The 72,089-nt window shown below is 37.9% G+C and overlaps 2 protein-coding genes across 2 annotated transcripts; one reads left to right on the top strand and one right to left on the bottom strand.

The window, feature by feature from the left end:
- Positions 1-14,924: 14,924 nt before the first annotated feature.
- Positions 14,925-42,970, top strand: ABCD3 (ATP binding cassette subfamily D member 3). Its single transcript, XM_057373569.1, has 23 exons — positions 14,925-15,111; positions 24,944-24,980; positions 26,581-26,682; positions 28,168-28,256; positions 29,117-29,186; positions 29,941-30,038; positions 30,656-30,779; positions 31,733-31,789; positions 32,923-33,065; positions 33,424-33,493; positions 33,868-33,937; positions 34,056-34,153; positions 34,232-34,323; positions 34,785-34,873; positions 34,950-35,022; positions 36,048-36,111; positions 36,473-36,550; positions 36,641-36,706; positions 36,809-36,898; positions 37,116-37,235; positions 37,697-37,801; positions 39,118-39,174; positions 39,923-42,970. Exons 1-23 carry the CDS (start codon positions 14,999-15,001, stop codon positions 39,998-40,000), a joined length of 1,983 nt encoding a protein of 660 aa, XP_057229552.1. The 5' UTR covers positions 14,925-14,998; the 3' UTR covers positions 40,001-42,970.
- Positions 42,971-51,890: 8,920 nt separating this feature from the next.
- F3 (coagulation factor III, tissue factor) lies at positions 51,891-58,548 on the bottom strand. Its single transcript, XM_057373556.1, is given in 7 exon segments — positions 51,891-52,825; positions 53,933-54,092; positions 54,204-54,385; positions 54,772-54,956; positions 56,988-57,102; positions 58,076-58,251; positions 58,253-58,548. Coding segments are annotated over 7 exon segments (1,248 nt in total). The 5' UTR covers positions 58,534-58,548; the 3' UTR covers positions 51,891-52,676.
- Between the last annotated feature and the right edge of the window lie 13,541 nt (positions 58,549-72,089).

Here is a 72,089-nt window from a genome sequence, read left to right as displayed (position 1 = left end):
TAAAATAGTCYAACCTGATACAGAGATAGGTTAACCAAATGTATAAAGCTCCATTACTTGTGATGATGTGTATGGCATAAAAATATAGAATACAATTTACTACATTGAAAATCACAGTATTTTAACATTTTATTCTGAGAAAAGCCATAAATGGCTTGCACCTACTGATAGTTGTTCAAAAGGAGGTTATTTTTAGCAAATATTGTTTACAAATGTGTAGTTGTAATGAGAAATCCAAATTAGACATAAATAGAAGACTGCAGTATGAGATACAGACAAATGACCCAAGCCCTACACGTTCATGTCCAAATTATGACTGTTTCATTGGCATGTTAGCAGTATGGTAGTGTTTGATAACAGCATGAATGAGAAATCAAAGTTGATAAGTTTGCAAATCTAGTGAACGGAAAGGCTGCTGATACTGCCCAAGCTAGGATGCACTCTGACTGGAGACCTTCCTTAGCCTTCTCCTGAATAAATTTTCCTGGTAGGAACACATGGGGATGCCCTGTGAGTACCCCAGCTTGCCCCATGAATCACAAAGATGGGAGTCCTCACTTAAAATGGGATGCCTTTGTGARGAGACAGCCTCATGTCAGGTCAGGATGGCTGCAGATGGAGCCCTTTGGCTTTGGCAGAGACTCTGGGAGCTGCTCTGGGAAGAGCAGCTCCAGGCCTACAAAGATGAAAATTCTGTTCTTCTGGAACCTGAGCTCTTTACCGAGGGCAGGCCGCAAACCTGGGCTGGTTCCATCCTTGTCACCCTGACCCTGCTCTGTGGAGCAACTTTGGAGAACATCTGCTTCAGACAGAGAGCCTCCAATGCCAGATGCAGCCATGAAGCAGCATATAATCAACAAAGCCACACTGGCAATCTTTAGTAGCATAGGAATGTGACTCCAGTGGTGCTGGAGCATTTGCCATCTAATTTCAGTAATTTCTCCCAACCAATAGAAAAACCCCTGAGACGAGCTTGGCTGCCAAACATTACAGGCTTTGAAGTCTGTTGGCAGGTAAAAGCTGTATGTCAGTGACCTACTAAAACATCAAAAGGTATGTCAGCAAATGGTCTTGCAGGACTGGAAACTGGGAATCTAAAAGAAAATCCTCAGAGATAATATTAAGGGACTTCAAAGGTAGGAGATATGCAGAAAGTCAACAACACTKGTCAAAATCAGATGGAGAAACAAAAATTTTCTCTGATGAGTAGAAGTTGGAAAGGAAATAAAAGGGAGAAATATGTACTTCTTTTTATGGCCACATAGTGCATGTACTGTACAAGCAACTGCTATCTTGTCTTCAAAGTGCGTGTMTCGCTATGCTCTGAATATAGACATAAACAGTTAATGCCTCAAAAGGAGACTAATAAGTATCCATATCTTTCTTTTTACTTACATATCTAAAGATACAGTATGATTTTATTATTTTTTATAACATAGTTTATCACAGCATAGCAAGTATGTAACAGTGAAAAATACCAACATTAAAGGTCACRTCCTTCACATAACCTGACAGAGTCCACGTACGGGATCAAACATACTCAAAAGAAAAGACACGTAATTAATTAATAAATATATTAAGATATGGATTAATCTCAATACTGTAAGGGATTTTTTATAATCTCTGGTACTTCATCTCTCAAGCTATGATTTTTCAGCAATAAAAACCTGAGAGCATAGAAATTATGTAGAAGGAACTCTGGAACAGAAATAACTAAGGCTTCAAAATAAGAATGACCAGGCTGGGTAGGACTAAGAGTCCAGTAGAACCAGTATCTTGCTTCTCATAATAGCCATGAATGGATGCTTTAGAAGATATGAAACACTGGACAGGAATATTTTCCTGAGCTTCCAGCCATTTGTAGCTGAGAAACTTCCTGAAGCAAGCACGACTTCTGCCTATCTAGTAATTCTCARAGAATTCCTCTCCCATTAATGTCTGTAATCCTCTCCTGAAACTGAATTTTTAGCAAACACATTCTGTAGCAGGGTGGGTCCTCAGCTCTACAGACAGACGCTGCAAAGAATTACTCCTTTTTTTTCCTTTGTTAGTTGAGAGTCAAATCTACTGTACTGAGATTCAGTCTGGGTTTCTGAATCTGGTTCCCACCACAAAACCTGTTCTGTGAAGACAGGCTCCATCAGAACAAGCTGCAGGAATGGATCTTCCATCAATGCCACTGTGTAACAACTGAAATGAATTGGAAAAGAGAAGGAAATAGCACCATATGATCTTGAACATCAAAATGACCACAGAAGGATGTGTTCAAAATGCATTAGAGCCCACTTGTGTGTGCTTTTTGTGGTTTACCATGGTGCCAGAGTGCGCAGGGCTGTAGTTAAAATTCCATTGATTTTTTTCCCCCATTCTTTGTGAAGTTCTGTTTTCAATTTTCAGTGTGCAGCAGCAGTGTTACCAAATATGGGAGAATCTCTGACTACTCTGGACCTATATCTCTGCTCTGGGAATGCATAATATAAATGCATTTCTTTTTAAATTACTTTTTCTTTGTTATTCCAATGTAAGGTACTGATTTTCTGTTGCCTCCAATATGGACAGAGAAGCTTATAGGCAAATGAAAAGTAGATCAGATTGTACCTGCTTTGCATCCATACAATTAAAACAGAGAAAGAAGCCATGAAAAGGAATCTTGTTGAGTATATAAGATACACTAAGTGGGTTAAGCTGTTCAGATCACCTGCTTCACATACAACATAAAACTTTTTTTTTTTTTTTGTCCCTTCAGGATGAAAATAAACAGTTCCCTTATCCCTRGGGTGGTAGCAAGCCCTAACAAGGAAAAGCAGGACACATTCCTTTCTTCCTTCCTTTCTAACCAATCACTGAATTGCTCCCAACACATTCCAGATCTGGTAGGATAGCTTAATTGTCTTTACCTGCAGGCCACTGCCTGAATTCCTGTCAGTTAATGCAGCACCTATGGAGTGAGGCACTGTGATTTCTTGCTGATGAAAGTGGGTTAAGCACCCAGCCCCATGGTCATGAGCAGTTTCATAGGTTCATTTGCATATGAAGATTTATGAGTTTCTTGGGTGTAACTGTGCCTATAAAAGTCTGTAAGTGTCATCAAACATAATTCCTCCCTAAAGACTTAGAACAGATATGAGAAAGATGAGGAACTGTTTATTGTAATAAGTTGTGGTTATGAGTGAAATATTTAATTGCTTCCTTACAATGAAAGGTCTGCATGGAGAACGGAATGTTGCTGGTTTGCTTTCACTGCTGGTGAAATAGGGAAATTTCCATAACCATTCATGATCAGGTGTACAGTGTTATCCCACAAGGCAGCTGAAATTTTGAAAAGCTACTCAGACAATAATTCTTGTCATGAARTGTTGTCAACCAGCACTCTTGGTTGTAATTTCTCATTTCTAACACAGAATGTCAAGAGGAGTCTCAAGATGCAAATCCTAAATCAGTACAAAAACAACAAGGTTATACCTTTTTCTAAATAAGTAGCTAAATAATTAGACCAGAACAATAAAAATACTTAAATGTATGGACCACAGTTTGCCATTGTTATGCACTTGTTCTAYTTCTACCACATTTTATGGAGTAGTTTGTAATAAGCTTTAAAGTCTCACTTGCGTTGCCTGATTCTGTTCCAAGTGAAGTGAATCATTGACAATAATTCYGGAATAGAACTGAAAACAAGAAAGTTGTTTCACTGAAAAAAATTTGACAGTTTGAAACTGTCAAAACTTTGAAACATCAGGGAGTTTGACTAGACAGCRTTTTATCACAATATTGCCTAGATAGTCAGAATAAATGTCTACAGATTATAATAAAAGAATAAACCATTGATAGCTCATTATTCATATGTCTACCACAGAAATGAAAAAGTGTGAGCACGACTAGAAGGCCTCTATGTCTTGAAAATCATGATATGATACAAACAAAATCAGTAAAAATGTGCAATACTGCAACCAGGATGATAAACAACAGTTATTAACAATATTATTTCACYTGAGAGACAGAGGGGTACTTATCATATACAGGGCTCCTACTAGAGTGAAGTTAATGATATAATTTTATTCTTAAGCTCAAAAGATAAAGTTCTGTGGTAAACAACAAAAAGCATCTGACAATGTTAACTCACTTTGATTTTATTTTACAGATCACTCTCAGATACTCACATCAACTACTTAGTTACATAGGCATTCTTGGGAACTTCTTTCTTTTGCGTGTAAAGAACCTTGTCCACAGGAAAGGAATGGAATATCTGTTTCTCAGGTGTCTTGTACAAATATGCTTTTCCATTGCTCCCATAACTACTGAAACATTACCCAAAGTAGACCAACAGTGACTTAGTCTGATTTAACTACTATGACAGCAGAAGGAATATGCTTGTTTAATACACCGTTGGTAAATTAAATGAAAGGAGATCTGTAAATTATTAGGTCAACAGTTGGGCTACTAAAATTATTTCTGCATGATRTGTTTTACAGATATTCCATGAAACTGAAGTTAGGAAGGCAAAGAGAGCTCTGCTGTTTCTCTGATGTTCATTTTGTGCTTAGTGCACAGTCTCCCCTAACACATCCATGAGATTTAGGAATGACGATCAGAAATATACAGATAAAGGAAATACTCCATTAGTAGAATTTAAATTATCTGTCCGGAGCACAACAAATGCAGRCACTGCTGTCTATTAAGTTCTATCACAATTTCCTTTAGCATYTGGTTTTTTGTAACACCGAAAGAAGCAGCTGAGTCGTGGACAAASCTAACCCTGTGGCACCATCCTGTGGCACACCTGGCACTTGCACGACTCCCGACTGCTCTTCAGCGGCTGTCACCTGCCTGCGACTGTTCCACCAATAATGCTGGAGCACAGCACGCTTTGGAGATTTAGTTTCATGTTGCTTTCTGTGGCTTTCTGGGCACATTGGCTACWGCAGAAAAGTTTCACCTTGTTCTTGGGAAAATGGTTTGAACGGAAGGGAATTTTCCCTACTATTCTAAAGTTGATCCAAATATACTCTTCAACATATAGCTAGTATGATACAGACAAGTAAAATATAGAATTGGGAGACAAGTATTTGAAGAAGAAATACTGAAATACGCTGAAAATATTAATTCCAAAATTCTGAAACAAACTAGAATAAAACTGTGGGATCAATTCTGTGGGAAATATTTCCAACAAAGTCAGGGTGGTATATAACTTGMGAACAGTAAGTGCAGTATCTCACTGTAAAAAGGAAGGAAAGGACAGAAATTATTCATGCTAAAAAGTCTCTGAATTTGACTTGAATTTTCTGCAATAATTTCAAACAATAATGAAATGGTGAATAATCAGAGTAGGTAAGATTATATTTGACTTATCTGGGCTTTCCTCAAAAATAACTTGACTTTCTAGGCAAACACAATGTGTCACACAATGTGACTGAAGTGAACATTAATAAAGCACATAATATGGTGCTACTCAGAAATTTTTTAATTAAGTTGTGAAAGTTGGTATTTTTATAAGGATTATAGTACAGGCAAAGAACTAGGTAAAAGCATAAGGTACGGAAAGATTTTAATGATGAATCCAATATAGTCATTAGTGACCTGGTACAAATGTTACTGGTGTTCCATTGACAAAAAAAAATTAGAAGATACCATTAATACAATGCAGAAAAAAAATGCTTGATTCCAAGAAATTGAGACATGAAATGGACTGAAATTCTACAAGACAAATATATCATCATGTTTCTGAAGAATCAAAACTACGTAGCTTTAAAGCAAATCTTAGAGCACTTTAATACTTATTCTCAAATCTGCTCCACTTTTCTAAAAGCTCACTTGCAACWTGCTATTTGACTGAAACACAGCAAATTCCATGAGCACAAGTTAAAATATCCTCAAAGTATTAGCACTATGTTCACTGTGGAATTGCATTTCGTGTTCRAAAGGCAGATGATGAATCTAGAACTGCTGGGGAAGAATCTTAAGATTCATTTAGATCATTATGCTGAAGTTTGGAAGATGAGTTAAATTTTATTGAAACGGTGAGGTACTGGTTATGTGACCACAACTGAATTGAATAAACTTGGAGTCTAAGACTAGCTACAGTGAATAGAAACTTCTACTGTTCACTTCTAGAACTTCCAAGGAGCAACCATTATGACATTAAAATAAAATTGTAGAAACCGCTCCCCTTTTCTCTTTTCTTCTTCCCTAGACTTTTGTTGTTCATTTTAACCTTCTCTTCTGAGATTTCAATTACTACTTCGTTTCCCTCCTTCACCCAGGGCAGGAGCCAGTGCTTTGCTTTCTCTAAGGTCCTACATAATTCAGACACATTATCTTTTCCTCACAGATGATCTCTTCCCAGAGCAGAGAAAGCRCAGGCTATGGCTGTCCTACATTGCTACACAAGTTTTATTTCCATTATGAACAAAAGCTTCAGKTTTTCCTTACTGAGAAGATCTTGGAAAAGGTAGATATATATTTCTCTAAAATATGAAGGTCTGTCTGTAATTGGAACAATTGCTTTAAGCCGTGAGGTGGCACAGAAGATGAGCCTTGTTGAGCATCCGTCTGAGAAACAGCAATTTTAGTGGTGCCTGAAGTAAACTTTGCAAAATGTGCCTCAGTACTTGCATGTCTTGATCTCTTGCCTACTTTTAGCAATTTTATTCATCCTCTTATGCTGCTAGACTACAGGGCTTCTTGGGCTGGAAGCTATTTCAACAATACAGTCCAGAAATACAACTGCTCTACTTCTCATTTACCCTGGTAGTCATGTGAGTCAAGCCCTATGATTTACAATTTCAGATTACAAAAGGAAATATGTGACAAGCTTAAAAATTAGGGCACAGGTTTTTCTGAAGGTCAAATATTTGGCACAACTAAGTTTAGGAAAATAATTAGGAGGATTAAGTTTATATTTCTTTTTGCTTAATTATATGCAACTGTTAGAGATTTGGTCCATACTGAGTATTTGGTGCTTCTGCTGCTTGTTTATKCTATTCCCATCAAGTCAGTGTGAAATAAACTAGCGTGTGAACATTCAGTACCTTAACTAGGCTGTGATAATAACATGGAAACATGTCTTTACTTGTGGTAAAAACTCACTCTCATTGCAGATAACAGGGCAATTGGCAGCTGAGTTTTGATTTGGAATGATGTAATTTGGATGATTATTTACTTAATATTTAAACTGTGTATTTTCTATTTATATGTTCTGCATTAAGATGGACTGTGTGGGTTCAGTCCTGCTGAGCTGGAGCAAAGAATCCTGCTCTACCTTATAAACTGTGCCTTAGTTGGCAAACAGAGAGGATGAGCTTTCAGCTGTGGCTTAGGGTGTAGCCATATGTAGGAAGGAACAGAGAATTTTCTCACGTTGGTTAGAGACATGCAACTTTATCCCTTAAGGCTGAAGAGCAATATTTTTCTTCCTTCTGCCAGAATGAGTTAAAACTTCACTATTAATTTTTTTCTATGGAAGTAAAGAAGATTTTTTTTTTACCAAAAAAACAAAAAGTGTGACAGTGAATCTGTGTATTTACATATAAATATACATATATATATACACACACATACATATGTGTATTTATGCACCTATAGAAACTTCCACCAATTTTTTCCAAAACATGTAAAACTCTGACTCAAGCAACTATCCTAGTGGGTATCACATTTGTACAGTTATATCCATCAGATCCCCCAATAAATTCACAGGCTTCTGTCCAGCCCACTCCATCTCACCCCTCATTAGATTTAAGTTGCCTTCTTTCAAACTTTTTCTTCTCCAGTCAATTAGCTCTAAATCCCTCCTTTCTATTTTGCTCAGTAGCTCTAAATGTCACCCTCCTGTTTTGCAACACATACTCACTCTGCTTTTCTTGTCTAATCATTGCATTCTCTCCCAATGCCAGAATCATTGTCCAACCCATATAATCTCCATGTTCAACTGGTCTCTAGGTTCTCCTTCCACTGCCTTCCTAACCCAACATGGCTCAGGTTCCTTTCCTCAAAATCATCTTGCCAAGCCACTCCAGTTTCTGTACCCCTTCTTCACTGATTTCTGGGCAAGCCATTTCTTCCTCTTCCACTCTCAGTCTTGTCTCATCCTAACATATTCCTTTCATTCCTAATGTGGTTTTATCTGCTTGCATTCAGATAAGTGGGATAACTCAAAAACTGTTGAGTGGTGACTATGCTCAGTCACTCACTATACTGTTGAGTGAATGGTGACTATGCTCAGTCACCATTTCAAGCTGCATTTTGGCATAAAACATCCATTGCAGGAAAAGCCTTGGAGCCTGCACCATTGCTTGATCAACTACTGGCTGCTCAGTCTCTATGGAGAAAGGTTGCAGAGGCTTGGATTACATGACCTGTAAGGTTGGACAATATGATCTGGGAGGTTACAGATGCTGGAGGGTTGCCTTTAGAATGTGGTGGTTTGCTTAGCTACAGGAATTGTGAGGGACAGAAACGGAACGAATGATGGAACCTCCAGCCCTGTTGGTGGCCTAAAGGCAAGAACTGTTACAGAAGACATACAAATCTGTTTCTAAAACGTCAGTAACTTGTCAGTGTGAAGGAACAAATGAAAAACTTACTAGAAAATGCTACGAGTACCACATGGCGCCTGTTACTAGTGTAAGAGTAGACCATTAAGCTCCTAGAATGTTCAATGCCTCTGACATGGTTAATCAGAAAGGCTGCTATAACAATCATCAACTTATGAAATAAAGGGTGGAGACAAGACTTCAGTTTTTGAAATCTGTTTCAAGTCATTACATTGCTCCTTCATCATCTACCTTTCTTCAGCTGTGAGTGTGTAGTAAAAGGTAATTGAGTCTGAGTGTTACTAAATGCAAAATATTGCATAGAGAAATTCTAATTCTACTTTTATTCTCAGATTAAATAGAATTAAACAGAGATTAAGAGAATTAAAGAGAATTAAAGAGAAGAAGTCTGAACTATATTGACACAAAACAATTATTAAGAAATACTATGTTTGCCCAGGACAGGACTTTAATGTGTAACATGCACGTAATACTAAATAGTTTGAAAGTTCCTGTAATGAGAGGAAGTAGGAGATAAGTTTCCAGGAATATGCCAACAGGGAGAAGAGTTCTGTGGAGTAAAATTGGAGCCTCACTACTGATACTAAGCAAATAGATCTGCACATAGAGTATATCCAAATCCTTGTTCTGTTATATTAGCATCCTTTCTACATTACCAATGTTAAAAAAAAAAAAAAAATGAACACATAATCATGACATGTATTTGTGGTCACAGCACCTGGAAAATAGAAAGATGGATCTGATGAAGTTATTTTCCCATTGGTTCCTTCTGGGAAATAATTGGATACTGGCATGACATCTTTTAATATATGAATAAGATACCTAAGCTGAGACAGAAAATTTATGCATAATTATGAATCAGCAAATACATTAATCAACAAAGATGTAACCAGTTGAGAAGCACTAATTATAAGGGAACGATGAAGCAATCTCAATAAAAGATTAGAGCTCTACCTAGGAAACAGATATTAGTTGTAAACATCTTTTAAAGCCTTTCTTTAAATTACTGAATTCAGATATCAAACTTGACAGCTTGACTTTGCAAAGATCCATAATACTGTTCATGAATGCTTTTTCCATAAAATGCTCCTTAAAAATTTCTTTCAGTGTTCTCACTTTTGGATGAAAAACTGAACATTATTTTAACCAAGCATTATTCTAGGTATTAGATAGGAAGTTAACATCAATGGCTTCTGCTCTTCTATTTACTATGTATCTAATAAAACATAAAACAATACAATATTTGAGATAAGCTAGAAATAAATATTGAGCCCTGAAATACCTTGGCTTCCAGATAACCAAAAGCTATCAAGATCAAACGGAGCTCTGATTCACTTCAGGATAAACACTGAACAAGCTGAACAGGAACATCTAGTTTCAGTTACCATTTTTCTACCCACTCACCTAGTCCAAACAAGGTAGGCAAGAGAAGCTCAGAATCATAATTGAAATGGACTGTTCATAAATATACTGCATTTTGGAGGGAAATCCAATTCAGTATTTTGCACAGAATGTCCAATTAAACCTGCTCATGAAAGGGCTATCAGCATTCTAACCACCAATGTGAACAGCTCAGCTGAGACATCTTTCTGTAAATGTCAAAGTCAGAAGACAATTAACAACAAAAGCAAATTAAAATAGTAAGTAAARTAAAACGAAATTCTTAGTACAAATCAGGTGTTTTCTTTCATCTGAAATAGATGGATATTCTGGATCAGCAGAATATGAGTGATTATGCTTACTGACATGAAAAATTAGAATGGGTGTCAAACACCATGCTTTAGAAGTAAATCAGTGTGTGTTTAAAATTAGAGTATAATCCACAAAGAAAGCAGATATGTGGAATCTATACTCTCCTAAAGAGTATTTGATACTATCCACCTATAGAGAGAAGACCAGATAATTTCTGAGTCTGGTATAATACCAGTAATTACTGTGTATTTTTAGATTTTCACCCAGACTTAAAAATTCATAAGCTCTGCTTATAAAAAGCAATCTGTTGTCTTGCACATTGGAAATGCATGAGGTATTAAGTAGTGGCAGGAGTTGCTTGTACAGAGGCTAGATCTCAGTGACATCAAAACCCCCAGGTATATAAAGGAAAAATACAGACAGAAATCAAGGAATTGCACAAAGTAGACTTGTGTGCAGCTATTAATGGCTTGTGGATTACTGTGTCTGTTAATAAATATTAGGAAAAATACCCCTGTGTGCAGTAATGGCACAGAAAGTCTGCAAGCATCAATACATTTAAAAGCCAATGCTCCATACATTGTAATATTTCTAAGCATTTTTTTTTCTATACACTGCTTATCTTCTTCTGCCCTGCTATTTTCATACTTTACTTACTGCTCAGAAAGACTAGCTTCTCACATCTAAAGTTCCTGTAACACCCCAATCATCTGAGGGGCATGCAGGAGGTGGATAGGAAAAGCGCAAGAACAAGAAGAGAAAACAGGAGCTACAAAGAAATGGAAGCTTGTATTCTCACTGTGCTCTGTACATCAAAGAAAGTTTATCSCCATTTCAATTTCACCCTGTAGGCCCCACTCTGAAGATCAAACCTATGTTATAATCAGCATATGGAGGTGGAGGCTTATGGGTTTTGAGTAGTTGATACCATGTCTACACTACTTCAYCTGCACTGGAGTTTGGAGTTCTACAAAGTGACTAAACATATAATGATACCATTTGGCAGACACAAGTTGTGTTAATAAGGCTGTCATTGAGAATAATCTGTGTCATTATTCATATACAGACATTTGCACATATATTAACTGATACATGATGTAATGTAGCTCAACTTCAGATGAAGAACTTTCTTCTGTGAAAAATCAAGTGACAAACTTAATATTCTGATGTTGCACTTCAGCAGAACAACAAAACCTTATCACTTAAGGCTGATGACTGCATTAACAGAATTAATTTCATTAATTTCCCTACAAACCGTGCCAGATTCTGCAACTAAGAGATATATCTAGAAGATAACATGGATTTCACAAAAGGGATCACATCAATCCCTGGAACTTTCCCTCTTGCTCCCTAGTTATTAAGTTCTCAATACCATAGTACTTTAGTTAAAATTAAATAAGTGAACAATCCTACTGAATTTATATAGATATAAAAATTAAGTAAATATAAGTTTGCAGAATGGAGTCCAGCACTACACAAATCACCTTCAAACTTAACTAACATACATGATACAATTGATTCTTACAGTTTACCTCAATTTATATAAATTAATCTCATTCTTCTGCCACTTTTCACAACATTTGTAAATTGCACTCCATGATATTTATGTAAGTTACATTGGACCTACAATAAACAACATGATTTTTCATTTTAATATTAGATGACATGTTGTTCTCAGAATATAGCTAGGTGTTGTATGCCAAGTGCCAACAGCAAATAATACAGGTTCTTCCTGTTCTGGGAGAAACTAAATAAGAGCATCTTCTTATTTGTTAACCTAGACTCCATTAAAAAAATGTATTCACATAACTATTAGTGGGACAAACATTCACTCAGTAAAGATTTCTTGTATTTCTGACTTTGACTCCTTAAAACTCAAGTGTCTAAAATCAAGAGTGCCTGAGAACATAAACTGAAAACTGGAACTGCTTAGCAATATTATCACTGCTTATTATAAATCAGACTTTGTTTTTTAAATTGAGAAGCAGTAGAACTGCTTAGGCAGATACCATTAGGCAGATACTTCAGACACAGGAGCACAGCCTGATGCTGTTATTGAGGTCTCCTGAAGTCAATTATAGGGATTTACGGCTTTAATAGTAAATGGGCATTTTTCTTCCTACAGGCTTCAGTCTTCCAGAGTGCATGTTCTCATTTAAACAGCTTTCTTGCTATGGATGTTCCAACTTACCTAGGAAGAAGTTTGAACCATAGCACAGTCTGTATTGAAAGGATGGTTGTCAATCTGGCCTTGCTTTAGCAGAGAAACTACACACAATATTATTAATATAGGTAACAGAGCTGCTACTCTATTTTTTCCAAGCTGCCTTTCCACTTTTTACATATGAGATACATACGGATTAATGTTGCTCTTACTTGTTACCTTGGAAAGCCCTCACATTTGACTTGTACCAAGAATACCAAGAAAGAAAGATGGCTGCAATGCATAAAGTACTAAAATGCAGCAGGATCTCAAAYTGAAGAGATAAAAAAAAAGCTTTTGCCACAAAAGCATTTGATCAGGGTGGGTGATTTAGTCAAGGATATGCTTAGCCATGAGTACTGTTGGAAACTGATGAAATAATGGATCAATAAAAATCTCATTTTGAACTAAGTGCCCATTTATCAATCATGCTGACAAAGTTATTCTGAAAAAAAAAAAAACAACTCTCAAGAGTTGAGGCAGTAGCAGACAAAGTGGAGGACTGGATACACGGGACAAATTTCTCAGMAGATGACAGGTATGTGTGAAATTATTTAAGAAGTTAGAAGATAACTAAAATATGTACTGGGTCATGGTATTGGCTAGCATCGAAAAGTGGGATAAGGACACTGAAGCTGACAAACAGCAGAATGCGAGTCATGCCGACATGCAAACAACAAAGGTCAGCACGGCCCWAACTAATGGGCAGCTCAGGTAAACAAAGCTAGGCTGTACTAGGCAGCAACTTCTGTGGAAGGGTACAACCAACCTAAACTTAAACAAGCAAGAGGACTTCTAAAGAAAAGTGCAGCAATATCACAACATTCTTSATCTCTGTGCTGATATTGAGATTAAAATAATCAGCAAAACTGTACTACGAAGATTCATAAACCTGAAAATTTGCAGAAATTCTCCTTTTTTTTTTGAATGATTTTAATACAAAAGGTTTATTTTGATAACAAAGTACCTCTTTTTTAGGTTCTCACACTAACCACCTGTCAGAGTATCTAAGATTTTAGAAAAYAAGATATTTTCACAGAGGTTCAGCTTATTTAAAAAAAGAATTTATTAATGCTGTGTGATTTGGCTATATATACCACCGATGTACACCAGATATTTTAAAGCAGGGAGATTATTGATTTGCCTAAGGTCAAAGAACAAATGCCAGAAAACTAGATTCAACAGTCCCGGCTCTAATGCTCTAGAGACACTAACACTTTGAGAGTTTGAGACTCCAGCTTTTACACCAAGACATAAACTTGCTTTAATATGCCTGATGATACCAAGGATGGGGAAAGGGAGCAASAAAGATGAGTATATATTGTGATTCAGAATGAAGAACCAGGGATTACTTCTCAAAGTACAGCTTGAGCCCTGCTATTTCAGGCAGACATATTGGGAAGAAATAGGAATACTTGATAAATGGACTATGTCTRCAGTAAAAATGCACAGCAGTCATAGGTATTCAAATGTTTTTAAAAGCTGTAGGAAAACATTTTTCAAGGCTACAAAGAGATACATTGATTCCACCCACATTTTTATCTGCATTTAAGTTTGATCAGAGAAATTGTTTTGTCATTTCAGTGTTAAGCCTTGCACCAATACAWGCTTTCAATATATGACCAACCAGTTCCTATAAAAAGTACAGATGCTTTGTATACATTATCAGGTGTCTTTCTGAGGAACATGACCACAGGGAGGATCCAGAGTAAATACAGTTATACTGGCATGGGTGTTTGTGCTAGTATAGCTCAACATGGCAATRTGTTATTAACTCTGCTGGAAAAGCACCTGTGCGAGTACAACTGGTTTTTGTGGGACAAGGCTGGCTGGTATCTCCTGCTGTACTTGGTGTGACTCTGCCCTTTATAGGGGTTATTTTCCTGTACTTACATGGTGACAACTCATTCCACCCTCTGTCTGACAGCCAATCTTGGCGGCTCCTCTCATAGCACTAACAACAACAACAAAAAAAAAAAGTGGCAAAACCTACATCTAAGTTTCTCTGGAATTTTAAAATGTTTTAAAATTTATTTTTATAATTTTTATTTCATATTGTTCCTAGCACACATTCAGGAGTCCCGCTATACCCTTATACAAAGAGCCCCGGCAGAGTGGCTGCCCGGAGCCCGCTCGGCAGCAGGTGCCAAGCTGAGGGGACCTGGAAAATTAACCCGTGTGTGCGCCGGGGGAGGCCCGGCCTCAGCCGCTCAGCCCGACCTGCGGCCGAAAACAGCCGGCAGCAGACCCGGCCTGGCCCCGCCGGCGCGGGAGGAACCGCCCCTTCTCTCCCTCCCTCCCTCCCTCCCTCCCCTCCCCTCCGGCGCGGCGGGCCCGCCCCTGGCAGCGAGCGGCAGGGAGCGGTAATTACCGGCCCCGCGTTGCTCAAGCCGCTCCCGGCGCGGCCCGTCCTGCCGGCGGCGCGGGGCCGGGCGGCACCGCCCCCTCCCGGCATCCCCCGCTCGCTGCTCGCTCGGCTCGGCTCGGCTCGGCTCGGCTCGGCTCGGCTCGGCTCGGCTCGGCTGCGCTCGGTCGGCGGCTCCGAGCTGCTCTCGCCATGGCCGCCTACAGCAAGTTCCTCACCGCCCGGCACTCCGCCATCGCCGGGGCCGCCGCCGCCTGCGCGCTGCTCTGTCTGCTCGGCAAGCGGCGGGCGGCAGCGCAGCACGGGTGAGCGGGCCTCGGGGCGGGAGGGGCCGGGTGAGCGGGGACCGGCGCCGGGAGGCCGGAGCAGCGGGAGCTGTGTTCGCCCTCACGGCTCTGGGCCCGGCGGAGGGGCAGCCGCGTCCCTGTACCTCACACGGGGCGCTGCCACCGCCGCCCTCTGCCCGGRACGCGGCTCCTGGGCGCAGGGGTCAATCTGCTTCCCCCTCCGCCTTCCTTGAGGTCGGTGYCCCTCTTGTGAGAATTCAACCGCAGCCACCTTGTTAACTAAAAATATATTGGCTTTTGCTTTTCTTTTCTGTGTGCGAACAAGTATTAGCAGTTGACTTCTAGGAATGACTGTCTCATAGGCAATTGATGGACCCAGCTGTTGGTTGAATGCTGCCGTGTGCGAGTAAGATACACAGGCAATTTGAAAGGGACCAAATGCGGTGATGCTCCCGGTGAGGTTGCCCTACAGGTGCATGGTGCTGGGGTGTGTATTCCCTTATATCTGACAAAGCACTGCTACCACAAAATGTGCCGATGAAAAATATATCTCAGACTYGATCCTTTCACAGTTTTACTGTATTTGTAATTGTAGGTTGTTGAYGGTGTGCTGAAGGCCTGGTATGTTGTGATATTACAGCTGGGTATCTTGTAGGCACTACAAAATTATAGTGAAATAGACTTACCCAACAGACTTAAGTAATAACATACCTGAGATTAAGCAACAATCCAGTTGTATTTTACCTAATTCCTTTGATGTATGATATCTGTAGGAGTTTCATGATATTAGGTAACTGTCACATGTGTCAGACATTGATATGCTGCTGACAAGTCATACATTTGCTGCCTTACATATTGTTTTTTGCATCAGAGTTGAAACAAGATCCCAGGCTTTGGCTGAGAATTAGCTTTCTCCCAAACTCAAGTGGAGGGATGACTTTTTTTCAAATATCTCTATCTAATTTAGTGAAATACCAGTGTGAAAGAGGAAAAAATCTCTATGGAAGGGCATAAAAATGCCCTGATGAGCTCAGATTTTCACACCTAATATAGTGRTATTTGTAAGAAATACTGGGCCATGCAGATGTTTTAGGAGCACCAGTATGTTCAGTTAGACCAAGAGTATTCTTTTAAAGTGGATCTCAGTTGCCCACACTTACTTTGCTCTGCCTTCATTGAGGAATCATCTTGGAGCACACAAACCAGGTTGCATTCAGATTGGAGCACATCTTCAAACCCAGATGCAGGTCCAGCATAGTTTTGAGGTGCATTTAATGTATTCCCACTGGTGGTGGCATTCATTTGATAGATGCAGGCTAGAACTTGTTCGGAGTAATCTCCCTGTAGCTGAAATAGATATTATGTGGGTCCTGGGCTGTCCTATTGAACTATTTTACTTTCATGTCTTCTGATGTTGATCTGCAAGACTTGACAATGGCAATGCATGCATTAGCCCGAGAGTCAATGTACTGAAAGTATGTGTTAGACTTAATGCTGAAGACTGTTTGGCATGTGTCTTTCCTGTGTGGATCTTCAATTTTGCTAGGTACAATGTTAAAAATCTGAGGTATTCATGTGTATTAGGCAGACCAGACATTATTATGAGATCAATGAAAATCAAAAGGTGAATGGGCATGTGAGAGCCTGACCTGATCTGTGCCTTTTCCTGTCTCTGTGTTGCAGTCTTTCTGATACTTTGTCCTTTATTTTTGTGATCTTCTCCCTAGTCATTTTGCATTTTTGAATTTATTAGAAATGCAGTTGTTAAAGATAAGTACCACTCCTGCAAACTTGATTTTTCACTTGTGTGTGTGTGTGTGTTGCTTTACCCTTTTGAGTCCCTCCATAGCTTAGGTCTTATTTACTACTGGTACTATATTGTGGCCATGGATTCCAAACTCTAACACCCAGCATTCGGTTGTTTCAATAATAGCTGTGCTGCTGCTTGAATGCTATTTTGAGGATGGTTCTTTTCTCCATGTTTCCCTGTGAGGCAAACCTTGCCAGGAGCCTTACAGAATGCTACCTATCAAGACTAGGCAATAGGTAAGCTACATTGCCTATATCACCAGCCTAGACAAAAACATCTGGTTATTACCATTGCTTCATCCTCCTTTAGTCTCATTGGTTCATGTATCATTCATTTCTTCATGCTTTGTTGCTAATGTAAATCACAGCATACTTTTGAGAAGGATTGTCATCGTGCCAAATCTTTAATTTCAGCATCCTTGTGGTGGTATATGATGCTGACGTATAGTAACAAGTGCACAACCTTTGTTCAGTAATGATAAAAATCTGCAGGGCCTAGTGTATCCTTTGACTTCGGTGTTGTGTTTCTCTGTCTCTTTGGGAAGAGGGAGAAATTGGGAGGGCATGGCTGTCCTAAATTTTTGTACTTATTCCTAGGGTGAAGAATTTCACTTGGGAATCTAGATAGTGTGGAAGAGGACTGGTAGCATATCTACTGCTTGAGGTTAACTGACTAAAATATGTGAGGTGATTTAGTTTTGTATGTGTGAATTCCTTTGTTAACCTTGTTTTATAATGCCTGACAATGTTGTGTCATGTTAGTGCGAGGTGAATTTCGGTTTCTTGAATTCTGGAAGGTAAAATTCTAGTTTTGAGCTTCATAAGGGCAAAGGTGAATGTTGCAAACCTGAATATAAACAGCAAAACACTGGGCTTAACATTCAAGTGAATCATAGAAATGTTCTAGTGCAACTGTAGACTTTACCTGCAAAACTTCTTCCTTCCTCACATAGGTTCAGAGCAAACACTTTATACGTACTTTATGTTCAAAATAGCATTTCATGATTTCCTATTACTTCATGTTTTCCTGGTGTAGCTCTCATTTTTCTGTTTGATTTTGTGTGGTTTTTTTAAGTTATTCTGGAATGTCAGCAATAGGTCTGCTGCTGGTTAAAGTTGAAAGGTAAAATAACATACAAATTGAAAAAAAGAAAGGAAATCTTTTAGCAGATCAAATGTGTTTGGATGTGTAACAAGAAAGCTATGTAACAGGCTCTTCATATTGTATGTGTTAGATTTTATATAGAGTAACCAGTTATAGGCGTGATAGAAGGAAGGAGAGGTAGCAACTTTTACCTACTTTTCTGCTGTCAAACAGTAGGGGCAAGGTGCAGTACAACTCATATCAAGTAATAATGTATGAATAATTAATCTGTATGTGTTATGCCAACCTGCCTTAGTAGGTCAAAGATCACTTAATTAGCACTGCCTGGATTAGTCACAGATGTTGTTCTGTAAAAGGTATTATGCTGCTCATTGGTTTCACAGAACTGAGAGGTGGTGTCACTTGCAGTTTACAAAGCGTTTTAACCACAATTTTCTGAAATCTTCCAAAGTAGAGTGATATAGAACTGTTTGCTTATAGTGACTTGGAACTTAGTGTTCCATCTTACTTCCTTGCAGTAAAGCACGGAGAAAAATACATTGGTTCTTTTTCCAACTTGCCCTCAAAAAGTCTTTTTTCCATTACAAAAGTTTTGTATCTTCTTGGAGGGGGAAGTTGTTATACCTAAATGCAATTAAGACTTCAGTTGTAGTATTTGGGTTTTTTAGAGTCATAAGAAGTTCTTTGAGAAACTACATTATCCTGGGTATGTAATGCRGGAAAAAAGCCTGTTTATTCTCTTTCTCTAAGCCTGCCTCAAACAAGAAGCAACAGAATATTTGCTTAAGACTTGATTGCTTCAGAAATAAAACCTTAAGGGGTGTTACATAAAGGAGCTGAATTTTTTTCATTATCCCTCTAATAAGAAATTTTCCTGAGTATCCATGTAGTTTAAAATAAAGTACTTACACAAGCAGAGAATGAACTTGGCTTACTTTGAAAAAGAAGGTATTCAACTCATACAACTTTCTGCTGGAAGGAGGGATTGAAGAAAGTAATTGACAGTAATAAGGGTAAAGTGTTTGGAACTGCAAGATTAGGGAAAGGGCATAAACAATTTGGAGTTAATAAAAAGGCATTTGTAATGTATAAGAAGGTGACAAAATATTTTAGAATCTGCTCTAGACGTGCTGGGCTTTCCCATCACCTAGATATGTTTATTACAATYCAAGAAGGTACTATGACATGGACACAATTTAGTATAAACTGAACTTCTGAAACCCGTGTGATGACATCCTTCCTGTGAGGACAAAAATGAAGAAAGCAAAAATAGTGCATGCTTGGGGCCTTGGAGGTTTGGTAAGCCTAAAGCAAGGGGGAAAGCTCATTTGAGTGGAGAGAGGTCAACAGAGTTGTAGACAGTGTCAAATTGGGGTTTGCAGAGTTCATCTTGGGTGACAAATAACCCATGCTCTTGCCTGTCACTGGGCTCCTCAGCCATTTTCTTCTGACAGGCAGCACATGTCAYTCACTCAGTAGATGCCACTCTGCTTGTGTCCTCGGCTGCACAGCCTGTGAAGGTGCAGTTTGACAGCAATTGACAGAAGTGCAATCAGAGGTGACAGATACCTGCTCAAATCTTTGGAGGCGCTTTCAAACAGAACACAGAAGTTTAAACATAGCAAGTGGTACTTATAACTTGAAACAGATGGGGCATTTTTATTTCATTTGTGTATATTTAGGATGTTTTCTCTTTTTAGTTTATACAATTTCTTTAGATTCTGTTTGGATGAGCTTTCTTTGCTAGTGTATTTCACATGGAAGGACCTGTTCCAGTTGAGTCATGGCTTTTTGACAGGAAGGATGAAATTATATTGCTGCAGAGTAATTGACTGCTTTCATATATGTAAAAGCCTTAAAGGGAGCCTGTATTGCTTGGAGAAAAGATGCCAGGTGTCAAAACCAAAAGCAACTTTGTGCTAATTACATTGAAGTTAATCCAGGATGTGAATGTGACTGTCCAGTCTACTACTTGCAGTAAGTGCACTAGCACGGAGAAAAAAAAAAAAGAAAAGACAAAATATGCAGATGGGTTTACTAGAAAATACATAGAAAATCCAGTCTTGTAGAAAAACCTGCCTGGGGCTCAGAATATCTGTCCTCAGCTGGAAGGTATGGAGACAGGAGAAACCAGATGACTCAGCCCTAATCCTAGCATTTAGACAGACTTTATTTGGTGCCTGGTTAGCTAATTAGTGGTTTCTCTCTTAATTAAGTTGCATTAAATGCTTGCTGTCTAAGGCAAGATCTAGTGTAAGTGTGTGTAACAGTGTAAAACTATAGATTTTTTTTTTTAATTTATTTTCTTAGAAAGCTATCTAGAAATCTTTTTCCACTGTTACCCATGAGGGAGATCTGCAGCTGCAGCTCAGGCCTGAGCACAATTTAGGAAAAATTAATAGCACTAAGATTTTTTTCACATGTAAACTTTGTTATTAGATGCATTCTTCTACTGAAAACTTAGAATTTCCTCTCCAACAGTTCTCTTCTTCTCAAAGGTTTGTAGAAACTTTCTGAGCTTTAGTAATGCAGGGTTTCTGCTTGCAGTGATACAGCTCTCTGTGACCTTCTCAGTGTCCTCTTCTTGCTTGCCTGACTACATTCCCCTCACATTATTTTTGGTTATGCTGCAACTAGCCACCAATCTAGAGCCAAGAAAACAGTGTTCTTGGTTTCTGTGTGTGTTCAGAGTGTACTGTGTAAATGGGCATGCTTTTGGACTGTGCCCAGGCTTCTGAGTAAGGTTGCTGTCCTTGACCTGAAATTACTGTTGCTCTTTACCCCTCTGTGTGGGGWATGCAGCGTGAAACTCTGCCTGCCAGTGAGCTACAGCAAACTTTTCTCACTGTAGTTGTTGCTTCTTCACACTGTTGCATTGCATCTTTAGTAATTTGTATTTTATTCTTTCTTTGCAATGGCTCAGTAGTATCTTGACTCCAAAGTTGACCTGAAAACTGCAGAAATAATCGTGAACTATGACAAAATGGTTTATCTTGTATAGTGTTTTGAAGCTGGAAAACTGCCCAGTGCCATTCCAACATGTGATGTCTACAGGATACAAAGGTTGGCTATAAGTAACAACTCCTTGAARTGCTGCACTTAATTCTACACCAGATATTTTTTCTTTGCACTGTGTTGAGCAGAAGCGAGCATCCTAACTGTACAGAAGGAAGGTAGCGTGACCTGAAATTTGTAGGGTTATTTTCAGTTAGGGGCAATGTAACATTTTAAAGCCCTTATTTCCTCATCACATGTCATTAAACAGCAAGTCTTGCTTATCACACTCTTCATCTGCAATTCCTCGTTATGCTTAGCTCAGTGTAGATTGCTTCCTCTGAACTTTGTTCTGGATGGAAGCAGGTATTTCTAAAGACAGTAATCCTTTAACTTTTCCCTGTTTGCTAGTAAATACCACAGAACCAGTGAGCCTGAGATCTTTCAATAAGTATACTCAGKCCTCTTGAAGGCTTTTCACAGTTTTTCAAATCACTTTCTTCTTCAGTAATGTTGAGACTGATTCTGTTTCAGTAACCAGTGTTGCTTGTTTCRTTAGAGAGAATAGCCTCACTGGTATGTAAATAGAGTCAAAAGACTGAGTGCACTGACCAAGACTTATTTGGAGACTGGAATTGCATGTTTTCTAGGCCCCACTGTGCTGTGCTACTGCCCTTAAAGTTGGATCAGCTGTCAAATGGCTGTACAGAATCCTGAAACTATTAGTTTCTTTAAAACATCTTGCTGGTTTGGGCTGGTCATGTTTCTCTGTGTAGGAGAAAGGTGTTTTGTTGTATTGCCTATTGTCTGTTGGGTARTTACTTGCCTATTTACTTCTCTTGAGAGAGTTGCTATTCAGTTACCATACATGTATGAATGACAAATGACACTTTTGGTGTAGTTGTGTCATCCCAGCTGCTGCTGACACCTTTCTCTGCTTGTTGTATCTATGTTTGCTGTAAAAGTTCTGTGCACTCAAATAATAGCAGGCTACATTTGAGCTGATGCTTGCTCAGGGGATATATGTTCCATTGTACCTCTAGCCTCTTCATCATGTTCTTAAAAAAAWTTTACACATTGAATTCTGACTGTTTTGTTGAGGGCTGTGTACAGTTAGATTTTGAAAATATATGGTGACAAATTCCACAGTTTTTGATTCACTATTAGAAATGTTTTGCTACTGTATTTTTTCTTATCTTTTTTCTACATAATGTCTGGATAACCCTTTTCAAAAACCTTTTTATTGCCACTTCTCCTTGTCTGTGAGGGCACAAAGGAACAATGGCTCTATACCAGAGGATTTATTTGCAGTAGGGAATTTGGCCAGCATATAGCACTTACCTTCCTCCACCATTAACGCTTGTGGTGCTCCAGCATTAAGTAAATGAGAGGCCTGGAATAATGGAGAGCCTGAATCTATTCCAAGTGTTAGAGCTCTCTGCTGTAACCAGATAGTCCTGTTGTATTCTTGCTGACTAATTGAGGATGTTAYTTAGTCTTTAAATTCATTGAGAATGCAACCACCATTCTCACAGAAAAGTTGTACAGTAGTACAATGGAGTCTGGAGTAGTGCCAGTAGGTATTGGACTGAAAAGGTTTTGTTCCAGGCAGAACTATGGCATGGTCRTTATTTGCAAATAAAATGTTTTCACTTGTTAAAATGACATTGGATTTTTATTTTGCCAGCAAGTGTCTCAATAGAGCTATTTAGGCACATTTAATTTTTTTTTCTTTTGACTTCACATATGATTGCTATTATTCTTTTTGAAGTATTAGTCTTGTTTTGGGCTTGAAMAATTTTTTTAGAAAAAAGGGAACAAAACACTGTTACAGCTCTTTTTGCATTAGATTTTRAATTTACAAGTGCTTAGTTTTTGAYTTAAACTTTATATTTATAAATTCTAATTAAGTGTGAGTTCATAATTAAATGTAAGATCTTGATTTCTGAACAATCCTTCTTTCTCTTTAATGGATGATCAGTTTCAGTTCAGTCAGTTGTTTCAGCTGTTCAATTTCTCTTTACAGCTACTGTAGGAAAGATGTATCAATAAATACATCAAAGATACTCAACTAACTGCCAGAATAATTTTGGGGCCTTTTTTGCCTAATTGGTTATTCTACTTAAAAGGATCAGAAGGGAATATATTAAGCTGACATAGTTGTGTATTATGAGCATTGTGACTTCAAACGTTGGCAGAACTTGAAGCAGCAAAGTTTATAGGAATTATTACAGCATGTCTGGAAGAGCAGCATGCTTTCATCTTACCTTATGACAAGTCATGAATCATCTAGAGAAATAACCACATAGTTTGATAACTACTTATTCATGCTTAAGAATACTACTTTGCCAAACCAAATATGATTGGACTGATCCATATTCAAGTTTTAAAAWTATAGGTCAACCTTTTCTACTATGAAAAATTACAAGATGTATTGAGAGGTTTCTTGTACCAGAAATACACTGSTCTTGCATCACCAGGATGTAAGCTCCAACTAGATTGTTTCTTGCACTTTGCACCCTGTTACCATTTCCACAGATGTACTTCCATCACAGCCTGATTAAATGTTATATCTCTTCTGGACTTCTGTTAAGTTATTTCTCTCCCACTCTGGCCTGTGCTGCCCTTCATTCCTTTGTTTTGGCTTTTGCACAAGTAGTTTTACAAGATTTTTATCTTCTCTCAGGCTTCCGTCTCTGTTACCTTTAATTAAGATCTTGCTGAACTGGCATAGCTCCCTTCTTGCTTTCATGGTTTCCTTCCCTTCTTTTCTCATATTCCTCTGCTACCTTGYCTCTTCCTTTCATAGTAATTAAGTTATTTMTTTTCATTRGTCAGTGACTTTCRTAGATCTTTSTTATCATCCTGAATTAATATAGGCATGGTTTTATTCCAGATACTTTCTTCACAGAGGATTAAAACACAAGCATGAGATGATGCTGTTGATGAAGTTGTGGGATAGGTGCTTGGCAGTCTCCTCCTGTTTTGGTGTTGTAGGCCAAAGGAGCAGTGCCTTTCTTCTTCTTTGTAGTGTCCTAGGTTCTGCCTTCCATGAATGTTGTCGTTTTAAGGCAGCCTCCTCTCAGTGTTTTAATATGGTGGTTAAGAAAGTTGCAGTTCAATATGGTTATTGGCCACTTTTAAACTACATAAACCCTCCTGACAGCTTCATGTGCTTGTCTGATGCTTGGGTSTTCCAAAAGGAAGAAAGACAAACTATAACTTTCTTACATCTCAGCTTGTCTTTCCTAGAAATAGAGGAAAAAAAGCATTGTGCTTTTAAGTGTTTGCGTAGCACCAGTTGATAAATATTTTTCTACTAACTGTTCTGTTAAATGCTGGAGAARGAAAATAGATTAAAAATTTAACTCACCTTTCCATGGACATCTTTGCAGGAACTTGRTTTCACAGGAGCTGGCTTTTTTCCCCCTGTAGCAGCAGCACATGTTTATGAACAAATAATCTCTCTGTGTAGTAAAATGTGTTATTTTGAAGTCAAATACAATGCAAAACAAATCTGGTTGGCTTRTGTATATAGTGGGAAGCATCAAAGTTGGGTTGCTTGGATTGCTGAATCTGCATTCCTGTAGTTTTCATTTGTGGTCAGTGGAGCCATGTAGCCATGCTTGTAAAGTATGTGTGAGAAACAGAAAAACACTTGGAGTTCATAATACAGAGCCAGTGTAAAGCAAAACTCTGAGATGAAAGAGTGAGACTTCCTTTCMGTAGGTGAAACTGATTGCTAGGAGTAGGGTTTCACTGAAACTGTTTAAAAGCAGCACATAGGTTTGACATAAAAGGTAGCCCTGCTAAAGACACTGTATTGCTTTGAAAGAAATAGAGAGGAATGTAATCCCAAGACTTCCTTTCTGTCTTTTGTGTGTAATGATCAAAACAAAGAAAAATGTGTTAATAATAAATCCTTTTTTCTTCCCTCTGCAGTAAAAGAAGTGGAAAACAAGCACTTCAGAATAATGAGGTAATTCTTTCTTCATGTCAAATATTCTTAATGATTTTAAATAAATCTGATATTTTAAACTTCAAGTCCTATCACTGTAGTTTAATGTTGGCTATGGTGCGAGTATGGTTTGAATGATGCTTTCAGACTTACTTTGGTGAAGCAAATGGACCAATCAGATTAATCACAAGAGGCTGAAGTTTGACTCCATAATGATGGATGCTTGATGTGTACAATATCCTTTTTTATCTCTTAGTGCACTATGAATTTGTAAGGATTRCTGTTGTAAGTTTTTCTGTATGCATGAAAACAAACAGCTGTGTGTAAATTTGGTATAACTCTTATTTATTTTAATGTGAAAGAAAAAAGTATGAAGCAAAACATTGAGTCTGGCAACTTCTAAAAACTACTTTGAGCATCTGGTAGGAGGTTTGGCATTTCCCTGATATTTTGTGTGTCTGTTAATTTGTTTATTTGAAAGGGATATACTAAATCCCTTTAATATTTTTGTTTTATAGTCAAATAAAGTATGACAGACCAAAAGGCAGAGTCTGTGATTAGAAGTTTGGGGTCTTRTGATGGTATGAATAGATCCCATGTACTTTCACCTTTGCTGAAAACTTAAGAAAAGGCTTGGACTGGATAGACAGAAGCTAACTTGATGCTTGCATATACCTTTCTAACCACACCTTGACTGTATTGTCTACCATAAATACTTATCTTTTGCATAGCTATACTTATTTGTAAAAAACCTTAACTGTCTTTCTCTTATTCCTACTCATCTTGGATAAAGTTATGYTGAAGGGCATTAACAGTCTAAGGGGAAAAAGCTTCTGGGCAAGAAGATACTGGAATGAATGCAAGTGCAAGACAGAAGTAGAAATGGAGAAGGGCTGAATAGAGGGGAAGAATAGGTTAAATTCATACCATATATGCCTAGTCATTTAGAAATGTAACCATCATGTAACCAGACATTATGTTAGTAATTTCTGTTACAGGAAAACAGTAATATGTATAGGATCAATCTTCATTAGGCCTGGACAGTAGTCTTTAGTTGTTTAGATTGCTTGGATTTTTCTGTAAATAATTTTTAWTTGAAGTGTTGTAATCATCTACTTCATAGCATCCTATCTGGCTAGAATTTTTATTTGTAGTTTGTGTTCACATAGATTTTTGAAAAGAATGGGGCTGTTGTTGACTTCACACTATGAGAAGCAGCATTCAGAGTGGATCTTTTTCAGGTTTCTGTCTACCTTGTAATATTGATATAGGCATCTCTAAAAATACTGGCTAATGGTGTCTTTTGAAGACAAGCAATATTAAGAGATGGTAGATTGCATTACAGCTTGTACTTTAGTGCCATGGTCTGCATTGTTTATGTATCACCTTTAACAGATCTGAATTAACTATTTTATATCATAGCAGTTACCTCCTACTGCAGTTTGTTTTGATAGTCCCAATTCTTTATTTAACTTGTCTGAACAAGTCTTTAGTTGGAGGGAAATATTTCAAATTCTATTGAAGGAAGGTAGCCATAAATAACTTGGRTAGGGAAAATATTCCATCAACAGTTAAATAAAACAAAAATATTCTCACTTGTATTGTTTTGTTCTATGTGCAGCCGAAAGAAGGAAAGAAGGAGCGAGCGATGGTGGACAGAGTGTTTATTTCACGRATATGTCGAATCCTGAAAATAATGGTCCCTAGGACACTTTGCAAAGAGGTAAGCATTACCTGCAGTAATAAATAAATAAATAAATCTGTAGTCAAATTTCTTTTGAAATTATATCAGAATTTGAACAAATGCAAGAACTTTACTTAAATGGGACTAAATTGTGTATGTATTTTTAAACAGCGACAGAATAATGTAAAAGTCTAGGTTATGTTCAGTCGTTATATCACTAAAAGTTCTGGTTTCAATTAGAAGATAAGCCATTTACTGTCAGTTGATAACTACTGTTGTAGCATAGCTTTTAAAGGGCATCTGGGCTTGTCTTGTTTGATGCAAGGCAGTACACTTCTGTGTGAAAATGCTTCCTGTCTTTAAATAACATGCAGTTCATTCATTATTTTGATTTAGTAACTTGTATCTAGGCCAAGCCAAGCCTTATTAAAAAATGAATTGTCAAAAAGTCTCTTGGCATCGTTTCAGGAAAGCTATGCCATGTAGAAATCAGTGCCTCAATGTTTCTCATGCTTTCCAGGACACTTAAAAAAAAAAAAAAAGCAAACACCCAAAGCATTAGTTGAGCTCAGAATTTAAACAATGTACTGTAAGAACTTCAACAAACATTAGACACAAGACAATGTACAATGTAGAGCAAGCATGGCAGCTGCATGAGTAGGGAACTTCAACAGCACAGCTACAAAAAGGGGCTACATAGAAGGTAGAAGGATGGATGGAAATGCCTGTGACAGTGCTCACAGAGCTGGCCTTCATCAATTTCTAAAGGTCATGGCCTTTAGAAGAGGTTACTGATAATCCAAAGAAACCCCAAACATTGCTCCTGTATTTGAGAACAAGTATACTGGAAGCTACAGGCTGATCCGCCTCACCATATTTGTAACAAGACTGTGAGCAAAACGTCCTGTAAGCTAACTCTGGTCACACAAAGGACAAAAAAGTGATGGAAAACAGCCTGAATTTACCAATGCCAGATCATGCCTTAATAACCTGATTGCTTTCAGTGATGAGAGAACTGGCTGTGTGGATAAGGGAAGAAACACAGGGTGTTGGATACTTTGATATCAGGTCTCTCTTAATACCGTGATAGCCAAACTAATAGGCTGGATGAGTGGACAGTGAAATGGATGGAAAACTGGCTGGATTGACAGTCTGACTGGTTACTAGTGGCCCTATTTTGAGTGGAAGCAGATGATGTTCAGAGGACTCATGCAGCCTTACAGCAGAAAGGTGTCTCAGAGTAGCAGTAACTTCTTTATTCCTCCAGTGCTCCATCTTATAATGTGTGTGCAGTGTATGTGTCAACCAAATACACCTTCTAAAAAGGCAAACTTTTGCCATTAAAATATARTCAGTACTTCATTAAAAATACTGTATGCTAATGTGTTTCCAGCAAAGCAAGCAAATATTACATTAGCTGGGGCAGGGGGTAATACTTTCTGTTAGATACAGTTGGATCACTTATTGAAAAAAGTRACAAATGTTATCCATTATTTAACTGTTGCACTTCTGTGGTTGTACTAGACAGGTTATTTGCTGCTTATTGCTGTGATGCTGGTAGTACGCACTTACTGTGATATTTGGATGATTCAAAATGGAACAGTCATTGAAAGGTACCTATACATTTGTTATTTTTAAACATTCTCTCTTGTATTTATCAGGGAAAGTCATCTATGAGAATACATATTCAGACATTTTATAGCTTGCTTGTTTAAAACATTTGGGAAACAGGTGTAGTTGCAATTTGGGGARGGACTACTGTATTTTGGTAAATTAAAACTAAAATTCATTTATTAAATTATTTTTYCATCAATAAAATTGTTTTATTAAATTAGTATTTTAAACTGTTTATTAAATATTAATTTGGTAACATTTTGTACACTGAAGATTCTAAATCTTGTTCATCTGAATGTCCAAGACGGTACTTCAGAATAGTTATTTTGTGTCATATACTTGGACATATTGTGTGGGTGATAGGATTTGTATTTCTTCCTACTGAGCTGTTTGCTTTTTAGATTGATAAAACCAATGTTTTCAGTCTTAGAAAGTGATTTTTGGACGTCCCATTCTTGTTGATCTTGTGCCTAATTGAACAAGTCAGAATGTATCTTGAAGGGTGACTCCAAAATGATACTGTGTTTRAGACCACATTTAGTGCTTTGTAGAGTGGAAGGACTTTGTTTCTCTTGTGAGAATCTGTGAAAGCAGAGAAAGGAAAGAGCTGGTACTCTGTGCCCATGAATTTCTGAGCCCCTCATGGGGCCCGCTACAGAGGAGCMGACAGAAGATAATTGCTCAGTCTGCCACTTGCCACTTACACCAGGCTGTCAGACTCGATCCTACCGCTGATAACTGCAGGTTTCCATGATGATGTCTTTTTCTCCATGTGGTCCCCTGAGAATTTATCCACTGAAGACATGCTTTTATATTTTGTTGTTTCTCTTGGAACTGACTCTTCGCTGGTCATTTACAGTGCTATCATTGGYCGCAGCAGAAAAGATTTCAAGAAATACTTGTTCAACTTCATTGCTGCAATGCCTGCTGTAAGTGCTTTTCTTGTGCTGACCTTTTAGTAAAACATATTTTATATGTAAATTAAGAATTTGAGGAAGAGATCTTGAAGGAGTGTCTTAAAACCTATGGAAATCAGTCATTGTACATGCAGGTCTTTATTAAGACACATTTCATTTTCTAGCTCCAGTGTGTGGGAGACTTTATCAGCCTAGTTCTGTATTGGYTGCAGCCATTTTAAAACAGATACGGTTAGGTTTTCAGGTTAGTCTTGTTGGTGACAATTTTAAATATAGGTTTGAGATTCTTTTGACACCATTGAAGATGAAATTTTCTTTAGACTTAAATTTCTGTATTTCTTTCATTTTTCACTGATTTGTTTCACTTCCTTCCATACTTTAACTTTCCTTCAGCTTGTTGACATCTCTGACCTGTACCAGATAGCAATGATTTTACCACCTGGTTTGCAATAAATTTTAAAGCTAGTTGACACATTTAAGRGAGTGGTTGTCAAATGGTGGCTCTTTTCTAGAATTCATCAGAAGAGCTGAAAATATGCAATTCGAACATAATTTTATCTTCAGTGGTGACATCCTCTGGGAACTGGAGACAGAAACCTAAGCAGTGGTCCTGTAGACACTGTAAGATTGGTCTTGGGTGTGTTTAAGGCATTATTGACTGTAAGGGAAGAATTGATCTGTCTTCAAGGGTTTACTCAATTTATGCTGCATGCTGATTTAAGTATATTTAATGTTGTTAGCTAAATATTATTGTCTCTTATTTTAGATCTCTTTAGTGAATAACTTTCTGAAGTATGGTCTAAATGAATTGAAGCTTTGCTTCCGAGTAAGACTTACCAGATACCTCTATGAGGAATATCTTAAGTAAGTAACACCTTGTCTGCAGTTTTTAAAGGTTGATTCAAATAATTTTAARTACATAGTAAGAAGGTTGCAAGGTGCTTAATAGGTTAAGTGTGCTGCTCAGGAAAGGCTTTTGGTTGCAATTAACCTKCAGTTGAGGATGAGTGGGTTATCCAGGTTGTATATGGCACAGATACAAAGATAGCAAAGTTGGTTCAGTTGGGTAAAAAAKACACCATACTGCTTCCATTATTGGGTCACTTTCCAAAGGACTTCAGTTGCCTTCATGTGGTGAAGGCTGAACTGGATGCCTGAGCTTGAGTAGCTCCTTCTGTCCTTCTGCACTGAGTTTTGGCTGTCAGATTTACTAAAGCTGAGTTGGTGAGTGTTTTCTAGCTAAATTCAATAGCAACATGAGCCTGAGCTTCAACTAARACATACTGGAGCCTGAATGCCTAAAAATCCTGTAGGATTTCATGTAGATTTAGTCAGGCAAAAGCACAAGCTATGTTGGTTCCATACAGTCATTTAATGTCTGTGCTACTTTGCATCTCAATTGTATGAAGCAAAGAGTTCCAGTTATTTCAGATCCCAGGTAATGTTTTTTTTCTGCCACTTTGCTATTTTTTTTGTTTCAGAACCTATACATACTACAAAATGGGAAATCTGGACAACAGAATAGCTAATCCAGATCAACTCCTTACACAGGATGTGGAAAAATTCTGTAACAGTGTAGTGGACCTGTACTCAAACCTTAGCAAGGTAAGTCTTTTGAGAGAGAACTTTGAGTAGTAGCTGTAGACATTTAGGATGGAGGTGTCAGCTCAAAACAATTTGCATTTGGATGTGGATTGCTTGGAGTATTGCACTAAAAAATCGTTTGCGATGCTATATTGTTTCACACACTCTGTGGCTTTCATGACCAAAGCACTGTTGTGAGTTGTTATAATTTCTATTAAATTTTCTTTTAATAAACTTACTGCATTCTTTTGCAGAGGAACAGTGATGACTTTGCACTCTCAGCTAGGTAGTTTTCAGAAGAAAAGCAATGGCTACCTCTTAGTTACATACAAATTTTATTTTTGGTAGGGTGTGATTGAATAAGCTTTTTGCTGCTTCAGGTGTAAATATTAAGGGGATTGAATAGTGAATGAGAATRCTGTTGGCATTTTTAGACTAAATATTTTTGATGCTATGTGTTCCATACAAGCTGAGTATAAATAAACTATAAGTTACTTTGTTCAGAAACATCTGACTACAAAACCTGTAGTTCAGCTGTTTTAGCTTTGAAAGGGAGTTTATAGAACTTTGAAATGTTCCTTCTATCAGGTACTYAGCCAAATACATGGCATTATCTTTTCATTCAGTGTTTCTCATAATTACTTCAGTCTGAGTAACCATGTGTTCTAGTCCACCTTTGGTAAGTGAGCAGTGTCATTCCAGACCTAAAATGGCAAAGTACTTTTATGTATGTTATGTATTTATCTAAAGATCATGATGTTTTTATGTTCAATTCTTGAGTGAATGTTTTCAGGAAAATAGTCAGGTGGCTGAGATTCTTTTGTCTTAGTTTTTASTTTGTGTTATAGGTTAATCAGTATTGTGCTTTTAATACAGAGCTGTGACTGTTCCTGGGGTGGTACCTGGTTTCTGGGCCTATTTATTTTAATTTTTTGATTGTGTTCTAAGGCTTTTTTTGTATGCTTGTCTTACAGCCCTTCTTGGATATAGTTTTGTATATCTTCAAGCTAACAAGTGCAATAGGAGCACAGGTAAGTAGAGGGAGTTTTTTGGAGTTACAAGCACATTTTCCCTTCTTTGGTTATAGCCTTGTATCTGTTCAGAATCTGAGAAAACTCTAGGTGGTAATTGTAGATTACCAATTGTATTATTTCAAGGGATATACTGAAAATAAGCTTTTACACTTACTGTTTTGTGTACTTTAGCGCCCTCTATTTTGAGGCAAGCAAAATAAAACCCAGTATTTTCAGGCATTTGATCAAGAATTTGAAGAATCAAGGAAGTTCTTTACTTTCTTGTGGGGCTTATTTGGGAATCCCATTTAGTTCAGTAYGCTTTTGACTGCTTATGTCTTTCATGAAATCCATTTAAGGGTGAAAATAAGTTTTCTGATTCTATGCAGACTCTATAAAGGGGAACCATTTCTTGCTTTGACCTGTAAGATTCAATAAGCTGAATAATTTCAGAAATAATTCTTCATCTTAGTGAAATGAGGCATTGTCAAAAATGTTCAGGGGTTGRAAAGGAGTAGCTGTGGGTCACGTGGTGCAAAGTTTTTTAAGACAGACTTGCAATAAGGCTTAACTAAACCTTGGTAACWTYTTTTTCTCAGATGTCTTTGAGCTGCTCCCTGTAATAGTTATTATGTGCATTTAATGTCAAATTCAGTTTATGCCATTACGCACTTCAGTGCTGTTTAATCATATGCATTTATCTATGGAAGCTTAGGATTCAGGGCTGCTTGAGAGAAGCAGGAAATGTGTATAGATAAAAGAAGACAATGGGATTGGAATATTGACTGCTCTGTGACAGTGTTGCAAAGAGGAAAAGAAATAGGCAGAAAAGAAGAAGAAATGAGAGGACCAGTAAATCATTAATGAAATAAGATAGGACTGTAGGACACAGGTCACACTGGGTGGGGATAAAAACTTGAATAGAAGGYTGGAATGGAAAGGGCATCTGGGGACAGAGAATTAGTAAAATTAGTAAAGCAGTATCTACTGCACCAAAGAAGGTGACATGATTGGAATTGCAAATGTAATTGAATTGGCAATCTAGGCACATGGGAGCTGAGAATTAAGGGATTCGTGCTTTCTGGGCATTTTGGGTACAGATACTGTCATTTGAGACMGTCTGAGCTTTTATTCTTTTTTGATATTCACAGGGTCCAGCTAGCATGATGGCATACTTGATTATTTCAGGGTTTTTCCTTACACGTTTAAGGAGACCAATTGGCAAGATGACTATTATAGAACAAAAGTATGAAGGGGAGTACAGATATGTCAACTCACGGCTCATTACAAACAGGTATACACATGCTTGGATGCTCGGAAGTGACAATAGTGTGGGGTAAAGGGAAGTTGTGTGTTAAAATATACTTGGGAAGTTGGAAGTTGTGTGTTAAAATATACCTGATGCTATCAGATCTGAGCCAAGTGTTTGCATCTCTATGCAGAATATCATAAAGTAATTTGTATGTGCATTATATTCCATAGTCAAAACTAACTGGGGTATAATGAGCTTATGTTCTGTTGTTTTGAAAAGTACAAACCCTGATTTCATAAGGCAACTGAAAGTGCAATATTCCCATATTTTATGGCTGACCTTTTTCAAAGACTGTCTTTAACAAAATGAAGTTGCATTATTTTCRTTTATTTMTTTTCAGTGAGGAAATTGCTTTTTATAATGGAAACACGAGAGAAAAGCAGACTATTCACAAGACTTTCCGTAAGCTGGTAAGCCTCTTTCATCTCTTAAAACATCTTAAGCAAGACCTAATTAATTCTTTCACCATGATTCTTGACGTGTGTTCATATAAACTGAATTATAGTGTCTTGGTGTTTTTGCTGCTGCATTCATTAGATTAAAAAATTAGCTACTAGGCCATAAGCAGACAGAAGTTTCTGATAGAATGGCCTTTCTCTTGCCCCTTATATCCTTGTCACCCACTACAATTATTGTTCTSACTGTTTAGTTTCATATGTAGGTTGTTTTGATATCAAGTACAAGTCTTTGCCAGCAGGGACTCTTTATTTAATAAATATCTAGTAAAAGATARTAAAACAGGTACTGATACAGTTTGAACTTTTTTTCTTCTGTAACTTACCAGGTGGAACACTTGCATAATTTCATCYTGTTCCGATTCTCTATGGGTTTCATTGATACTATCATTGCCAAATGTAAGTGTGTGTTCAGTTCTAATGGATTTCTATAAATAACAAACTTTTTACATAAAAAATATTKTTTTYCTTTCTGTTTCAATTAATGTGTAGCTTAATATTTATTCTTAAACTGCAGACCTTGCCACTGTGGTTGGTTACCTGGTTGTTAGTCGTCCATTTTTGAACCTGTCTGATCCTCGTCATCAGAATAGCACTCATGCCGAACTTTTGGAGGTAAATAAACCAGAATTAAATCAACCTCTAGATTTTACATTTGGCCAGTCTGTGTAAAGCAACTTTCTTCTACTCTAGGATTACTACCAAAGTGGAAGAATGCTGCTGAGAATGTCTCAAGCTTTGGGCAGAATAGTCCTAGCAGGCCGTGAAATGACAAGATTGGCTGGGTAAGCTTAATAGAAAGGATCTTATCTCAATTTAAGAAACTGATTGTAGAATTAAAATGAACTTTATTCCTTGCAGCATGCTAAAAATTGAGAAATTAAAACAATTTTATGCTGAAAATATATCTGAAGATATGCTGATTATGTTCACTAGAAATTTTRCATCTAAATAGTACCAGCATGCAGTTTGAATGTCTAGTTGAAACATTGTCAAATGCTCTTAAATCAATTATGTATTGATTATTTACCAAACTTTTTTTTGTGCATCATAAGAAGAAAAATTTGGCCATTATAGGAAAAGTAGCTTGTAAATATGACGCATATTAGACAAGCTGGTGGAACTGTGAAATGTGGACATTCTGTTTCTGTGCTAGGTTAAATAACTTAGTCATTTCAACAGTTTGACAGAGTGCTCATTAGAGCTTCTATGGATTTGAGGTGGTGTTTTTTTTTTTTTTTTTTWGTTTCACGGCTCGAATTACAGAATTAATGCAAGTTCTGAAGGACTTGAACAGTGGCAAATACCAGCGTACTATGATATCACAAGAAAAAGGTAGATGTGATACGATATGCAATATGTGCATCTCTGCATAACATTCCAGTCACTAATACTTTTTTCTTCATTTAAGATGCAGATAAAAAGCAACCTTTGTCTTTGATCCCTGGATCTGGAGAAATTATCAACACTGATAACCTTATCAAGTACGTTTGCAAAGTTTCTATAAGTTCAATGGAACTTGTTTAGCTTTTTAATGTAAACTCTTTTTGGTCTTTCTCYATGTGACCATTAATAGAGGTTTGAATATCCATTATTACAATTTGGAATTCCTGTTGTACTGTAGTTTATTTACTAGTAATTCCATCTCACACCCACTCAGCACTTCTATTCTGTAAGTCAATCCTTATCTTCTCATATTAGCAGAAGACATAATCTGCTCTCTGGATGTGGGCTTTTTGTTAACATTCCATTTTGGTATTGTCCCTTGAAATACAACTTCCCAGGCCATCTTGCTTCCTCTTAGAAATATGTTAGTTACRGATTTAATTCCATTATATAATTCAGCTGTAAAAATCAGGGGCAAGTCTGTATTAATTTTCAAAGTACTTGCTTGTAATTCTGCATGTTTAGAGATTTCATTGATGTACTTGTGTAGCAATCAATTCCTTCATTCTTTGCAGTCTAAAGARGGTAGCATTGACACAGTATTACTACTTAAAGGCATTAAATATAGCCACCGAAGAGATTAAATTATCTCAATCTGGACAGTGTGGAAAGCAGATAGGGAAGTAGAGGGGAAAGAGAGGAAGGAAGGGGGAAAATAGATGATACAGCTACTTTTATTATTTTCATTTTTAAAAAAGGCAAGGGCAAGGTGAGTAAGGAAATCATTCATTGTGTATCCTAGAACTAAAGAGATACACTTCACTGCTAGGTYTAAAATGACATGCATCCTTAAGTGTTTTGGAGACCAGAGGCTTAGAAGGATTCAAGAAAACAAATATAGGGAATAAAAGCAAACCTTGCAGATGTAGGTGTTTAAAAGCTAGGGTACCTTTTTGATTCAAGAACTCTTTAGCAGTTAATTCTTGGAAACTGGGGGGGTGAATGAAATACTGCTGAAGTCTTTCCCTGTGCCTTAAGCCTCTGAAGTAAAAACGCAGTATTACCTTCTTTAAAGCAACTGTTGGTTTTTGCTTTTCCTTTTTTAACTTTTCAATATRTACAGGTTTGATCATGTCCCACTGGTGACACCTAATGGAGATGTTTTGATTCAAGACCTTAACTTTGAGGTAAGTTATTTAGCATCATAGGAAACAATACTAATATAAAATTTTCAAGGGAAGATGATAATTTCAAAGGTCATCCGACTTATAAGAAAAGTGCAAACAAATCATCATGTTAGTTTTTAAAAAAAGGCAATAAGCTATTTTCCCAAGAAAACTTTTCATTGTTAGATGTGCATTTTCTTCCAGCAGTTGGTGCTAAATCAGTTGGGGAAAAACCTAATTATTGCTGGACATTGCTCATTTTAATGTCAGAAAATTGTATACRAGCATGTAGTGATACCAGATTGCCTTATTGTTTGTAGAATCTTTCAGCAGTATTTCCTCACTACCATTTTATGTTGTTGGCTTCTTGYTTCCATTTTAGGTTCGATCTGGTGCAAATGTACTGATCTGTGGGCCAAATGGGTGTGGGAAGAGCTCCCTGTTTCGTGTTCTTGGTGAGGTAAGGGAACTTCTTAAAACAAGTGGGAAAATGCAAAGCTCGGTTGTAATTGGACTTTTTTGTCAATTTTTAATCTTTCTCCTTTTGCAGTTGTGGCCTTTGTTTGGTGGGCGTTTAACAAAACCTGTGAGAGGAAAGTTGTTCTATGTGCCTCAGGTGAGACCAAGTACTTTACTTGACAATACTGTTCTCTTTCTTTCTGCTTTGACTGTGTTTGGAAATACTTGACATATCTTTTTGGTTCTAACTGTATCTCAGAGACCGTACATGACTCTTGGAACGCTCAGAGATCAAGTTATATACCCRGATACTTTGGAAGATCAGAAGAGGAAAGGGATTTCTGACCAGGTAATGATAATTAGTTCATTAACCCTTTGTTTTGCTCACGATGAGTAACACTTCCAATTTTAAAATACTGAAACTGCTATTAAAAGCACTGCATTTAATAGGATTTTAATATTTACCATGGCTGATAATATTACGGTATAATCCTTTATAACCTTTTTCGACAACTTGTTTGTTAAGTTCATGTAAGCATTATTTGTCCTTCCTGTTTCCATCAAAGGTGCTGAAGGAGTACTTGGACAATGTTCAGCTGGGTCAAATCTTGGAGCGTGAAGGAGGCTGGGACAGCGTTCAGGACTGGATGGAYGTACTCAGCGGGGGAGAAAAGCAGAGAATGGCAGTATGTCTCAAAAGCATAAATGCTTAACAAATGCAGAACATAAGTAAAAAGTATAATCTGAATTGTGAACTATCCTTGTTTATTAAATATTAACATTTGACTTAAAAGAACCCCCCAAAGGATGAAATACCTAAATACTGATAAAACAACTGAAAACAGTAGGGTTTGTACTCAGAATTKAAAAGGAAATGTTAGCTTTTAAACGTCCTTTCACCATGTCTCATGCTTTCATTGTATAAACAGAATTTCTAAAATAATTATCTTGAATAAAAAAAAGTATAACATAATGTACAGCTTTTGGATTTTCAGGTTTCAGTGGGTACCAACTTAATTYCTTTGCCATAGTAAATTTTTGGACACTAATTCTTGGTTTAACTTCTGGCACTGCACCGTTTTTGGTACTCTGTATCCATTGGTACTCTGTTTTTGGTACTCTGTATTTTTTTTGGCTTGCATTCCAGATGGCAAGGCTGTTCTATCACAAGCCCCAGTTTGCAATTCTGGATGAGTGCACCAGTGCTGTTAGTGTGGATGTAGAGGGCTACATTTACAGCCACTGCCGGAAGGTGAGCTCTTTGTTTCTGGAATTACATCTCTGTACATTTACAAGAAACCTAAAATGGTGCAAAGTTCATTCTTCCTGATGCCTAGTGCAGACTAAAAATTAAAAAAAAAACAAACTAAAGGAAAGCTTAGAGGGGCATGCAACTTTATGCACATTAGAATTCAGTAATTGTTTTGTAGTCCTAGGATAATTTAGACATACATGTAACCTCTGTGATAAACTGAGAGCTCTTGCCAACTGCTACGTAACTTTACTTTTCCAGATAGAGTCTTAGTATGTCAAGTTTAGATCAAATAATCTAAGATTGTATAATGTTTTGTTGCTCAAAAGGTTTCTTTTGGCCAGGGCAACAGAAGTGAGAGCCTGGAAGTTAACATTTCTATCTATTTTGAGATATTRAAAGCCAAGAACTACAGGAAAATATGATGATCTTAAATACAGCTTTGTGTTTCCTTTTTCTCTTAAACTCACCATTTCAGATTATCTGTAGTGCCATATTAAATCAGTAAGATTCAATTTCATACCCTGGTCTGGGAAAGAATGGGCTTTGAGTCACAGTATTCTAGAATAATAATGGAGCAAAGCTGTGCATCCACTGAAATAGGTGCTTATAACTTCAGGAGCCCTCTGTAGTGGTGAAAGGACATTCTGTGAGGACCCTGCAGAAGGAGCATTATTTCATAATCTAATTCTACCACACCGATATCAATACCATGGCAATCTTTTAAGCTATTTTCCATATATGTATTCTATTAACTTGAATATTCAATTGTACTTGCCAAATGATTAATGCATGTTACTGAAAAATAGAATTCCTGGTTAGGTTGTCCTTGCAGAAAGAAAAAATGTTACCTTGCTTTATCATCAGAGTCAGTTTGTCTTTGCTTTTACTGTTGGGGATGAATAGTTGATGACTGAGTTGAAGGGAAACAAAGGAAGATTATTCACTTTAAATAGTCACTTAAGTTTACAATTCATTACAGCTTTTGTGTGTTTGGGCTTTTTTTTGTTGTTAAAATTCCTTTATTCAACAGCTTAATTGTTTTACCTGCTTTCTGTCTTGCCCCKTTTACTCAGTTCATTCTATGTTTGACAAATCTTTAGGAGCAAAATAATGGTGAAATCAATTGTAAATGATAAATCCCTGCTGTTTGGTTTTTCCCACTGCAAAACTCTTGTCTTAAAAGCTATGTATGTGTAGTGTTAATAATATTTCTGGTCATGAATTTAAGATCTTCATCTGCTATAATACTGAAAAATAAATGACACCTAACCCATGAGAAGAATTAACTGTTTTGTGGTTTTTTCATCATATAGGTTGGCATCACTCTCTTCACTGTTTCCCACAGGAAGTCACTCTGGAAACATCATGATGTATGTAGTCTTTGCTTTCTTAAAAATATCTGTTGGTTTTGTTGACTGACTTTGTGATTCGAGGTGTTGTCATCTTACATCCTAATAGGTCATGTTCTGTTTGGGGTTTTTTAAGGTTTTACTTTTCATAATCCCATTTCACTATTTGAAATATTCTTTTAGTTATAAAGGAACACCATCCAAAAATATTTATGTATCTATAAAAGTAGCCACAAAAATATGAGGGGGCTCTCTACATGTTTAAGTCGTCTTTCTTAGACTCAAAAAAATTTCTTGAATTAGAATCCAGTAATCATCATGAAGTTTTTTGTTTTCATCATATCTAATACAATTGTGCCTTAAAAAGAGATCTCTAATATATGGACTCTTTTTCTTGGAAACTGATATTTTACTGTTCTTGTTATGCAGACAGACTGTATATGTGGGTAAAAATACTGAATTAATACACAGRGATGAATGTGTATCCTAAGTATATTGTCCAAAACCCCAAGAGAATAGTGCTAAGTCTAGATTTGGTTGTTAGCAGACTAATACACGAGGTGCAAAAATACAGTTTAACATTTTTACAGATGCAGTTGAATTTAGTGTGATATGGGAGCAGCTTTGCCTCTAGTTAGCTGAGTTTAAGATTATAACTTTTTAGATGTTTTTTAAAGATTTTTAAAACTACTTCAAAATACAGTTTATTTAGGTCTTTGTAGACTTGGTAATTTTTAGGTGCTTAATAACATATWTTGTTTTTTTGCAGTTCTACTTGCATATGGATGGCAGAGGAAACTATGAGTTCAAGAAAATAACTGAAGACACGGTTGAATTTGGATCTTAAAGTCATGAACTGAACTGCTGCAGAGACTGATGATTATGGAAAGTGTGTAGAATGTCAGACAATGTACCATAAAATTACTCAGCTTGTTAAGCATTTACTATTATGTAGGATATTGCTAATTGTGTATATGTTGGTTTAATTATTGATACGTACTAAGAATGTCCTTATTCTTGTGGTTTAAAAACCTGCCTAAATTAAATTGGGCTTAAATTAGTGTAACCTGATTCATCCTGGGATGCAAACCATTTGAAATCGGCTGATTTGACTTTTGTAGACCTTCTTTCCCTTCAGTAAAAACCCTGTTAAAATTAGGGTTGCTACCTCTCTTGTTCCTGCAAAGCAGTCTTGGATTTTTGCTCTGTTCTGTGCATGTTTCAGAGTGATGTTGCACGCTGCAGGACGTTATCCCATCTTCAGATCTGTGCCCTGGTAAATCMAAGAGCCTTTTCCTTGTCCAAGCCTTGTGATATAGCCAATGTGCCCTTGCTGAAAAAGGATGAATTGAAACTAGAAGACAAAACTAATTCCTTCTGGTGGTTAAAAAAAAACGTTATTCTTTGCTGGGATTTGAATTCTCTTTAACAGCTGCAGTTCTTGCTGCAGCTCAGCTGCCGTTCTCTCCCAATTTAGCAAAAGTTTCATCCATCCTCCACCCCAACTGTCCCTTTTCTGTCACAGAAATCTTGTGGTAACGACGTGTTGAGAGGAGGTTGAGGGAGGAGAGGGCTGGCYCACAATAAAAAAAGGGGAGTTTAAAGAAAAATTATGATCCTTGTATCAAACTTGTGAATGTTTTTAGCTCTGAAGAAATGAATGACTCCCACAAGAAGAAACAGAAAGGAATGTGGGTCCAGTCATTCCTCCAATCAGTAGAGATTAGAATGGACTCAAAAATGTTAATCTCTGAAATAGCAGACTGTTTTCCTAAGTTCAGTCTTGTAATACAGCAGTTACTTTTTCCAAGTTCCTCCTTTTCCCCCTCTTCAAAAAAAACCTGATGATCTTACAGTTTTAGTTACCCTTCAGGTCTGAATCTGAAAGGAAGTCATAATGGTACCCTTGGTCCTCTGGGCTATGAAGCCTGAAACAATGCTTTCATTCTTCATGTTTGCTCTCTTTTTGTCATGATGTTTCTTGATTTCTGATATAAATTATTTACCAGTAATCACTGTATTGTGTGAGGATCTCCAGTCCCTGCTGGTTTTCTTTTTCCAACTGCCAAATCCTCTCAAAGAAACCAAACTTTTATAATTGCTTACTGTAATTGTTTTTTCCATGTGAATGATTACCATGGTTGTTGTTTGACTTCAACAAACATAAAATCAGCAAGGTGTTTTTTGTGATCAGGGAATAGGAAGGTATAATTCAAACTGAATTGTTGTTTAGGCTTTAAAACAATACAAAAAAAATACAATACCTGTTGTACAGTGAAGGTCTATTAGTTTTTTAGTGTTCCATGTACGATGTAATATAGGAATGCACTACATGAAGGCATGCATAAAATATGCACTACAKCTATACTCTGTGCATCTTTTATCAAGGGTTTAGATTTTAAAAAAGCCCCTACTTTTTATAAAATGGATATGTACTTGGATGCACTGCTGTTTAATTTTTACCCACATTTGATTAGTCATTTCCTTTCATGTTGAAATTGCTACCTGTTAATGTTTTTCCTTTTATCACAGTTCTTGCCCCTGTCTGTCAATATTCTTTCAAAGTACTCAATTGCAAACAGCTATCCTGATACAAGAATCTAGTGACCACGGTAGAATCAGAATATAATGCATCAATTGAAATCATAAAAGCTTCTCTCTGAAGTATGGCATATTCAAGAGAATAAGGTACCAGAATAATTTTTGTGCTTGTTTACAGGAAGGCAGATAACTGCCTGATTTAACTAATCTCTTGTTTCTGCTCATTCAGATTCACACATCAGCCATAACGTGGCAGGTAGCAGCATGCTGTGTGTGAGGTCGTAGTCTTTTTTTGAGTTATAACCATGAAAATAGGGATGCCAGGTAGGTTGTTGTGTGGGGAGGTTTTTTGGTTTGGGGTTTTATTTTGTGAAAGTTCTCAGCACAATACAAATTCTTCTCTTGTAAGGGATGTTTTAGTAGCCTTTTAGAAAGACAAAGGAAAAATTAATCTCTAAACTAAGGAAGTTGCTATGATCTTTGTGATTAGGGAAGTCTTTTGCAGTGGAGTAGTGAACTTGGGATACTTTAATGTATTTTAATGCTAACAAGCAAAACCATACACACACTTACATTGCCCCCAGCAGCCAATCCCAATTGTACTTTACAATTTTACTGTTTATAACAGAATTTTGTGTAACCTTGTATTTATTTTTAAAACTAACAACAAGCAAACAAAAAATCCATCTCCAAAACCAAGGAGGAATAGGTTTGCCTTTAGATGTCATGAAGTTCGTTGAAACTGAGAATGCTGGTATCTCCTTAGGGCCAGGACTTGGTGTTTCTGAATATACTGGAAAGAAAGAAAAATATTCTTCTGTGCTTGATTGTAAGAGAGGCTTATAGAGAAAGTATATGAAAAAAGATATTTTAGAATTTTATTCTTAAAAGGCCTTACATTAAAGTGTTTGAGGTAGACTTGATCTAATGAGAGATTGTAAAAAAATCTAATGAAAATGATCAAAGTCTGTTCTGTTGCAGAATTGCACTGTGATACTGTATTTTAGTTATGTTTCTTTAATAGCACAAGTTGGAAGTTCATTAAATGGAATTCTGAACTATCTTAGACAACATATTGATGAATACTTTCAGTCTCAAACTGTTGGTGCTTTGAAGATGGTACTGGTAATAGTCAGATGGCTGCATTTCAACAGTGGTGGGAAACATTCCTGTGTGTAAATACTGTAAAGTGTTTTGGAGGGGGAAATGGCGCTATGTAAATGTAAGACATTAAGTGCCTCTGAAATAATAATAATAAATTGAAAGATAAAAGATATCTAAGCTTTCTATGTTTCTTAATGGTGTGATTAGGAATTCTGTATGAGTAGAGTGAATGCATATGCAACAAATGTCGAATTGCTCAATGAGTCGATTGTCTTGCRTTCAGCTTAAAAAATCTGCAGTACTGTCTGAAATTTGCCCTGGAATCAACCAGGTGATGCCATCCCTTTTAGGCTTAAGCAGGTACATGAGCTCACTGCCTGAGGACACGGACTTAGAGCAATTGGATTATAGGTGCTTTAATCTGCTTTAAATCTGCACTGAGATTGGCCTACTTGGCTACAGCATTGGCTAATAAAACACGAACCATTTGCTTGAGAGCTGGACTCAATGATCCTTGTGGGTCCCTTCCAGCTCAGAACATTCTGTGATTCTGGCCTCTTCTTTTCCCTTTGATTTTAGAACAGCCCRAATAAGATTAACACAGTATCACTATGTAATAAGGTAATTCTTTTGAGTGCTCCTTAATCTTTGTGCTTTGAGGAAAATAAGTTAATTACTTTCCATCTTTATTGTATTAGTGATTTTTGGTTTTCCTTTGTTGTGGTAGACATACCAGCTATCAGGATACTCAAAACACTTAAAGTAAGTGATTTTTAAGTGATCAACATTTTCTAATGCTAACTAGTACAGATTTCTCCTTTTCTTAACTGAAATTAGTTGTGCAACAAGTGTATTATTTAGCATTCTTAAAGGATAGAGCTCCCTTTGAAGGAAAATACCTTAACCAAAGATGCAGTCTTAGAAATCAGTGTAATTCAATTGAGTTGATGAGTTCGACAGGAGGAAAAAAAGRAACTTCTGTGTTGTGGATGGGATGTTTAATGCTTATATTTCTTTTAGGCAAGGTAGGAGTTAAAAATCCATTATTAAAATTCAAATCTCATGGTACCATGTCATCGGTACCACGAGATGCCCATAGATACATCCATGATARTGGTCATTTGAAATTGCACTGTGAAAAATAGTGGGGTGAAAAGGTTGCCTGGGTTTTATAGAGAAAATAAACCACAAGAAATCTGTCAAGAAAATCAACAGGTGCAAGTTCAAATTTCTGCTTACAGAGCTGCTGTTCAAAGCAGTTATTTCTATGTATAATCTGTTTGCTTCTTTACTAGGTGTGCATAGCCAGGTGGTTTGTGCCAGTTCCTTACCAGAGCATGGAAAGAGATTTGTTGGTTTTACTAATCAGGGATATGCAGCTGWGTCAGGAACAGGTTGGTTGGTTTTCCCTTCACATGTTGTGGTTCGAGGCTCTTGCCAGTGCTGTGCACACAATCAGGTTTTTATTTTGATGCCTGGAACTTCACCTGGAAGGTCAAAGTGGTTGTGCTCATTATAGGTTCCTATAATATCTGTTTATATGTTCTGATGAAACCCATCTTCTTGTGTGTAAAGAGAGGATAAAACTGGTTTTATTCAACCCAAACCATTCTATTGTTCATCTTGAAACAGAAATACAGCCAAATTAGATTATTATGAAAGCCACTTGTCTTTCATGTTAAAAACCTTAGAGAAAATGTTACCTTCAAAGCCTTCTTTGAACTTCTGCATAATTTTCTTTCCTTGTATTCAAAAGCAGAGTCAGGTGACAAGCAGCCTGGAACTTCACAGACAGAAGCTGTGTTAAGGGCGTAATTTAGAAAATACAATAAATTAAGGGATTAAATAGGAATAATATGCCTAAGCAAATTCCATGGGGATTGACTTGGGAAACTGAAGACATTTTGCTAGTAATCCTGCTATGAATGCAACAGTGCAAGAATAATGATCCAGTTGGCATTTTAAAATAGAGTAGGGAAACTTGGACACTCCACTTATATGAAATATCTTTCACAAACCAGGTCTAATCACAATCTCTCTTACACAATTTTCTTACACTAGAAACCTCTSTCTTAGTGACCTTTGGTGAGTCTGAACCATAAAGATTGAACACAGTTGCTTTTACTGGTGAAAGGRGTACATTTGTTGTAGTGTCCAGCCCTGTTCCCTGCTCTGCTTGTCCACAAACCAACATCCTTATTCCCCACCCATCACTCATTTTAGGAAACCAGTGGCATCTAYGCGTAATGTTGAACCAAAATAGAACAGAACTGGAAAAATTGGGTCAATTCTGTCTAGACGGATCAAAATGTGCTGAGATCCTTTTACTTTGGTAGAAATAGGGAACTCCACCTACGTAACTAAGCAAGTTTTCTGCATTAAATTAACTTAAAARTTTGGCACAAATCAAAACTCCATTTTTAAGTTTGATTATCAAAGTTTGGAGGGTGCTGCTCTGAAMGACTCCACATGTAGTTCAAGRCACCTTCGCTGTAACCAAATATACCCAAAATCTCCTTATCCTGAGTGGTTTAGTGCAAGTAAGTCCTAAAAATCATTTGACTACTTTTAATCATTCTGAATCATGACAAGTGTAAAGGTGCTCCCCAAAATAAGCTAACCTTTATTTATTAATTGTAGTATTTTACTGAYAGCTATGGCAGAAGCTACTGATGTGACAGACTTGGTAACACACTGAAGGCTGAAGTATCTATAGAGGAGTTAATAAGCTTATGTGTTGGGAAAAAATAGTGGTTAAAAAGAAAGGCATGCGTGCTGGAGGCTTCTTAAAACTTGGATGCAATATTATATATTGCRACAAGACTTCTTTGAAAAACCTGGAACCATTTGCTAAAACTTTTTGGAGCTTAGTAGGGAATTAAGGGCCAAGGTCAAATCTACTCAGCCTACCAATGCTAACTAGATTAAAACCAATCTTTTAATTTTTTACACTTATTAGAATAGTTGCATGTTGTTCTAAGCAGAGAGTTTTGGGCTACTTGTGGTTAGATGTTCATATTCTCTTCATGTTTAGGGTGTTACTGCTGTCAAACTTCCCGTAGGGCCCTGAGGTGCATCATGCTGGAGGTGTAGAAGGTACTGGAGCAGATGTGTSTGACAGATGGTGGTTCCTGTGTACACCATGTCTTTTATTGTCTCCGAGTTCGTTGTGCAGGGATCTGATGAGAGACTGGGTGCAGGAGAGCAGCTTCTCAGCTGGGACCTGTTTTGACTTCCTCTGGAGTGGAAGGTCAGTTCTCTCAAAAGGTGGTTTTGGRGTGGTTTTCAAGGTGGGCTCAGCAGAACTCCAAGCACGTATGGCCCAAAATAGCCCCAGTTTCAAACACAGCTGCCCTCCAGCTATTGCTACCAGTCCCTTTGTTTTCCTTGCCACTGGATAGCATATTATCACAGTTCCAAACATAGCCTGTACTTAACATAATTCACAGGGCTCCTACAGCTCAGTTTACGGTGTGCAGCAGTAGTAAAACATTTTCCAGTACTTGCAAAAGACTTCAGTCTCAGATAATTCTGAGGTTCTTTGTCCATTCCTCTAAGACTTAGAAGGGCAGCAAGCAGACTCTGTTTTTCTATTTGAAGGATACTGAGGAAAGAAAGTCTGGTATGAAGCTTAACAGTCAGCATGAAAATAGAATTCTCAGCTACTTCTGAGTTTCTGAGGCCAGAGAAGTTTGTCAGAAAGGAGTATGGTTTTTTGCAGGCTTCAACACCAACATGCAAGTAGTAGGTAAGTACTGATGGAATGTTAACTGGGCCTTGTTTCCAGCAGTGCTTGAATATCGAGCAACACATTGTTGCAACCTGAGATKCCTGGAGAAGTCAGAATCACTGAGTAGAACATGGGAGGTGTTCAGGAGCAGAGAGCGTTCCTACCCTTAATATTAGATCTTATTGAGCTGTTCAAACTCTGTTGCTCTTCATTATTAAAAAGAGAAGATCTAACAAGTTCCATGTGCCCTTTTCCTCCAAATTTTGCTGAAATCTGGGTGCAAACTGGATCTCAGCGTGTTAATTTATTTAGGAACGTTTGGATTGTTAATATGCTGTTTATACCCTTTTTTGCCACTTGGTGTCACCTTTTCTAGGCACACGAAGTATAAAAACCAGCCGCAGCTTGCAGAATTCCTGTTGTGGAGATTGCTCCCAGTACAAGTGGTACGTGCAGGGCCGCTGTTTCGATGGATCACTGGGAGGGGAGGGGAGGAACAGATCTGTGATGTCCACWGTGCCACTGCAGTGACTCCTGCAGCAGTGACATACAGGGGTGTGGTGGCACCCTTGGTGCTTTATGGAAGCAAATGATCATATGAAGAATAAAATGGAAAGTTGGGAAATCAGACTGAGTATTATCTCTGTGGAGATGTACATATTTGGTGTGAATGGATGGTAAAGTATGAAGGCAAGAGATGGAAAACTTTTTGTGTTAATCAAGGATGCATTCCTTAAAAACCTCAACAAACCCACATTTTTCCCTGGAATAATGAGTACGTCGTATTGCAGTAGGTTTTAAAATCTCATTGTTTTTAATTACACACATCTTTTTAATTGAGTTGTGTGATTACTGAATGACTAATTTAAAATTACCATATGATCTCATTGTGAAAATATTTCTGTATTCAAAGGAAGGTGGGTTTTAATTAAACCTCTTTCGATGAAATATTTTTGTGAATATAACRATGTCATTACTTTGCTACTTAAATATTTCTTGAAGTAATAAGGTAGAAAACTTGAAAATAGAAACAAAAGAATGTGAATGTAAATGAGATGTGGAACTATAAYGATTGTTTGAGTTCATATGAATAACTTCATTGCTATTTTAAACAAGACAGTAAAAAAATTGCACTTAATGTAATTAGATGCAATAAGGTACTCAGAGCAGTGCTAGTCAATGTTCTGGATGTTACTATCTCAATAACAGTGACCAAAGGAAGGTATAGAGGGGRAAAAAAAAATCTTCCATGCTATTAATATGATTTTGATTGTGATTAAGTGATATAGATTTCTTCAGGTTCTATATTTTAATTTGAATGAGATCCTGCCCAGCTGTCTGGAGAAATGAGGCAGTGGGTTCATCTCTCGTGAAGAATAAGTAATGGAAATGAGTAGGAGATAGGGGAGAGGAAGGGAAACCTCAACAAAGGAGCTAGGGGAAGTCAGGAACAGAAACATTTCAAGCTTCTTACAGAAGSCAGTCACTGAAATATGTCACTAATAGGGTGCAGATTTTAACAAGATGAGGAACAGGCGCAACCTCTGCAATTGGACACTGAGACGGCCTGGCTGTGAAACCCTGGAGGCAGTCAATGTGGCTACTTGTTTATAACCAGGTGCTGGCAGGCTTTACTGGAAGAAATCACCCTTGAGGGAAGTCTTGCTATGARCTTGGCTAATTCAGCTATAGTTAGAGGCTGAGGAGTTACAGGGAAAGATGTTCTTTGTGGATTCTTTGTGGGGATCCTGAAAGAGGCTCTGGCTTGACTGAAAGCCTGCCAGAAGAAGCAGAAGGCTCTCACTGGTGGGAAAATTTCTCATTGCATTGTAAGTTAGAGATCTGCAGTGCAAGTCATGTGCCCTGAGCTTTCTTAAAAAGCTGCTGTAGAGCACTGGATAATGCACACCATCAAATAAGGGAAGGGCAGCTCTCTGTGGCAGTTTGTCTTTGAAAGGGCCTGAGTGGGTGTACTCTGTGAGGGAGCGTGCCCCATGGTGAGTAACACCACACCTAAGGGCTGTGGAAAGGTTTTCAGCTGGCYGGTTCCTGCTTCTGCTCCTGTCCAGCAGGTTGTCCTTTTCATGTCATTCTCAARCATGAACACCAGGACAAACATTGACTATAGAAAGCAGGGTTAGTTGTATGTGAATACATTCTGTGTAATTAGAAGATTGTTCAATTAATGCTTGGATCTGATAATGTATATTGCAAGGTTCTGAAACAGTGTAGCAATCACTAACCTGCAAAATAATCAGCCTTACAAAACTGAACTGGGAGTGTAATCTRTCACAGCTGTTTATTCTCACTTCATGCAGAAACTCTTTGTCCTGAGTTGCCACATAACTAGTGAACCAAGTTAAGCTTATAATCACGTTCTTATCATTACATACCTCTCAGCAGCAGCCTTCTCACACTGGAAAGCTGAGTCTGCTAGAAATAGCTCAGCTGTTTGCTGCCATAGCCATCACACATACACTTATGAAGTCCCCTACTTTGGTCTTTTTTAAGTAATGGCAGTAATTATATTGTCTGCATTGCTGTTAGGGCTGACAGAAAAATAGCAGAATAATATCAACTTAATTCGCTTATGTGAAGAAGAATGTGGTTTTAAAGCAGGCTTATTACAGTGTGCAGTGTTACACATTGACTTGTACAAGTAGAGGACACAAATACTCTGTGAGGGGACTCTGCAAATGTATTTATCCACTTGGAATAGCAGAATGCCTTTTTCAGATGACAAGGAGCAATGTGGAACAGGGGAATTGGAAGCATCAGTAGGAATATGCTTGCTTATAGAAACCTGCTTAGAAGATGAGCCAGGGAACTTAGGTGCTTAGGAAAGGCCTTCCCTTTCTCACATCCATTCCCTGTGTGTCTGGCCCCATCTTAAACCCATACAGTGCTGAAGTGGCCACAGGTGTGGGCCGAGTCTTTCTTCCTCGTGTCACCTTCATTGGTGTAACAAGTTCAAGCCAACCCTGAGAAAATCTCTGCRCAAAACATTTTGCATGGGCTCAGCCCAAGGGATAGAACTTAAAGAAGTTTGCAGTTAAAAGCCCTTTCTCAGCTGTCTGCACAAACAGAAAAAAAAGCCTTCGAAATAGGATCTGTGAGCCCCGTGACTGGGGTTACTCAGCATTGTTGGCTGATAACATACTGCAGCTAGGAAACTGAAGTGCTTCCAGAACTTGTGTAGTCAGGGGTCACTCTTTTGCCATTTAAGGCACTCGTTTGCATTTCTGTGGCTGTCTCTTCTCTCCTCCTTCCCTCTCAAAATCRGAACAAACCAAGATCTCTCTAAGTAATGAAGTATGATTTATAGCATCATTCTGTGTAGTTTATGACAAGGAACTGCATGGTCTTAGTTTAATAACTGTTGTGCTGTAATTACATGCTTTCCTTTTCCTATTAGCTCTTCCCTTTTCTGAACTTGGCACTGAATGAAGCTGAGGAAGCAAAGCGCCACGGGGAAGGGAAGTAATGATGACAGCTTCGGAATGTTTTTAAATTTACTCCCACGAGCTCTCATGTTTTTAATTGCTGTTGTAAGATTCCTTCTCCATACAAGGCTTATGCATCAGCAGAAAATGCATTAAGCATTTATTGCTCAATGTGAAGTAAACAGGGTTTTTGGGGGGGAATTCTGATGGTCTTCTTCCCTCTGTAAAAAGAGGAATTAAAGAACAAAGAAAATCCCCCATAAACCACACTCACACGTTCACAGGAGTCTTACTATCTGTGTATGGGTAATCTATAGCACAGCAAGGATGAAAAATATACAATTCTGCACAAATTGTTAGATTGGGATATTAATTTCGTAAGGTATCCCTTCTCATGAATACAAAGGGTATCTTCTTTTAAGTCATGTATAAAGTGTTGAGATCCACAGCCAGTTAGTTCCAACTACAAAATCACTTTTTCCAATTCTCTTGGTATTTTTTGTGTGTGTTTTGTGTTTACTGATCRCCATCATGAGCTGTTCTCATCTCTGGGCCAGGCCTCATAATGCCTTGAATGAACAGTGGTACCACAAGCACAAGTACAGGTACCACTGTGGAAAGTGAAGGAGAAGCTGTGAGTGCAACCCTGACTAATTGCTCATGTTAGTAGACACTGGAAATGTGACTCAGGACTCTTCAAAACCTCCAGTTTGTGAACTGTGGCTTCTCCTCCTAGTTTTATGATTACAGGTGCCCTGGTAATCTGCTTTRCACACTGGTTAGATTGTGGCAGTTTGCCTACACTGCTGTCACAATGTAAGTTTCCTAAAGGTATTTTCAATTTAGTTTTGGAATGATWGCTGTTCATTGTTTTAAAAAGGAAAAGAAAGACTTATGTTTCCAGTCACCTTTATTTCACTAGAAAAGTATAAATTACCATCATAAATACAGATATCACCAGTATAAAAATTAGATTCTCATTTATAAAATAAATATTAAAAGTCAAAGCAACAGGTATCTCCAAATCCCATCACCAAGATGATTTGAATCTATACCACAGAAACCATTCATCAACTGCGTAATTAAAAATTATGTTCAAAATGCAGTAACTGCTACCTATACAGTGCTTGCTGAAGTGAGTTACTGTTGASTCAAAGCCTGCAAAAACTTGTTCTRATGCTTACTTGGAACTATCAGACTCCCCTGTCTGTATAACTCTAGGGGTAGTGTTATTGGATATACTTTCCAGATAAAAAGCAAGTACCTGCTTCAATAGTGTTTCTTACAAGTTGCCAGTGCAGTAGTTTCAGTTTGTTTACCTTTGTCTAATTCCAAAGATAAATAGACCAAGTTAATTTTATCCAAGAAGTGCAGAAACAATAGTAACAATTTTGTCACATCTGAACTAACAGATCATTTCACCAGTTAATGTTGTTAAAATACAGATAAATACAGGGTTTGTTTCATAGAAACAGAAAAAAACGTTCCTTTAGTTAGGTAAAGGACACATTTTTCAAAAGTAGTGTTTTTTCCCTCAGAAGTACCATCAATCTTCTGGCTCAATAAGGCCATACTGATCAAGTCAAAAGTACCTCCTGTTCAGAATCCTCTTTCAGGCAGGAYAACAGAAGGGGCTTAGGAACAGTCTAGGAGCAGTCTCTCTGCAAAGAGACCTCRACAATTTAGAGATGGGMAATCACCAACTGTATGAAGTGCAACAAGGCAAAGTACCAGATTCTGCACCTGGGATGAAGCAACCCTGGATGTACAGGCAGATTGGGGAATGAGATGCTGGAGAATGTTGGCACAGGAAAGAGACCTGGGGGTCCTGGTCAATGACAAGTTGAACAGGAGCCAGCAGTGCCCTGCCAGCCAGGGGRGCATCAGGCCCMGCATCACCAGCYRGGCAGGARAGGGGATTGTCCYRCTCTGCTCTGCACTGGGGCAGCCTCACCTCGAGTCCTGGGGRCAGTTTTGGGTGCCACAATATAAAAAAGACATTGAGCTGTGAGAGTGTCCAAAGGAGGACAATGAGGATGGTGAAAGRTCTGGAAGGGAAGCAGTCTGAGGAGTGGCTGAGGTYACTTGGTCTGTTCAGCCTGGAAAGGARGAGACTGAGGGGAGACCTCACTRTGGTCTTCARCATCCTCACCAAAGGAAGCAGAGGGGCAGGTACCAATCTCTTCACTCTTGTGACCAGTGGCAGGACACAGAAAAGCAGCACTAAGATGAGTCAGGGGAGGTTTCGGTTGGGCATCAGGAAAAGGTTTTTCACCCAGAGGGTGGTTGGGCACTGGAACAGGCTCTGCAGGGAAGTGGTCACAGCTCCAACCCTGACAGAGTTCAATTAGTGTTTGGACAATGCTCTCAGGCACATGGTGTGATGGTTCTGTGCAGGGTCAGGAGCTGAACTTGATGATCCTTGTGGCTTCCTTCCAACTCAGCATATTYTGTGATTCTATGGTTGTAACGGATTACCAGAATGCTCTTCCAGCCTCTGGCCATTAATGACACAGGGCTTCCTGATATCTGGATTTTTCTTCTGTACTGTCCTAATGGATTTTTTAATCCACAAAAAGTTTGGGCTTCAAAATTCCTCTYTCAGAGAGCCTAAAAGGCTCCACACAATTACCCAATTTATGTTTTCTTGTTGTTGGGTTTTTTTCTGCTTTGGTACTGCCACTAATGTCTGCAATACCTTTTTCTTAGACACCATTAAGCAGCTCCTTTTCTCTCACAACTCTTGCTTTCTTTGCTTTCTTGCGTTTACACAGAACCACTGGTAGGACGATGGCAAGAGTGATGACTACGACTGCTATCACTGCTATGATGATAAACACTTCTGTTCCGTATTCTGTAGGGAAAAAAAAATCCAAGATTCAGCTATCAAACCCACAATGTCACAGGGCTACAGATTCTTAGCACTCATTCCGCTGAACAAAAAAATGCTTTCTATATTTTACTGTCTCACAGAAGTGGAGTCACAACTTAGGTGTGAACCGAATAGATTTTAACATGAATTTGCTGAACTGAGGTAAAGCTTTRTTTCACCTGGTTCACACTAGGTTTTAATCTAGTTTAGTTAGTGCACTAGAATACCATGCTAACACCAAAAGGATAAGTCAAACAGTTCCCCTGCCTGTACATTATTTCTGTCCAAGTGAAAACCTATTCTAGTTGTAAACTAGAAAACACCAAGAGTTTTCTATTTAAATTATAATGAAATTGTAATTTATCACTATTATGATAAAAATAGGAATCTGGATAAGAAAGCTAATTTGAGTTCATTTGCCAATTTTAGAAGATCTTTTCTAGAGTGCAAATATTCTTACTCATGGAGAAGAAAGATAAAATACAGCAATATATTATTTCAATRATATTGATGACTTTCTGTTGAAGAAAATGTTACCCAAATGGCTCATCTGAAATTCAACTGCCTGATTCACCTACAGTCACTARCTCATTTACCAGTAAAGAAGTCAATATGCCAACCTCTGACCTTGTAAGAATAAAGAGTCTTACTCTAATTGTCTGCTTTTGGCATAATTAAAGGTCAGCTTGCACTACAAGTAAATGGATATGCAGGTTTCCAGCACGTCTGTGTCTTAGAGCTAATCTTTCAAGCACTTACTACAGGACCTGCTATTGGAAGGACCTGAGGAAAACAAGTGGAGAGAAAAATGAATCTGAAGGCTAGTGATGAGATCAGAAACCTCAGACACCAGGCATTAGCTCAGAAAATTTAACCAAAACAGTTGGGCAAAACTCTAAAACCAGCTCCAACTAATTAAAGACAGTCTTAAACATGAGAGTGAGCTCTTCCCATGAGTTTCCATGTTCCAGCTGTGTATTCTAACTTACATAGTATATAGTTTATTTCATAGCAAGCATCACAATTTAAAGATGTAGGGGTTTTGTTAGAATGTTAAAGAGTGAGTGACAAATGTCACCTGACACTCACCATCTAAAATACTCCTTCCTACATTGGTACAGAACACTGTGCTTTCTTGACCATTACGGTTTTCTCTGCGGGAAGGAATGATTCCCTGCACATAGAAGCAATAGTTCTTGTCACTGTCAACGCTTACTTCAAATTCATGGCTTTTTGTTGTTACATGTTTCTGTAAAAGAAAAGAACATTTCAAGTGTCAGCTCTTRAGGTAACACAGAAATTGTGTAACTRTACAGAATATARCAATTATTACAGAATAAAAGCTAGAGTTAGAACTCACCTTTCCAGAACTTTGATCTTTCCAGTAATAGAGTTTGTATTCCAGGTTATGCTGGAAAATATCTCGAATACTTTGAAAACTTCCATTAGGAAATACATACGGTGTAAGTGGATCTTTGAACGTGACATTCAGTTTGGAACCTTTTTGTGAATAATTCGTTATCTCTGGTTTTCCAATTATAGCTAAACAAAGATTTTTAGAATTAAAAAATGGACATAATATTTTCTACACCACATGCTCTTTKCCCTTCCTCCCTCCATTACTTTCCCTCCTCAAATCTATTATAAGTTTACAAAGCCAAAGTAATACAGTAAAGGCCTAGATCGTAAACAAGTATCTTCACCTAAGTACATTATATTAATTAAATGCTGCTAATTGCAATAAGAAACAAATGTTAACTAAAATATTACACCCTCCCCTGCAACAGAGAAAGTCTGAATATCTTCTTCTCTGATATCAGCAGGGGTACTGTAAGAAACCTTTAAGYTCAATCTAAACTTTGTTTAAATCAACAGAAGTCATCTTGAAAAGAAATGTACAGTAAGATTTAATTGGCAATTCTACTTACTCTGACTATAAGGTGTAAACYTTTCAGAGACTGCATAAGGTGGCTCTTCAAAGTTATCCTCCTCTGCGAGCTCTACAGACAATATGTGTGCTGTATAGATCTCTTCTACATTCCTGAGCACATCAGTAACATCACACTCTGTGTCTGATGTCAGTATGCATTTTCTCTTTATGTCAGATTTGTCTCTGAAAAGAGCAAGAAAGGAKTGTCAACACTTTTGAACCACTTTATATATTTAGATATGTTGAAAAACATTTCCCCCCTCAAACTGTATCAATTTCCCTTATCCATTAGAACAGTCTTGCAGGTATRTAAGACTGAAAAGGAGAAGAGAAAACTTCAAAAAACACTGTTCTATACAGCAGTATTTCACAATTCAAAGTAGAATCAAATAAATCAAGTATGATCAATATTAATTACAGAAATATGTTATTGTACACATACAGGAATTAAAAATTCAACCTTTTAGATCAATTTAATAGAAACCGTAAGTAGTTCTGCTTTTGCATTTTTCTGCAGTTGCAGAATGTATTTTAAAACGTGCAAGATGCATAAATCACATTGAAGGTGTTATTCTTGATCCATCTGAAAACAATTGCCTTAAGAAACATCAGTTGTTACAGAAGCTCTATTCACACTGATTGTTTAATGGAACAACGTCTCTATATATCTGTCATTTGGTTTTGAGCAAATTCCCCTGAGAAGTGGACAGTAGTAGAAAATTTCATTGCAGAATTACAATTTAAAAAATATTGACCAAAAAGATGACCCATGCACTTCTGTGGATTCTTAAATGATAGGAAGCAGGTCCATTTCCTTGCGAAACCGCAATGAGACTACAAAAAAAGTGTTAATTTACTTCCTCCCAAGAAGGAATGAAAAAACAGATTAGATATTACTCTTTCAATTCCTTTCCTTCTTTTTGATGGTGAATTAAGGAGAAGAAAAATTGTGTGATCTCAGCCAGAAGAGTGAGTGCTGACTGAATATCGACATATGGGTTTTCCTCAAAGTAGATCAAGTTTAATTTTTCAGAGTCATCTGAATTCCCTTCTCACTTCACCAGATTTCTTATGTCATAGATCAGCTAGGATAGTGCCACAAGAGATGCACTGAAAAGGGACAGAGATTTGATGATTGCAATGAAACAAATGTACTCTATAAAGGTACATACATAAGAAAGCAGCATTTAAACACACTTCCTCTGGAACAGCAACAGAGGTRCCTCTGCTGCAGAACTACACCTCATTCTATACTGAATCTTGGGCACACAGATTTCAATCTTTTGCAAGCAAAATGTCTGGAAAGAAACTCTGGATTCAAAAATTTAATAAAATTGTTCTAAGCRTGTCTTTTCAGTCTATTAATCTAATCACTCCCTTGAAGATGGAAAGAGCACATKAAGCCATTACACTGGTATTTCATCCATTAGTCATGAGAGAACACTCATTTTTATGCCACTTTTAGAGACAGTGTAGACTACAGTACCACCTTTTCATTAATACGTAGGAAGATTGATGATGCATTTTCCCTTTAGGGCATGTTTAATAATGCTCTGTGTATTAAAATGGGACCTAAAACCAGCACAGATTTATTACTGAACTTCATGGAARGTTTTGTGCAGTTCTGAAAGAGGCACTACACACTTCACATAAGCTGTGAAAACATACATTTTATGCCCACAATATTTAATAGCTTACAAAAAACATGGTAACAGAGGAAGGGCAGACAAAGGTAATTTTTAGTATTACCCAGCAAGACAAAATTATTAACTACTGTGATTCACCAATTAGAATAAAATGCAGACTCTTTTATTAGACAACTCCCAAGACTGAAGACACAAGTCCAGACACCATGAAAGACATAAAAAGGTGARATTCTGTCTAATACGTGATACGTCAGATTGAGCATCAACTCCTTCAAAGTATCCTGGCTGGGTCTCTTGAGCAGCACCAAACCCCAGAACTGAACCACTGATCTAAAGCTTAACTCTCCATTTCTGAAGTGGGCAAAACCAGAAGTCTAAACTAGATATATATATGTAGATATATAGATACATACATAGCTGGACGCTAAGAAATATTAACAGTTGGGTTGGCAATTTTTCTAAATCCTAACGTTTGGGCACTTTTCCTTTTATATTCACTCYCAGAAATATTCAAACATGCTCTCTTAACATTTTCTTCAATTGCCGTTAATGGACATAATCTACTTACCCGTGTATTTCTACAGTATAGAAGTAGCCTGATGGTTTTGGTTGCCACTGTAGTATAGTTTTAAAATTGATTGAAGACCACGTTATATTGACTGCTGTTGGTAGATCTTCATAGCCTTTTAATACAGAAAAAAAGTATATAATTGAATTTAATACAGAAAAAAAGTACCTTATAATTCCTGTTTCCCTCTGGTCACTGTTTAGTTAAATGAAGCAGTGCCGTTAATTGCAACTTGGAAACTTTTTTAGGGGAAAAGGCTCAGTCCTGCCCTTAACTAAAAGGCTGCTCATCTTACTAAAGGAATGTGTCCTGGCAGAAGGGAAAAGCAAGAAGAAAACAATTTTCTGTCTTCTAACTCTGAAACTAATGACTTAATTTGGAATCCTGTTTAATGCTCCCTTTTTGATCCAAGACCTCTGGAGAAGATACAAAAGCTTGAAGATACACATGAGAATGTTCAAGCACTGAACAAGTACAGAGTAGTTCAAAATCATCGCTAGCTGTATCTGCCGCAGAAAGCTCCYAGATTCCCATTTACATATTTTGGGAAGACAGTCTTTTTAAAAATCAGTGGTTACCCTACACACCTACTATATCTGAGCGGGGCCACCCCAGGATGAGCTCGTGTCCCCTTCAAGCAGATGGGAGGCTGCGATGATCCCCCCAGCCACAGCTGCTTCGGGGAAATGCCTGGGACGAAGGCGGACGGGAAAAACCCTCGCACCCCTGTAACCTCTGGACACCCCTGGCACCCTGCAACTTCTGGAAATCCCTCGGTCATTTACCTTCTCTACCTCTGCGACAAGCTCGGAGCTGGGGACAAGGGGAGGAAATCCTGCGCCTTCACTGCCAGTGTGGACCCCCGAGGCCGTCCCTCTCCCCAGCACCGCCACYGAGGAGCCCGCAGCAGCAGCGGTACCCAGCCCCCGGCGGCCCGGGCAGCGCAGCTCGGCTCGGAGCCGGGACCCGCCGCGGCCCGAGGGACAATGTCGCTGTCCCTTCCCGCCAGCGCGGGGCGGCTCTCCTCGGGGACACCCTGTCCGGGGGCTATCCCTCCCTGTCGCCCGCCCCCGGGGTYGGTCACTCACCGGCAGCAGCCAAGGGCCAGAGCAGCGCGCTGAGCAGCAGCACTGGGCAAGGGGCGGCGGCGCGCAGCATCCTGGGCACGGGGCGGGAACGGCGGCGCCGAGCGGCCTGAGGGAGCTTATATGGGAGCCAGGAGGGAGGGGCGGGACTGCGCGCCTCGCCCGGCGGAGGCGAGGGCACGGAACGCGGCGGAAGCGCTCGGGAACCGCCGGGTTGAGCAAGCACGGCGGGGATCTTCGAGGAAAGTGAGGAGGGGGGCRCTGAGGGCCGGGCATGTCCCGCGGGTCCAGCCCCGGCACCGCCTCCCTCGGCACAGGCCCGCCTGCACCTGAGGGCACACCTGGATGTGCCTGCGGTCCGTGTCCCCCTGTCTGCTTGGTGTCACCAGGCACTTGTGCCACCCCTCCTTTCCTCTCTTGGATACTGGTGAGACTGAGCACAACTGGATAACCAGCTTCATCCATTKCAGACCTTTAGCTGGCTGTCAAGGGGCAAACCAAACCCCAGCTGGAAGTGGCTGCTCTGTGGGGCAGCTGGTCATGCAGAAGTGATGTTGGGTTAATTAACTTTGATCCTGTACATTCTGAAGGGCTAAATAGGCCAGTCCTTGCCTCAGCACCCGGGACATTGGACACAGCTGCTCAGCTAGATCACGTCCTCTATTCCCTCGCTGCGAGCGTACGAGAGCCCTGTCAAGACTCACCAGTCTCACTAGACAGAAAGTAAGTTTCAGGTATTCAGAGCTTAGTATCTCACCTCTCCCATACACCAGGCGCTGTTAATCCCTTTCCTACAARCTATTGGAAAGGTGTGTCATTTTCACAGGAACGGGGAATCTGTTTCTGACAGAAGGTTTTCCGAATCTCAGCCTTTGCGCCGGGCTCCTGGGCTCTGTGTGGCCATCATGGAGTCCCCTTTTAAGGCCATTATCCAAGCTTCGGAGGTTCTGTGTAATACTCAAGCGTTATTGAGGTTCAGTGGAATACTCAAGCCCTAGAGGGAGCTGTGTTCGCAGGARCTCAGGATGCCTCCGGAAGGTGGGAAACAGAGTATGCAGTAGAAACTGTGTCGCAATTCAGGGGCACGTACGCATTTACAGTCATAAACTCTCTTCTTTCTATTTTGGTGCTAATTTGTACCTGGAACATATAGGTAGCAGAAGAAGACTAATGGGGAAATTTCATATTTAATTACCTTTAATTGTCGTGATTGACACATACTTGTATGCAAGTAATCAGTTCTGTCTCATAATGCAGAATAAATGCGTATGGGACAAACTACAATATCCATGTCAGCCAGACTCTGCGTCAGAATTCATATAGTGTGTTCTAAGGTGCACCTATACCCTTGATTTTTAATTTATTGACATACTTTCATTAAATCCARCCTACACCTTCTCATTTTCCTGCTTTGTTTTTGATGAAATTTCAGTACTGTCTCCGTGTAGCTGTGTGCCAGCATTACATCAGCCAAAAACATTGCATGCTTTTGACTAGGTGTAGAATACAGATCTTGAGTGTCTAGCTTTTCAAGATGGTGACCTTGTAAGATCACAGTTGGTTTTCAAAGGACTTTTAAAGGAGAAACAGTACTCACATGTTCAAAGAAAGAGATGTTTATACAAAACTTTAAGATCACCTTTAGGCTTTAATTGCACTTAATTTCAYGTTGAGTCACAAAAGATGGAAAGTCAGTGCTGGTTTCCAGCTTTTATGCAGGTAGTCTCAGGATTCCTTTCTCCTGCCCATCCTTCTCACTCCCATCTCTTCTGTCATGAGCTGCAAAACTTGAGACAGGTGAGGAGCCATCCAGACCTTGTCCAGASTAACCACTGCTTTTAGAGATCCTTCTCCTTGCTGCATCATGAGAGAAGGAGGCCCCCAGTTTGCCAGAGTAAACTGTTTAAACCAGTTTACCTACCAGCTGAGGGGATCTGTGTGGTTAGAAGAAGCAGGACAACTTTACCAAGCTAGCCATTCTGAGAGAAGGAAGTTGAAGGGAAAATTTGAAGAACAGGGGGAAAACACAATGCAAGGGGGCAGTGTAGCTAGGTTGGAAGGAAAAGGGTGTGATGGAAAAGGGAGAAGCACTGAGGTGAGGAACTGCTGCTGCCCTCTCTGCTCTTCTTTCTCTTCTTGACCAAGAGCAGATTTGAGCACAGAATGAGAACGGCTCAGCAGTGCCTGGCTCCAGGCACTAATCAGGGTGGGAGAGGAGAGGAGCCTCACACAGCCTGACACAGGCTGATGCCTCTGAACTCTGCTCAGCAGCCAGTGACTTAATTCTGGTCACATTTCCTGCCCACACTATGGTATTTCAACAGCTCATTCAAGACAGAAAAGATTGTGCCTTATTTTAAACATATGTTGCTACATGGAGGCAAGCCTTCTCATGACGTAGAGTTCTGGCAATTTGTCTAAAAACTTAGTATTTGGCTCCTGTGGAATGTCGAGGTGTAGGCATTGTCTCTATATGTGTCTCTGACTTAGTCATCCTGTGCTCATTTTACAATGAGAAAAAGCTGATTCCTTAGGTGAAATCCATATTTTTTTTTTTATATAGGCATCTAAAGCAAGTCAAATGATCTATTTCAGCATTGAAATAAATAGAACTTTTCTATTGATGGAGACCAGGATCTTGCTGTGACTTTTTAGAATATGTGGGAGACATGCAAGAGCACAAACCTGGCTGCACACTTTAGTTTAGATGATCTCTTCCACTCTGTGACATCTTCACTCTGGTGAGACGGGTGGACTCATGGTTGTTCACCATTTGGAAGGTTTGCCAGATTGCAAACAGATTCTACAGATTTTCTTGCCTTGATATGTATGCTATGGAACCAATTGGTTATGGGAAAAGGGAGGAGAAAAGCAAAACTAAATYTGTGAAACTCCTTTTTTTTTTTTTTTAATAGAGAGGCATGTATTTATTTTTACTGTATGACCTGCCAAGTTTCTAAACTGGTTCGCTTAGAGAGAGCTACAAATAATTCTTTGCTTAGCAAAGCAATTGCCACATTGTATTTTCGGTACAGTACAACAATATRTAATTGTTGAAGTGGAATGCCTCAGGTGACATAAGTAACTGATTGGTTTCTTTACGCTGATGGTTTTGCAAGACTAACTAAAATTTTGTAATAGCTATTAATGTTTTGAAATTTTGTAGTGCTATAAAACGTTCATCATTCCATGCTAACCTATGTCAGCAATATTGTCATGCCCAGTAAASTAAAATTTACTTGTGTGAGCAAGATTTGAAATCCCTGAGAGCTTTTTCCACTATGAAATTGCTGCTGATATTTATCTTGAATTTAAATCTTTGTTTAATTTGTCTTAGTGACCCATATATTTGGGTAGATAATGTAATTATACGATTAATTAYATTTCATTAGAAAACAGAAGTTTAGGTAACAAACTCTGTCTTGGTACCTGCTTCCATAAATATCTTAGCATTTCTTGTGCAGAGCTGCTTTATCAAATACTGTATTATAAATGTATGCATAGGCTCAAAAATACCACTGAGAAAAAGTATTTGTTATTAAGAGGAYTTGTATAATGTTGTAAAATTAGTTACTAAGTTCCCTTTTTGACGCACAGAAACTTAATTAGTATAATTTCCCTGTGGTAAGCAGTCATTAAACTAGTGTAATGAAGAATCAACTTTTATATCTAAAAGAAGTTGTGTTTATTCCTGAAATCTCCATACTAATGAAAGTCCCAGTAGCGTGAACTCCTTGTGCTTCCCTGATTTTCTTGTTATCTAAACTATTTTAAATTCTGTGATTTTAAAGCTACCTTGTGATTTTATAAAATCACATGTAGCTTAAGAGAAAATAATTAAGTTTCACTGGGATAGATCTAGTTTAAAATTTGAATCCAGTTCTGGCATGTGTGATACTTTAGTTATACACACATCTCCTCACTTATCGTATGGATTACGATAAAGTTTAAAAAGTTTAAAAAGAGTCACTAGCAAGGAAGTGAATCCTGTGGGAATTTTTGTGTCTTGATGGGTTCTGGGATCCTGTGTGGAAATGATGCCTGCTTGGGAGGCAGGGCAGGCATCCCAGGGAGGGAGGCTTTCAATCTTTTCCACTCTGAAAATTGTGGTCAACATTGCTTTGGTGTTAACTCCAAGTTYCTATTTCTTACTCACAGAATGACGTGTGATGCATATATAATCCTTTTCAAAATCTTGTTTTGCAGCACCATTTAATGAAAAAGAATTGGACCAGCATTGTTGTGTGCATTTAATTTCTGTGATCTTTGGGGATGCCTTGGGGTAATTAAGATTGTGTAAATAAAAATTGAAACTATGTTTTGGTTGGTTTGGTGCATGGAAGGCTTCAGAAAGCGAGTGACTGCAGCTATAGCACAGCTGTGTTGTGAGGAGTGCTGGGGTGCTGCCGTGGTGCTGTGTGCAGCTGTGTTTGTTTACTCATGACACTCTCCTGCTAGAGGACAAGCAATTACGAAAGTAGTAATAAATGTCACTGGTGTACAACAGAAACTATGCAGATAGAGACACTAARTTGTGTTGGTTCCTTGTGTGCCCAGATGCTTTTGGTTACCCAAACCAAAGTATTAGAAGGTTGAATCTGTTGTTTGACACTGTGATGCTGTCTGTTGTCCCCTTATTCCAGGTGTTCCATCACAATTGTGAAATAGCCTCTTGTGTATTTAGCTTACCCTGTTGTATCATAATGACATAAATTAATCTTGCCATTCCTATGCATCTCTCTCATAAGATTTATTTTTCACTAACGTTTTTAGACACAAGTGCAACTACCAGACCCTTTTTATTTAGGTTTTCTTCTCAGGCTTGAGTGTGTGAGGAAGAGACCAAACTGAAAAAAACCTCAAAAAGCAGCGTAAGTATTAAGTGACAATGAAACCTGTTTAAAAGGACACAAGTACATTTAGAGTGGCCTCTTTTTTTTCATATTGAATCCAGTCTCAGCTCCTGACTCTTAACAGTTCAGGACTGAAAAAAATCTATTTTACTAGTTCTTTATAACTGTTTGTAAAACTTATTCCTCTTTCTCACAGATTGCTAAAAAGTACTGACTTATTAATATTAGGTGTGGCATGTATAACTTCTCAAATTCYGTGTTCTTTAAAAATATTTGGTATGAATATGCTTTGAAGGTTGGGCAATCACATGGGTAAAGTAAACAAAGCTTCAGCTTGAACAAATGTGGTCCCTAGGCTGTCATTAAATGTAGTCTTAGGAACGGTGAGAGAGGAAAAGATAAACAGCACTCCTTTTGACTTTGTTATTGTAATGTTTAATCTTCTTGTAAAATGGCTTTTTCTTTTGGAGTAATTTGATACAACAAAAACCCCATTCTGTACTAACCAGCAAAATTCAATTGAGTTTCTTTAATGTCCTGCATCTCTGTTATTTGACATTACATTACTTTGTTGATGCTGCTTTTTTTTTTGCAGAGATGGGGGTGAGTAGATAGGATAATTGAAAAAAGGATCAGATTAGCTATAGCAGAATAATTCTGGATCTGATAATCAGATATAATCAGCCTGCTACGCCAGTAGATCACTATCCACACTAAGTGAATTATCTATTTAACTTGACATAATTGCTCACAGCTTACTGAATAATTAAATATCACTGTAAAGTGACTTTTTAAAGAAATGATACAACAATATAAACAAGACATAATATCTACTGAAATTAGTATACTTGTGCCTCCAGTGTCAGACTTGAAATTTTATTTTCAAGGAACAAAGAAAATATTGAAATGCATAAAAGGCTAATGCAGCATGATTTGAGCTGAGTCAATCATAATGACAAGAAAGAGTAAATTTTACTTTTCAGATGCTGTGAGRTAGAGGGATTTGATTCTTACTGTTCTTTGATGCCAATTAGTATTGACAAAATACTGGCAGAGACCATATCACTTATTAGATATTTGCTGTCACTTTGGGTTACTTGTCTACTCAAATTATAAAAGTCAGTGTAAACAACTTACAATTTTAGCCCTGACAAAAAATTGTGTGCAAGCAGAGGGATATTACTGCTGCTAATCAGTTTGTTATGTGTCCAGTTTAAAAGGAAAGAAACATCCTACATCTGGTCTAAGGACAAGGTCKGAAGGAGTCTTCTCAAGTATCTCTATGCTGCTCTTTGCAGACATTCTCTGTCTTTGAACACAGTAACAATTTTAACTCAGCCAGTTTAAGGACAAGATGATTACAGCATTAACTGGTGCTAACTGAGGCAGTACATTCCTGTGTGTGGAGCAATCCTCCTGTGGCAGCCAGCACCCAAATGCATTCTTTCACCATATCAGGGGGCTCACAGAGTGTACTTCTAGTGACTCTGAATTGAGTTAGGAGTTAGTAAAGGTCCAGTAACCTTATTTAGCTAGAAAAGCTGTGTTGTTTGTAGCAAAGGGCTAAATGTTGAACCCTGAAAGTCTCAAGGATTTTAAAACAACTGTGTTATTGTATTTTGYATTTTTATGTGTTAGGAGTCAAGTTAGGGTCTCTTGTAAAGCCTGAATACTGGCATTCCAAACTGCTGACTTTGARCAGGTAGTTGTTTGATTAGCGGTGCTTAGAGCTTTGTGAGTGTAATTGAAGAGAATGTAATGTACATAGAGRAAATATGTTCTTATRTTGAGTGTTYTTCTTAGAACAAAGAAAAACTACAAATTAATAACATTGATCAGTTATGATGAAAATKTGTAATTTCAGCTTAGTTTATTAACAGCTAGATGGTCTAGGATTTTAAGTTTGCAAAACTGATTCAGTTTTAATCCAGTTATCTTGTTCTTTCCCCATGAYGTTTAACTTCAGAATAACATCAGACCAATTTTTGTTTTCTGGTATCAATATCCATAATCTAAACGACACTGACTCCTGCTGATATTCACAGGAACATCTTGGACAGTGTATCTCTTCCCTCCACCTCCTCCAGATTTAAACGGTGTGGTTTGGTATCTGATTGGAACAAAAGTACCTTTCAAATAAAGAGTAAATACTCCTTGGCAGTCTATGCCATCTAGAAGTCAAAGCCATCCTCCTGTAAGATTCCAGTTAGAAACTTAGGCTCCTCAGTGCTTTGGTGATGCAGTAGTAAGGAGCATGTCTGCTGGAGGCAGGTCCCCATGCTAGTGCAAACCCTGAAGTACTATTGCTTTTCCAAATGCTGCATACTTTAGCACCTTAAAGGGTTTTCTAAACTCAAAACTAACATGAATTTAGACAAAAATCAGAACTATGGACTTTTAAAATTGGGTAATATAGTGTAAGACATAAGAAAAATGAAAGTTCTTATTAAATTACAATTCTCTACTCATTCTTTCCTACAAAACACAGTCCTGTCCTCTAGGTTTGCTCTTTCCTCCACAATCATTCATGGGTTGCAGCATACTTGAAGAGTTCATTTAGGTCCCTAGAAAAAATTATTTTAAAAATCCCTTGGGCAATGGGSTTTATATAAATTTCCTGTTCTCAGCAGTCTTCATTATCTGTTTTTACTGCAGGCTCCTCCTTGCTATGCCTCTCATTCATTCTTTTTCTTCTTTTCTTTTTAGCAGAACATAATGCACAAGACACAAACAGGACTGCTAGACTTGTATGTCTCATTTTCTAATTTCTCAGGAAACCAATAAGGCTAATGTTCAAAAAGTCTGCAAAGCAGGTATAGTCTTCCCCTGTTAATCAGTGCAATTGTTTTAACTTTTTCTTTTGGCAAAGGAACACGAGAAGAAGGAAATAAACAGAACAAGGCTGAGTCTGATACTAATGCAGAAGCATATTTGCATTCATGCAGGTACATAGACACAGCACAGTGTGCCTCATGTGAATCACATACCTGTAAGTCCAGCAGTTAATCCTGTCGGAAGTAGTTCCCATTCTCTAGTGCGAGTCCTAAATGCAGGGGGAAAAAATCAACTGTACAACTTGCTTAGTTTTTGCATAGGTGCCTTTGTGCCAATAAAGGTTAGGRTGTGCACTGGGTATCAATTCAACAGCAACTCCCTGTGCTAGCAATACATTAGTTTTTGAAAGATATAGAAATATCTGGAAAGATTTAGCTGGATGTATGTAGCTTTGCCTTTCTTTGTGAATAATCCGTAGCATCCATGTGCATCTTTTCCTTTATCAAATACAATATTGTGCAATATTGCAAGACACTGAAGGCAGATAACAGTGTACTGATCAACTAGGTTACTAAGGAGAGTAAAAAAAAATAGTGGACCTGCTGTTGAAGTCCTTGATTGTGTTTCTATTTTCCTGGCTTTTTTTTCATGATCAGCCCTGCTTTAGAAATGCTTTAGAAAAAAGAAGCCTACATTACCATCTAAATTACCCAATTCCAATCTTAAATATTRCTTTATTCTGTCAACACCTTTATTGGTGCTTTAAGATCTTCAAAGTATTTCAATTAAACATAAAACCTGGCTAGGCAAACAAAATCTTGAACTGCATTTTTCAGATGTTTCACAGGATCCTTTCCTCCCTCCCTCCTCTTATTCTGAGAAGCAGGCTTGTCATAGGCACCTCTTGACAAACAGCAGAGGCTTGAACTGCGATTGTATCACCTTGGAATTTTAAAATCTCAGGAGGAATTTGAACTCGAGGTGTTACCTTTTCAAACATGTCGGACTGCCAGGCAGGGACAGACATTCAATGGGGGAGATGGAATTCCTTTGAGAGAGGTCAGAATTGTCCGGATTTCAGCTTCCAAACCCTTTTATATAGTATTTAAACACTTAAAGCACAATTCTGCTTAAATCCAGACTTTGCTATCTTGTCCAAAGCTATGTCCCCAGAATCTAAAAGATTCTACCCAATCCTTCTGTTCTTCTGGCTTCAATATTTCTGAACACTTTGTAGATTCTCATCCAAACYCCAACTTATTCAATGTTCAGGGTTTATTCTTTGTTACTTGTTTGAAAAGATCGACTGAATTAATTGTGAAGTCGTGTAGTGGTGTGCAAAATACATAATTAACAGTTTTAATTAACAAGATTTTTGAATTAAGCATGCACTGAGAATTTTCTCTTTCATCGCTTGTGCTAATTCCTAAGCTTTCTTACAATAAAGATTATACTTYCATTTTCTAGGAAAGAAAGGAGGGAGCATTAAGAACTGAAACTCAGACACTGTCTGAATATAAATTTGGGCTGCTTTGCCCATGAATCGACTAGTGCATTGCTCAGTGATTCATTTGAACCCGGAATCTGAGAAACAAAAAATTCTAGACTCACAAAGGGTTTTATGTGTTACTTAAAAGAAAGAATGGGGTCAGACACTTTTGTGTACTTAGCCTTGATGACACAGGAGATATTTAAAGTTTAAAGAAACTAACAGAAGTATACAGGGAAACATATTTTTTTGCTGCCAGGAAAGAAACAGGCAAGTTTTGTTCTTCCTCTTTGGATATTTTTCCAGCAATCAGCAGCTTAGACTCCCATTTGAGAAAGGCAGACAGGGGACCAGCTTTCATTAGTCTGTTTTACTGTCTCCYGTAACTTACATTCATAACTTCATCTAATTTAATTCTGAAAGAAAACTCTGTTATTTAAAAAGGAAAATTGCAGCTGAAAATGCTCTTAAGTTAACCTGACACTCCAGTTAGCGTTTGTAACAGCTCTGTATTTTGCCTCGATCGCTTGGCAAATACAGCATGTTTTCCACTTGTTTCCACAGTTATTGCTCGGCAACTAATTCCCCTATTAGTTATAGGTTTTAATTGCCTTCACCCAGCTGAGTTCTCCATCTCCTTTCAGGTCTCTTCTACCAACTGTCCCAGTTCTCTTTCTGTAAGTGACAAAGGGGCAAGAACAGAGACTGCTAAGTGCAATGGAGATGTTAACATTAGGCTATTTTTGTATCCTTAACTTTATTTATCCTTCAGAAGAGCAGTCTGAGTATAAATCACTTGCTTTCAGAGACAGGGGTAATTGATATAGAGAAAATATGGCAAATACCTATTCATTACATACATTTTAAGCTTTTTTTTCCTGTATGGCTTACTTGAACCAGATAAGCAAACTGACCTATAGAGCAATATAGCTGGAATATGCAGAGAACTGTAGGGAAAGCCTTTGATCAGGACAATGACATAGATTTAACCGTATGAGCAAAAAATTTAATCATAACTCCGGCTTCACCGTCAAAATATTTGTTCAGAGGCTTCATTTTCTCTTAATGACATTTTTTAATTGCAAAAAAAATACATTTGAGCTGAATATATCCAGAGACCCAACTCCAGCTTTGTAAGTATTTTTGTCATTAGTCTTGGAARTATTCTGCAATGTATAATGGACTTTCTTGTTTTGTTTTCTTTTAAGTGTCTTTGATTTGAAGAAGAGTGACCCAATCTTTTACTAATTTTGCTTCAGCAGTGCTTTCAGAAGAAAGACRGGAAATAAAAGTCAGTTGCTTGTGTCCCATTTCAGGTTCAGAGATTTTCCTTCTACATGGATAGCTGAATGCTCAAGTGTTACTACKGAGGCAGATCAAAAACTACCTTCCATTACTAAAAAAGCATAAATTCTCTCTAGATCTGAGAGAAATAGTCAGATTTTCCAATTACAACCTAGATTTGTAATTTGAAGGAATATAGTTCATGACAAGTTTGAACCTGTAGAACCTGGTACKGAGTTTTAGGTCACCTAGTTCTAATTAATTTGCATTTATTTGTAATCTTTGTGTAGTTGTGCAACTCTGTTAAAAGAAGACATATTCTAGTCTTGGTTACACTGTCTGTGTAGTAGTTTAAGCTTTATGGATTTAATTTGATGCCAAGAAAGGAGGGGAAAATCAGGTTCAAAGTATATGAGATTTAGACATGTGTAAGACCTGCATCTGTCAGCAGTTGTATCTGCCTTGTTAGCAGGCTTAAAACATACATACATTATTTCTTTCCTTCTCAAGACACTATTGTTACCTTCTGACAGCCAGCTTGGTGGGTATCACCTTAATCCTGCTTTAAATTTGCCAACCAAACTTTTCTACTTATTTCCACAGTTAAAATATTAGAGTGTGATCATTTCCAGATAGGAAATAGCTGCACTCCCAACAGCTGACCATTGTGGGGTGACAGGGTATAAACAGAGCGTAGTCTGTGTCTTGCAGACTTTCTAAGCCTCAGTTGTCTAGTGTGTGTGATACAGGATAAAAATACAGGAACTCGCCCATGCATTTTCATATTTGCTATTATAGTAAGTATGTGCTGCTACCACTAAAAAGGAAGGAAACTTTTGTTCTTATTCATATGGGCTTAGTTATGAGTCTGCATTTACTTTGAGGTAGAACCTGACCCAAGGACCAACTCTTTTCCATTTCCTAAGGGGGCACCTATATTAACATAGATTGCACTGAGATATTGCTAAGTACCGCTTTCAACTTGACAGAGGAGCTTTGTGCAAAACATTTCAAATATTCTGATATTGATACTCTGAAATGCTACAGCATGTATTTTAATGTATTTGAAGAGCCAAATTATCATGCTTTATTCTTCTCAAACTCTAGCCAACAGCAATCATCAGCACCAGAACTGTGTGAYAGAGTTTTCTTTCAAAACTCTGATRTTTTTTGCTTTTCATTTGGTCTCTTTTTCTGCTTTTTTTTGGAGCTGAAATATTGCTTGATATACTTCTCATGTGCAGCAGTGGGTGAAAAACTACATGTGAGGGAGAGATAAAGGATTTCTGAAGAAGAGGATGTGACATCAGCAAAAAGGGAAGTTTGGAAATCATAGCTTTTCACATTCAGACACTCTTTGTCATGCCCTGATGTGATGCTCGATCCTAATTTAACCTGATTTATGCTAAAYGCCTGTTACCATTTTCTCTTGTAATCAACATACTCACAGAAACTGTACTAGTGTACAAGTACTGTAGTGTACAAGTACTGTGTAGTTTGCATATGCAAACTGGATATTACTAAGTTTTGAATATGAAATTTATGGTTTTAATTCTGTGGTGTCATCATCCTCTTTTTAATGTATAAATGACTCTACAAACAGTGAGGCATAGAGGAAACAGGCCTCATTTTATTAGTGTCTGTGAAAATCAGTAAAAAAGTGCATTTAGCTAATTCAGCTTGAATTGTTTTATTTTTTGCTCTTCTATGAGGAGGAATAGAAGCATAGGAAGTCATAGGATTTTTTTTTTATTTTTGTTTGTACTGGTGACAGCAATTTATTTGTGGCATGATTTTATTCCTTCCTTATTTTTACTTCTGTTTACAGATAGTAGACCGTGCTCTCTTTTCTTAAAGAGGCAGTTTTTAAAAGACAAAAAAGGACAACTCCCATGACTAACATCTTGATTTATGTGGGTATTTCCAGACATAAAAATAAACTGATATAMTTCAAAGGCATAACTTCCCAGGAATCTATCCAAAAGGGACATTATCCACATGTGTGATCAATATTATTTAGCTGAAGACTGCCAAGACCAAACCAGTCATTCTCCTTTTAGCACTAGTGTGAATACACAGGTAAGAGCTTCCCCCCAATTGCTTGAATTCTGATTTGATAAAAACAAAATGCTTTTAGTGACATGGTTCATGTCATCGCATTTATCTCATGCTTTTGGTCTTGCACTCTTGTCCAGACTTACGCTCAATTAACAGTGTTATTGGCACAGGGCCTTCRAAACCTGGAAGCTGAGCTCGTAACTGACTGGTACAAGGGATGCAGGGAAACCACCCATATTTCAGAAKTTCTTTTGCTAAGAATTCTTGATTTTGAGAGAAATTTTGTTTTTAAATCATTAACTGTTAATTTATAAGAGCTTGAAAAACTTTATGTAATATAACTTGCAAAACTCAACCCATTCATTCAGCTATTATTATAGCATACAGTTTTGAAGRGTAAACATGAAAAAAGAGACAAAAAATACAAAAGAGAACACAGCTAATATTATGACTGGGAATTTTAACTAAGGAATGTGATSCCCTTATTAAAAACAAAACATTAAACTGAGAAGTGTGCAAGTAATTTCAGAATATAAACCGCTCAAATATTTTGTTTTTACGTGTTTTTAATATATGAAAACAGCAGGGACACTTTTTTCCCAATTATAGCATGCCTTTAGAGGAAGCAAGACTTCTGTTAAAATGAGCATAATGTTTTCCCTTCTGTCGAGCACTTGACCTTGTAGATCTTCTAGGAATCCTCAGGCATGACATGCAAACTGCAGAAGCAGTGAAGAGAGCATCATATTTGCAAATGGAATGGTGGATCTGGCCCAGCTGTTGCTGACTGCTCATTTTCAGTCTCCCTACTGCTATGGCAATAATTTACCATTACCATTACCATTACCACTGCATATCAGTGGTAAATTTTCTTAGCTCCAAATCTGCACTACATTTAACATTTTTCTTTTTTTTTGTTTGGTTGGGTTTTTTTTTTTGTAAAGAATGCCTATCCTGTAATGTCCACTAGCACTCTYCACAGCCTCAATTTACAGTTAAAAGGTTAGGGCTTAGTCATGTCAGTGCAAATTATCTTACTTCACTGAGTAAAATGATGCAGACTTAAATTCAYTTAAAAGTATTTGGAAATAGCTTAAATCAATACTGCAGTTATAGGGCTTTTGATGACTTCTGATAAATCGAGATTTTATCTTGGGTAACTTGCTTACTGAGTGACATTTGTAGTTTCAGTCTTGACTGGAATGATGATAAAATTGAAAACAAAAATTTTCATCATTCTAACAGAAATTGTGTATTTGCAGTAAGTCACAGCCAATTGACCCAAGTGATCAAAGTAGACTGGAGCCCAAGGAATTRCTCATCACCTGAGCTAAAATACTAAAGCAGTATGACAAAAAAATGAGATTGTGTCTCGCTACTGTAACAAGACAAATAAACCAATAGGAAGTGTTTCATCTTAGTAAGATAGAGAAATTTTATTTACTTAATATAATGCTGATTGGKATTCATTACTCAGTGAGACACTTCTGGGTGTGTACTGTTATAATGAATACACACATTCCAGTGATGAGATTAAAGCTCTTGGCACTAATAAAGA

Source organism: Malurus melanocephalus, unplaced genomic scaffold (genome assembly GCF_030028575.1).
Source record: "Malurus melanocephalus ecotype Western Australia unplaced genomic scaffold, MMel_1.1 scaffold_8, whole genome shotgun sequence".
Classification (NCBI taxonomy): Eukaryota; Metazoa; Chordata; class Aves; order Passeriformes; family Maluridae; genus Malurus; species Malurus melanocephalus.
This window is presented reverse-complemented; position numbering and strand designations above follow the sequence as displayed.